This window comes from Papaver somniferum, chromosome 3, assembly GCF_003573695.1.
Source record: "Papaver somniferum cultivar HN1 chromosome 3, ASM357369v1, whole genome shotgun sequence".
NCBI lineage: Eukaryota > Viridiplantae > Streptophyta > Magnoliopsida > Ranunculales > Papaveraceae > Papaver > Papaver somniferum.
Window position 1 is genome coordinate 64,722,574 of NC_039360.1, and position 72,089 is coordinate 64,794,662.

Here is a 72,089-nt window from a genome sequence, read left to right on the forward strand (position 1 = left end):
CTGTATAGCAGATGTCCCTCTCATTTTTATCTCTCTCCTAATCTTATCCAGCTGTAAAGCAGCGGACGCATCTTACAATGTTTATCTAGCTGTATAGCGGATATCTCTTTATCTAGCAGTCGTGTGGATGTGTCTCCCCTTTTCTTCAGTTAGCTTTAGAGATGACACCTTTAATTTCTCTGGCATTCTAGTTACTTGGAGATAGGTTGAGAATATGTATGTCCTCATAGCTCTTTGGATACTTGTGACCAATTAGGAGTAAAGGTTTTGTGGGTATATCTCTGGTAAGCCCTCCCGAGACTTTAACTCGGACACTAGGGCCACCTAGGGGTTTAAAGGCTTATTGCATACGCTAAATGCAATCGACGATGCCTGCGACAGTGAGTTAGGATTTTATTTTCTATTTGGTTTGCTCGAGGACTAGCAAATAATAAGTTTGGGGGTATTTGATAGGCACATTTTTGTGTCTATATAATCTCAATTGTATATATTATTAGTGCTCGATTTTATATTTATTATGGCTTTTTATGTCCCTGTAGGTATTCTTGGAGAAATAAGCTTTTGCGGCGAAATTGGCTAAAAAAATGGTTTTTGCGTCCGTGGGAGAAAACTACTATACGGACAGTCACTTTGGATAAGGGGTAACTTAATTACTAAGGGGTGACCCATTTCCAGGCATCTACTAAAGGGATACCGGAACTGGATAAGGGGAGGTCATCTTCATAATTCAAATACAAGTCTTGGCGGGAAAATGCATGCAGCGAGGAGCAGATTTGGAGATCGAATTTCTACGTGATTTTAGGAGATTCAATGGCTGTATTTGGTACGTATGGACTCTACAAGACTCAGCAGGTCTGTTACAATCGATTGGACCCAACCAATTGGGCTGGAATGGCTGGGAGAAGTGATCAAAGTCCAAACAGGACACGTACGCTTCTGTTGAGTTTGAAGATTATGTGAGGAATATTTGGGAGAGTTTCACGCTAGTGATTGTTGTACTTGGTCCTGTTCAAGTCTTGATAAGAGTTTGGTGGCAAGTTTATAGCTAACAAACGCGTACAGGGAGATCACAAGAGAGATATTCTCTCAACAACGCAGAGAAGAAAAAAAAAAGTCGCGGATTCAGTAGAGATTTTTCGGGATTAGAGGACTATATAAGAGTTGGTTCAAGTCATAAAGAGGGTTAGAAAGTTTTAGAAACCCTTAGGAGAGAGTTGGGAGTTCACGAGAGACGAGAAGAAGAAGTTACAGGAGGTATTGTTGCTGCTGCTGCTCGAGGAGGAAGAAGAAGACGAAGAACAGACTCGCAGAGTCCGTCGTTCTTCGACAGTCTTAAAAGCAGAACAAGTATCGTTCTTATACAGCAGTAAAGGCTTATCGTTTACAGCAGTCTCAAAAACACTTACCCCTTTGTAACAGTGACGTTGTAACACTTCTACAGCGTTGCTAATTCCTGTTTCATCTTATATACATCAATAAAAACACCTATTTTAGCCATGAATACATCTTGTGAGTGTGTTTTTGGGATGAGGAGCTAAACCCAATCCCAGGGGTGATGGAGGAAGCCATTCTTCCAAAAGTTATGTGGTAAAATTCATTTAAATTTATTTATGCAATCCTTTTATGATTAATTGCACCGAATGAAAATTGAATAAATGATTTTTATTAATTAATTGTGTTTTCTCTTGATGAAATATGCTTGGTTTATTGCTTTTGATATTTCATGCTTGCGATTAACAATGCATGTTTTAAAAATCTGATTTAGGCAATGATTAGAATCACAATTGTTTTTGATTTGAATTATAACGTCTAGAATTGCATGATAATAATTATTATTGAATCACATGAATTTTTGTGAATGGTGAAATCCTAACCCCTGGCCTTTCCATAATATTTACATCACCTTTGAATTTAATTTGTTTTATCTTTAATTTTTTATTAAGTCTAAAAATTATTTCTTTCACAAGTCTGAAAAGAACCCAGTTTTTACCACAACTACAACATCATTTGAAAAATCATTAGTGTAGACTCACCGAGTTCCCTTTCTAGATCCGAATTGACTCAGTTGACCGATTCAGACTTTAGACTTTGACTATTTGACCCTAGACTTTGACCCGACCTTAGACGTTGACTGTTAGTTGACCCTTGACCGTAAGTTCGACCGTTAGTGACTGTTAGTTGACTTTGGTGGACTTGGGATTAGGGAATTTTCTTAATTAGATGTTTTGGACCTCTTGTGGCCCGAATTAGACTTTGGTTTCTTCTACAAAGTTGTAGATATTCATAAGACTTAGCTACGGACTATAGAATCAGCCTAATAGGATTATTAAACTCTTAGTTATGCTAAAGATGGATAATAAAAAGGTGTTGAACCATAAATGGGCCTAGAACCATTAGATAGAATTATATGATTCTTGTTTGAGCCATTTTGGCTAGATTCTTAGAGTTCTTGTGCGATTAACAGTTAGATCTATTAAAAACAATCGATTCAAAGGACGAACCAGTGGATCGTGGATCTCGAGGTAAACGTGGCTTGTCATAAAAAGAGGTGGGAATACTTTAACTCTTTTGAAACCATTGTTTCTTTTACAAAATTTTATGTTTCACAAACTCATGCATTGTTAGTTGTGCATTTCATGCATTGTTTAGTTTGTATTATGATTGTTCTGTTGATTCTTTGAATCTTTCCATGAATTGGAAAGGACCTGTAATGTTTTGTTGTCAATATTAATTGTTATGGGAAATGAGAATTTCCACATGTGGTATATAGGATGCGCTCCTTCATTTATATCTACATGAATTCAGATTTTATGCTTATTAGGTGTGGAACAACCCGGCATCAATATAGCTATGTAGGTCTAGAAAAACCCGGCATCACTAATATATATTGTTTGAAGAAGGAGTTTGTCCATATATATTTTTTGTGCATTTCCAGTGACTTGGTCACTTTGATGTTTGGGAAAACATGAATTGTTTTCCAAATCTTGCTCATGATTTCTTTAAAGTTGAATGTTATTCCTGCTGGGCACTCCTTTTAGGGATGATGTGCTCACCCGTTCCCACTTTCAGTTTCACAGACATATCAGAGTTGCGCAACGAAAGCTCGAGGAGTTGACTCCGTTAATTTTTTAACTTCTGTTATATCTACTATGTTTGTTTATTCTATTCGCAAACAAATAACTATTATCTATGTATCATTTGAGAGAAGTTCTTGTATATATATATATTTATTTCTGAGCGGGGTTAGCTTTGGGATAAGTTTTATAGCAGATTTTTTAATTGATTGTTTAATTAAATGATCTAGATTCTTAGTGCCTCTTTGTTTAGTTAACCTCTTGGATTATTCAGCTTCCATCTTTGGGGGCGCTACACCCGTGGTAGGCATAGGAGTAAGTTTTGGAGTTGACTTATCAAGACCTAATCTTGAAACAAGATTTTTTGCATATTTTTCTTGAGATAAGTAAATTCCATCCTTGTGTTGTTGAATTTGTAAACCCAAAAAGAATTTTAATTCACCAACATTGCTCATTTCAAACTCCTTGCCAAGAGAGACTTGAAAATCTTTTGCAAGTTTCTCCGATGTTGATCCATAGATGATATCATCTACATAAACTTGAGAAATTACAACATCTTTCCCACTCCATTTGATAAACAATGTTTTATCAGCTCCACCTCTAAAAAGCCTTTCCTAAGCAGGGAAGTAGTTAGTTTTTCAAACCAGGCACGAGGTGCTTGTTTTAACCCGTACAATGCCTTGTTGATCTTAAGGACATGATCGATAAAGTCAGGGTTTTCAAATCCCTTAGGTTGAGCGACATAAACTTCTTCCTTTAAGTTTCCGTTTAGGAAAGCGGATTTAAATTTCATTTGAAACAGCTTAACCTTAAGAAAATAAGCATGAGCTAATAATAATCGAATGGACTTAAGGCGTGCCACATGAGAAAAAGTTTGGTCAAAGTCGATTCCTTCAATATGTGAATATCCCTGAGCGACAAGTCTAGCTTTGTTTCTGACAATGGTGCCAAATTCATCGGACTTGTTCTTAAATATCCATTTGGTACCAACAATATTGATATTGGGGGGACAAGGTACAAGTTTCCATACATCTTGTCTTTGGAATTGATTTAACTCTTCATGCATTGCATTTACCCAATAGGGATCACTAATAGCTTCATCAATATTCCGTGGCTCTACTTGCGATAGATAACAACCAAAATTGCAAATATTTTGAAGTTGACCTCTCGTCTTAGCAGTAGATTCCCTACCTCCAATGATATTGTTAGTATCATGATTCCTTTGAACCCAAAGGTGTCGTGGAGGAACACTATCTTGTTCAACAGGAATAATCTGACTAGAGATTTTCTCCTCATCACTAGAGACATCAGGATCAGCAACTGTTGGAACAACTTCTTCTAATTCTGAAGTTTTTTTGATTTTCTCAATTGTCTCGGTTGGAGGAAATTCAGCAGGAGAGTTATCATGACGAAAATTACTTAGATCATCAATGATAACATTTTCTGATTCTATCATGACTTGGGTTCTGAGATTAAAGACTCGAAAACCACGACTGATGCATATAGCCAAGAAAAATCCCCTCATCGCTTTTTGAATCAAATTTCCCTTTCTGTTCACGATCCTTTTGAATTCAGCACTTACTGCCGAACACTCTGAGATAGTGTAAGTTGGGTTTCTTACCGTACCACAAATCATAGGGAGTGTTTAAGTTATTTGACCGTAAATAAACGCAATTGATCAAATAGCAAGCTGTAAACACAGCCTCAACCCAAAACCTTAACGGTAAGTTTTTGTTATGGAGCATTACCCTTGCCATTTCCTGAATGTTTCTATTCTTTCTTTCTGCAACTCCATTTGCTTGTGGAGTGATTGGTGGAGAGTATTGTTGAATAATTCCCAGAGAGTCACAGTATTCAAATACTTTGGTGTCTTTGAATTCTGTCCCACAGTCGCTTCTAATTTTCTTTAGTTTACGACCCTGTTCATTCTGGATTCTATTAACAATAATTTTGAACTCACTGAGCGTTTAATTCTTGTGAGCCAAAAACGCCACCCAGGTGAATCGTGTGTAATCATCTATCATAACCAAAGCATACTTCTTCCCAGCCACTGTAGATTGTTGAATTGGGCCAAAAAGATCCATATGAATTAAATCAAGTGGAGCTTTGGTGAGAATGTCTCGAGATGATTTGTGTGGAACTTTCGTTTTTTACCCTTTTGACAGGCACCACATACACCTTCAATCTTAGCATTGATTTTGGGAACGCCTCTAACAAGTTCTTTGTTAATGATCTTAGTTAGAAGACGATAATTGATGTGACCAAAACGCTCATGCCAAAGGTGTGTAGACTCTACCTTAGTCAAATTGCAACAATTACTGAACTAAGTATCTAGAAGATAATAATTATTTTTGCCACGTGATCCTTGAAAAATTACTTTTCCAGATTTGTCGACAATGTGACATCATTTATCATTGAAGACAACTTTATGGTCTTTGTCACACATTTGACTAATAGAAAGAAGATTAGAAGTCATATCTTTAACGTATACAACATCATGAATTTCAGGAACGCCAAGTAATTTGATCGTCCCCTTCTTTCTTATGTAGCAACAGCTTCCATCCCCAAAGGTTACAGGTCCACCATCAAAATCGTTTGAGTTGATAAACCATGAGAGATCTTCAGTCATGTGCCTGCTACATCCACTATCAATGAACTATTGAAAAGGTGATGTTGACTTAATAGCAAAAGCTCACATACTAGCACTACTAACCACATTAGGCTTTCTTGTTAGTATTGAATGTCTTTTAAGAAGCGACAAAAGTTGTACAACTTTCATATGAAGATCGCCAGCAACTTTGAGTCTTTTATTGAAAGACAAACAAACATGCTGAAATTGATTATTAGAACCAAAAAACAAACATGTACCAACATCAGTTCGAAGAGTTCTAAGCACTGTCACGTTTCACAAAGCCTAGACCTCGCTTATTACCTGACTTACGGAAATTCTTCAAGAAGAATTAGAGGCGTTATTTAAAACCTTTGAAAAAGACTTTACAGACTTCAAATCCTTAATTTTTGCAATTTCTGCAGCAAGATCAGAATTGATTTGGATTTTTTCATCTAACTTCTTCTGGAGGTCAATAACCTCTTCAGAACGTTCTCGAAGTTCAGATTTTTTGATATAAACTTCGCAATGAGAATCATCAATTTTCCTTATCAATCGATGTTTTCGAGACACAAAAATTTGATGAGTTTTTTTAAATCAGGATTCTTAACCTTGTCGATGGTTTCTAGAACACTCTCGATGTTGAGTTTATCCATTTCTGGTGAAGTGTTTTCAGAGACAGTATCGTCCATCCTCAGATCGCTATGAACACAGACTTATTAGGTCATTAATGTGTTTGCCTGCTCTGATACCAATTGAAAATGCGAGGGTCTAACAACCAAACCCAACAATTCATTTGGCAATCTGAGAGGACTTACTCCAATACACTTTCTAAAGAATCAACTCGACAGTCAGGCTCAATCTAGAGTAAAGTATATCAAAGAGTTTAATATCTCTGTTTCACACTGTATTTAGCAAATCAAAAAGATAGAAATCTGTGAGCCTGTTTATTATGTGAAACAACTTAAACGGTACCAAAAACCAATGTTCAAGTGTCAATCAATTTAAATCAACAACCAAAAGTTGGATATTCTAATTGATTGATCTAAGCGCACAACCTATGATATTTCAATTATATAACAAAATATAATGCGGAAAAGAAATAACACAGACACCAGAAGTTTTGTTAACGAGGAAACCGCAAATGCAGAAAAACTCCGAGACCTAGTCCAGATTGAACACCACACTGTATTAAGCCGCTACAGACTCTAACCTACTACCAATTAACTTCGGACTGGACTGTAGTTGAACCTTAATCAATCTCACACTGATTCAAGGTACAGTTGCGTTTCTTACATCTCCAATCCCAGCAGGATACTATACACTTGATTCCCTTAGCTGATCTCACCCATAACTAAGAGTTGCTACGACCCAAAGTTGAAGACTTGATAAACAAATTTGTCTCACACAGAAAAGTCTATAGGATTAAATAAATCTGTCTCCCACAGAAATACCCAACTGATAAATCAAGGTGAACAGGAACCAATTGATAAACCAGACTTATATTCCTGAAGAACAACCTAGTATTATCAATCACCTCACAATAATCTTAATCAACTAGCGAAACAAGATATTATGGAATCACAAACGATGAGACGAAGATGTTTATGATTACTTTTATCTTGCCTATCGGAGAAATTAATCTCGAGTCAATTATTTCAATTGTATTCAATATGATAGAATCGGGCAAGATCAGAACACGCAACTAAAAAGAAAATAGTTGAGTCTGGCTTCACAATCCCAATGAAGTCTTTGAAGTCGTTAACCTACAGGGTATCGATAGAAACCTAAGGTTAAAGGAGATTCGACTCTAGTTATGCAAATAGTAACACAAAGGAGGTGTGGGGATTAATTTTCCCAGTTGCTAGAGTTCTCCTTTATATAGTCTTCAAATCAGGGTTTGCAATCCAAGTTACCTTGGTAACAAAGCATTCAATATTCAGCGTTAGATGAAAAACCTAATTCAACCAAGCTAATATATCTCAACCGTTAGATCGAACTTAGATTGTTACACACAAATGAAATGTACCCTCATTTAGGTTTATGTAACCGTACCTAAACGTGTACACCATGTTGACTCACAAATAGTTAACCGAGGTTAGCCATATGATTATTCTCATATCAACCATAATTAGTTCAAGTGACTCAAATGAAACTAGTTAAAGAGTTGTTCAATTGCTATATTCTCATAGAATTATACAAGAACACAGTTGAAGCAAAATCGGTTTGATTCACTCGTATCAATCATGAACATTATAGCCACAGTTTGCAAAGATTGCATTCCTTATTATATAAAATTTTATGTTCATGTACAGAACCGATTTTAGAACTTTAACCTTCAAGTATGCAAACGGGTACACATACTTGAAAAACCTGGACCAAGATTGGGCTTCGTCAGTACGCAAACGGGTACGCGAACTTACAGTCCCAGCAGAAAATCTCGGACATTAACCTGTACGCCAGTACGCAAACGGGTACACATACTTAGGTTCCCGGATTTCTCAAACCAACCGGTACACGCACGGCTATGCATACTATGGTTCCCGGACATGGATTACATATGTGCAAGAGTGCACAACATGACATATCCAAAAACGGTTAAGTGTTCTAAACTCTTATTTCAATCATTGAAACTTTCTTAGAGGATGGCAATAGCCGTTTTCACACACTATTAGCATCAAAACAATTTTCAAGTTATTGAAATAATCATAACGAAACATTCCAAGACAACACCAAATGATTGTATCACACAAACCATGTAAGATATTACCCGGCAATTTTCACATGATATAAGATGAACTTGGTCGAAGCGAAAGCTTGCCAACACATATTTCGAGAAATATGTAAGCGAGATAAACTCAGCTCGAAATTTCAAATGTATATATAGAAAACTATATCGCAATACGACTTATGTCTCAATATAGGAGATAGAGTAGAAATAGACTTTCCAAGTGATAAATGAGTTTAAGTCTCTACATACCTTTTGTCGATGAAGTTCCACAAGCTCCCTTTAGTAGTTCTTCTTCTTCAAATGAGGAACACTGTGAAGTCTAAGCTCAACTACACAATCTATGTCCTAGTCCGAGACATCTATAAATAGGCTAGAAATCAAGACTTATAGTTTTGATCACTAACATTGAAAAACATACTTGAGATAGCAACGTATGCGAGTTCGACCGAGCAGTGCTCTAACAGGATTACTTAGAATAACCTCAACTCCATTGATTTTATATGGTTAAACTTGAGCAGCTTTTGCTTACAATTATTCATTGAGAAGGTTTCAATGAGTGTCTCTTGCGCCTGTGATGATACACGAAATTTTGTCGGAGTAAACCTGTGATAGGATGCTTTAGGGTTATTGACATTGAGTGGGAACGAATGTTGAGTATGGTTCGATTGGTAACATGTTGGAAGATAGAAGATGAAACCTCTAAACAATAGTTTTTACCTTTGACATTCATTTAATTATTATTTTAGTATAATTTAGCTTTAATCACAATCAAAATCCCCATGTTTACATAAGTAATCAAAAGTAATTGACAATTACCTGCCTTTTTGTCGGAACTAACTTGTTCTTGCTACTTTACTCTAATGTATATTTCTGAAGTAAGAACTTGAATTGATTTTATTTGGATGACAGCCGATCAAACTTTGTTGAGCATTAATGGACAAACCTTGAAATATCATATCATTATAATAATTATTTTGCCTAGATTTTATTATATAACGACCTGAGTTATTAAGGCAGACGGTCTTAGCCACTTTGTTTGATACAAAATAAAATGCATCTTGAATCTTGTGAATTACGCATCCCCTTTACAAGTGTCATTTATTTTCATGATAATAACAATGATTAGCAACATAAGGAATATGTGAATACTAATAATATTTTATTGTGGATCCACTTGCATTGGAGATCAATGGGTTTTGTTCTTTCCATCATTGATTAAAGGTATTGTTCCCTTGACATCATGGGAAGCGCTTTCTTTGATGACAACCCTTGAAGAGTTTAATTAAAAATGATCTTTAGGCTTGACAAACATTACCTCTATACCAAAACTATGAGCATTTATTCTTTTAAAGCCCAGACCTCGTGTATCACGATAATATTTAGTTTCTCCTAATTTCGAGGTTAGTTTCCTTGAGCTACCCTTGAACTTATTCAAGTCATTTTATTTTATTTCAAACTTTTTGAAAAAGCGGGGGTCTAACAACCACACCCAATATTTGTTAGTTATGAGATATTTTATTATACCGCAAGAGCAAGGTTGTGTATTGGACAGTATGCAAGTACGGTTCGTTCCACATGGACTAAATTTGTTACCTTCAATTTCTAATTAAATAAAGTGAGAAAGAAAATGATATAAGATAAAAATTAGTTAAAACTAAAAGATAAATAAAGAAAAACCTAGGGTTCCAGCAATCCACCACTATATGTGTAAATCATTCAACCTTTCTCTATAATACTTTTCTCATTAACACAAGACGATTTAGGACACGGGTACGTCTCGGATGATAAAGATTTATAATCAATAAAATTCTCAAAATACTAATAATCTACCCATTTAGGTGCTGGTCTCTAATTAGAAAATGATTACAAAAAAACAAGCACAAGGACATATGAATAAAACTATTATCGTTAACGCACGAGGATATAGGACCAAAGATAAAGTATTATTAAAAATGAGTTGAAATCTCTAACACATAATAGGGTTTCATGAGTGACCCTAGTGGAGAAATTACTCCATTACAAAAGAAAAGAAGAATAAAAAAATGAAAACTCTATTATTTTTCCTCTGCACTACGGACACCGGACCTCCCTATTCCATCTGCTTCAACCAGTATTTATAGTTTTCAAAGGAAATCACTTTCCTTTATCATATCCACTACCACATCATCATCAAATGAAAGTATGCCACATGTCAAATAATATAAAAATCCTCCAATCAGAATGCGCCATGTACCAAATACTGCAATCAATATCTTAATTATTATTTTCAACCATAAAGAATAATATTCTTTCCCAAATCTTCATATATTCCATTACTCCACATCATAAGGAAATATTTTCTTCATTAAACAAAATATCTTCAGATATCCTTTATCATAATTAATATCTTTCACATGGTTTCCACACTTCTACACACTCAGTGGAATTCTTACCACACTCCCATTTCCACATAATTGTACTTAATAAAATGATTCTCCATGTAATTCCTTTGGGCTTTGCCCATTTAATCATAAATCACTTCATTTCCTCCATTTTCCCCGCAAATTTCCGTATTTTAGTCCATCGAGCTTTATTTCCTTCAAAATACTTAAAACAAGTTTATTAACGATAAAATGAGTCATCGCTAATGTAATTATGGGTGAAAAAGCGTCGCATTTACGTGCTTATCAAATTCCCCCACACTTACATTTTGCTATTCCTCGAGCAAAACAAAGAAAATAAATATCCGCTAAACAACTGGATAAAGAACTGTATGCTAAACAGCGATACGAATCCACTAAACAGTGGATAGAGATGTCTGCTAAACAGCTAGACAGATCCGCTAAACGGAAAGACAGAGATATGTCTGCTAAACAGCGAGACGGATCTGCTAAACAGCAAGACCGAGATATGTCTGTCAAACAACTATATCGAGAGATGTCTGCTAAACATCTAGACAGAATGACCCGCTAAACAGCTGGTCATATAAGGATTTATTTTTTTTATTATATATATATTTTTTAGACCCGCTCAACAGCTGATCATATAAATTTCTTTTTTCTTTTTTTTTTTACGTGCAAAAATGCCTTACAATAGACCCGCTCAACAGCTAGTCATAAATCATAATATGCAAGAGAATAAAATAGACCCGCTCAACAGCTGGTCATAATATGCAAGGAAATACCAAAAAGTTGATCGCTCCCCCACACTTAAATCTAACATTGTCCTCAATGTTTCTAATGAAAGCATATTACCAAAACCATGAGGAATCCGTAAAGAGAGATGTGATAAAGATAGTACCTGGATGAAGCGTAGAAATCCTTCCATGGGGAACAATAAATAACAGAATTCCACTAATGTACAACAACGACAGGTTGCCTCCCTAAAGCGCTAAGTTTATTGTCTTCAGCCAGACTTCGGTAGAATTATTAGTCACCACATAAATCATAAAGTAGTAGTCGGAACATATGTGGGTCATCAAAACTAAATAAAGCTACCACAAATAAAAGGAATGCCAAGAAAATGAACAAATAAAGCACACCCTTATCTAGTTTCCTTTTTACGACAACTATATCTAGCTGTGGTTCGGGCTCAGGTTCTATGAAAGGGTCTGAATAAAATATTTTCATGGACCAGGTTTCCTCATTGGTAGGATCCGGAGGATCAGGTTGCAGAGTCTGGAAAAACACAAATAAGAACTTAGAAGCACATAATAATAACCTGAATAATTATGGATCCTAAAAGTCAACAAGATTTGACTTACATAGTTGACCATAATGGTGGTGGTCATTCTTAAGAAGATGTCTCGACAATTTTAATTTCCTAAAATAATTAGGTTTAGTTCTCAAAAATATATAATTACACATTTCAAAATGAGATACTCCTACATTTGGTAAATAAAGTCTTGGTGAGACAACAAAATCAATTATGGTATCATGGACCGGATTAACCACATCAACCAGAGGATGAGTTTCTATCAACTGAGTTTCTTTTCGGACATAACTAGGTTCAGGAAAACGTGCATGAAGATAGTCTCTTAAGATGGTAGAGGCACAAACGTCAAGTCCCAAGTTATGGACCTTTGTAAGAGTCAAAGGTAAACCATGGGGAGAATGATATTCACCCCCAAACTTAGAATTGTCAATATCCTTGGATAAACTAGTCACAATTTCCTTAATTTATAAATTATCAAATTTAGGAAAATGGTCTTTCATTTCTTCTAGGTTGTAATTGTGTGGTTCTACATTTCTATAATCCTCAGAAGGGACTATTGTTTCCGAATCACTAGACTCTAAAACACTAGTCTCAGGATAGACTCTTTCCTCTAAGCCATCTTCGACTTCATAATCACAATAATATACTACACCGTCTAAAACTACGGTGTCTCTAGTCATATCCTCATTCTTTTGAATAGGTGAATAATTATCAACATTATTAGGATTTGAACTAGAAACAACATTATAATCATAAGGATCAATTGGTGCAACAATTTCCTCGTCATTATGACTACACATTTCAAATTCTTCATCGATGTTGTCCTCATTATCATAACAATACGAGGATGGTTGAACCTTATCAAAACATGTAGTGTACTTAGATCTAACCTCTTCCTCTAAATTAGGTGAATAATTATATGTATTATCGGGGGTAAGATTGGAAACACTATTTTGGAATTCAAGTTCATTATGAGAAATATCCTTAGGTGCATATCGTTCCACATGCTTATTAACAGTCTCACACATTCTATCCAGAATTATTTGAGATTGACGCGCAGATTCACGTGTAGTTTCATTGAACTTCATAAGTGATTCCTCTAAAGAAAGACTTGAATATTGTGATATACCAGTCGTTTGTTGAAACTGTTTGAGTGCATCTTCTGAGGAATTAGTTTTATATTCATCAGGAACTGGTGGAAATTGTTTGATTAAATCCTCTAAAGATGGAGAACTCTCATTTTTTCATTATAATATTGCTCATTCTCCCGTTCGTATGATTGGTGGAAGTGCGAATAGTATTTGGGATCACCATGGTATGAACCATAACCTTCAGAAGGTCGGTAGTGGTCCCAAGTACTATCCACACTACGGCATAGTACAGATATTGTCCAATTTGAAATTCAGGTCGATATTCATTATTGGTCTTCATAATACCAGTTCGACATAATTTGTGTTTTTTTTTGTGTGTATGTGTGTGCACGTGCAAATGCAGGGTCGACTAAAATCGGTAGGCTAAGGTTACCTCAGCAAAATATACCTACAGGTACGAGGCTGAGGCTTGTGGAATTTCGGCTGATAACTCCCACAAGGCCCAAGGCACGGGTTCAGCGTACTTTTCCACGGGTTTTCCTAAAATCGGTTGTCTGACGAGGCAATTGGTGTGTGCAACGTGTTTTTTTTATATAAAAAGAAAAAAGAATATTTACAAATAAATAAAATATCTAAAGAATCAAAATATTTCCTAAAATAAATATTTACAAAAATAAATAAAAATTACAAATGAAACTTTTATACTTACCTGTTTGGTGCACAAATTTATTTTCACTTTAGATCTCCAATTATCCTGCACACCAAAAATAAAAATATACCCAAGTAAAATCTAGAAAAAAAAAATAAAAGAAAAAAAACTTGAACGATCCTAATATTTACAAATTTAAAAATAATAACTATTAGTCCCCGGCAGCGGCGCCAAAAACTTGATGAGATATTTTATTATACCGCAAGAGCACGGTTGTCTATTGGACAGTATGCAAGTACGGTTCGTTCCACAGGGACTAAATTTGTTACCTTCAATTTCTAATTAAATAAAGTGGGAAAGAAAATGATATAAGATAAAAATTAGTTAAAACTAAAAGATAAATAAAGAAAAACCTAGGGTTCCAGCAATCCACCACTATTATGCGTATATCATTCAACATTTCTCTATAATACTTTTCTCATTAACACAAGACGATTTAGGACACGGGTACGTCTCGGATGATAAAGCTTTATAATCAATAAAATTCTCAAAATACTAATAATTCTACCCATTTAGGTGCTGGTCTCTAATTAGAAAATGATTACAAAAAAACAAGCACAAGGACATATGAATAAAACTATTATCGTTAGCGCACGAGAATATAGGACCAAAGATAAAGTATTATTAAAAATGAGTTGAAATCTCTAACACATAATAGGGTTTCATGAGTGACCCTAGTGGAGAGATTACTCCATTATAAAAGAAAAGAAAAATAAAAAAATGAAAAATGAAACTCTATTATTTTTGCTCTGGACTACGGAAACCGGACCTCCCTATTCCATCTGCTTCAACCAGTATTTATAGTTTTCAAAGGAAACCACTTTCTTTTATCATATCCACTACTACATCATCATCAAATGAAAGTATGCCACGTGTCAAATAATATAAAGATCCTCCAATCAGAATGCGCCATGTGCCAAATACTGCAATCAATATCTTAATTATTATTTTCAACCATAAAAAATAATATTCTTTCCCAAATCTTCATATATTCTATTACTCCACATCATAAGGAAATATTTTCTTCATTAAACAAAATATCTTCAGATATCCTTTATCATAATTAATATCTTTCACATGGTTTCCACACTTCTACACACTCAGTGGAATTTTTACCACACTCCCATTTCCACATAATTGGACTTAATAAAATGAATTTCCATGTAATTCCTTTGGGCTTAGCCCATTTAATCATAAATCACTTCATTTCCTCCATTTTCCCGCAGATTTCCGTATTTTAGTCCATCAAGCTTTATTTCCTTCAAAATACTTAAAACAAGTTTATTAGCGATAAAATGAGTCCTAGCTAATGTAATTATGGGTGAAAAAGCGTCGCACTTACGTGCTTATCAGTTAGCAATCTGTATGGACTAACTCCAATATACTTTCAAGAGAATCAACTAGACAGTCAGACTCAATCTTAAGAAAAGTATATCAAAGAGTTATATCTCTATTTCTCAATTCAATATGCAATCAAACAAATAGGAATTTGCGAGCCCGATTGAATATAAGAAATAACTTGGACGGTATCTGAAAAAACGAGGGTACCCAGATATACCTCAATCTAAAATTTTCCACCTATAAGTCTTTTCTCCGAAAGTGATTGTCTATGGACTGAGTCGAGACAATACAACAAATCGGTTCACACTTCGTGTGATCATCTATGGATACGAGATCGAGACGATACAACAGCGAAGTATGTTTACTTGATAAAAGGTTCGGACTTAACCAAACACAATAGGATTTCTTATCAAGTAAATAGAAATTAACGTTTGTGTAATTTACTTTAAATTATAATAACAACAATTATAATTACGGAAAATAAAATTAAATGACACAACAAGGTTTTGTTGACGAGGAAACCGCAAATGCATAAAATCCTCGGGACCTTGTCCAGAATTGAATACTCTCAGGATTAAGCCGATATACAAATTCAAACCTAGTATAGTTGAGACCAAGCAACTAAATCTATAGTTCACCTAGTTCCGTCTGTATTCCCACTCCTCCGATCTGTAATAAGTCGCATGCTTGGAACAATTCCTTTGGTTCGTATTCCAAACAGTAAAGAAACAAAAAATTTGTTTGGTATCAACTCTTTTTAACCAAGTGATATGAGTTCGACAAAGGCTCGTCTGTTTATCTCAATAAACTCCTTCGTCAGGTTCTTGTCTATCTTATTATCAACTACCGAAGTAATTGTTAAGATTTTGCAATCAATACTTTTAATCACAAATAATCGTATTGATGTCGATCTACACAACTAATCAATCCAATCTACCACAAGGATAAACCGATTATAGTTGGATCCTCTTTTACCGAAACAAGTATTGTGCATACCAAAGATTATGAATCCCAAATCAGAAATCTTCAAAGTATTTTTTGTCTTCAAATCTTCTTAGATCTTCAATAAACACCTGCACGCAATTAAGTGGAATCTCTTGTGATCAATCACGCACAGAATGAAGTCTGTTAACAATGGATTATCACAGGACGTCTTTAGATCTACAAACAGTCTAAAGATCCCCGTCGAAACTTCGATCTAGTTTGAGTGAATCTTATATCAGAAGAGAAGATTCTCAAGCAGAAACAAACCAGGTGCAATCAAAGTTCAACCACCGTTATTCAATCAAATCAATCAAAAACAAAAGATAAACCGCAATTATCTAGTTTCCCACCAACGGTACTAATAGAGCTTCTCAATCCCATAGAAGACTTTAAACTGAGCGGTCGTAAGAGATTTCTCCTAGTTAGGTTACTCTCCTCTCCGAATAGGCGGCTTCACCAGTAGCAGCACAACTGAGGTAGTTTTGCTGTCACTTAGGATTAGTTTGCTCGAAATGCGAACTTTCATATTTATAGACCAAGGAAGTTTGGACACCAAGGAATTTCCAAAACCGAAAATAATCTCAAGATATGCAATATATTCCAGATTCGGTTTAAATAATTTCTGGAAATGCTTTGTCCAAATTAATGACCGAAAATCTCTTGGAAAATCTCCAATTAGTAAATGCACATTGCTAATTTTCATTTTCCTAAAATAATATTAAAAACCTTAAATAAAAGATTCTCAATTTATTTTATTCAATCTGGGATTTTCTTCCTTTAGCTATTACGGAATAACTTTGAACAATTAAAGATAAGCGTTACTGCACATGTTCAAAGTATGTCGACATCCTTACTTTGTAAGTCCTCTTTCATGCTTACAATCTTGAAACCGATTTGCCACACTTCCAAACAAGTTTATAATTGGTTCATCTGACTTTCAAGAACTATGTGATTGATCAAGAACACTAAATCACAAATCATGGGTTTCACGGTTCTACCAAAACAAGCTTCGGTTCTACCTCCATGTGAGTACTGTGCATAGTCACACTAGCTTTCCAAAATTCGGTTGACTAGGTACTAGGATTGGTTCCCCACATATATATGGTATCTAACTTGTACTTGCTGCACATGTCCATAGGATCGGCTCCCCTTTGCCTAAAATCGTGTTGCACATGTCCATAGGATCGGTTCCCCTTTCTACTAAAAACTTGTTGCACCTCATACAAGGATCGATTCCCCTTTGTGATAGGTTGCACCTCTTACTAGGATCGGTTCCCCTTTACCCAGAGTCGGTCATACCAATAACACAAAATCGATCATACCATGTCAGGTGATTACTTAAGATCGGTTTCACTAATAAAAGTCATACCAATACAAAAGGCAGGCCTTTGTGAATAGTTTTACCAAGAACATAAACAAGTCATGAGCGGTTATACTAATCACATATATTGGTAGTTCAAAAGATATGCCCAATGAATAACAATACCAATAATTCCTGGCGATTTCTCTTTCGATTCACAAAACAAGTTCATAAATTTACTTCCTTAAAACAAATGTAAAACATTGTTTCCTATGATGAAATCTTAACCTTATACCCATACATAATCACAATAGCATTCAAACGATTATGTCGATGTCTTATCTACAAAGTTTAATGGTGAAGCAATAAACCTCGTATTGTATTCCTTAATACTATGTCTAACTAGAGTATAATCATTCATGCTTCACAGTTTTGTTTTCAATATGCATGACTTGAATGATACGTTTAGGGAATGAAACAGTTCAAGTCAAATATCATTAACCTCAAGTGGAAGGATGATGTTGTCGTTGTAGCTCCTTACTTCTTCACTTCTTCAATTTTTCACAATACTTGTAATGTCTCATATCCTAATACTTTCAAGCTAACCTATACGAAGTTGACTCTAGTACATAATCAAGCGACTCTTAAATGAGTTTTGGCTCACTAAAATATGACAACCAAACTTGACATACCAACGCTTGGTGGGTTCAATCGAGCTATGCTCTAACAATCTCCCCCTTTGTCAATTTTAGTGACAAAACTCTTACATCATATGGATAAACAAATTACAAGAATTCATTATACATACGCTTGATTCCCGAATTCAACAGTGCAATAACATGTATACATTCAATCCTTAAATGCCGCTGTTGACATTATAATAACAACGCTAATACTCCCCCTAAAGGTAAGATAGGTAGATTTTATCAATCTGCCCGTCTTTGTTATTTCCTTTGTAGTCCATATAACTACAATTATATGATATGTTACTCCCCCTTAGTCTATGCTTTCACTCTTTCGTTAGATAAACGTTTAAGCACCAATGTCCTTTCCCTTAGTGATACCAATCAATATAAATGAATACCAGTATCACTTGTTTACTCCATATATTTCTCCCCCTTTTTGTCACAAAATGACAAAGAAAAGAAAAAATAAAGGACAAACCGAAAGGATCTTACAAATCTCAAAATAGACTTGCAAACCTATAGAGTTAAGCATGAGGGTTCCACACACCATTTTTGATAACCAATATCAAAACTGAAACTACAAAGTAATTTGTTTTGATATGTTACCAAGGAAACAATTTCCCTAAGCAATTTTCCCTAATAGTTTAGCAAACCAAAAATCAACTAAACACCTTAGTTCCTTTGCTAAACCGATTGTACAAATACAATCGCTTGTTCGATAAGACCAAAATAAAGATAACTCTATTTTTCTCATCATGTTCTAATTATCCATATAACTTAGACCTTTAACTTTTAAACAAGACAAGTACTAGGTTAGTTAACTAGCATTTCCTGTTAAGGCATTCGATTAGACTTGAATAACTGAATCCACTTTGATAAGTATAACTAAGATCATAATTAACTTAGTTTCTCTTATCCGGAATCGAATTGGACTAAACAATTCATCCCGCAAACCTTTTCTTTCGTTAAGCCATAAACAATTCATACAAACCAAATAAATCAACTTGCATAATTATTCACCTCAACCGGAAGCAATTGAAACAACATAGACATTAAAGCGCCGCAATTGCACCAAAATTTTATAAGCCTAAACAATTGATACCACACAATAAAGCAAGATAACAATAGTTTTTCTTAACCGGAACCAATTGAATCACACACACATCCATACACAAATAATGGAATAAAACATCAATTGTACCGAAATTTTGTTAAGCAAAAGCAATAAAATCAGGCTTTTCTTAAACAGGAAAACAATTAACTAACAAGATTATTACCTCAAATTTCGCATCCTCTTCTCCAATATGTTTGCATCTTCTTCCAGGGAGAATTGATATCGAAATATCATTATGTTGTCATCCTTATGCAAAATAAAAGAATAAAAACAACCAATCTTTACCAGAGAAAGGTTGAAAACCAGTTTTTAACTATTGCAAGCAAAAGTTGAAAACCGGAAGCACAAGGTACTAATGTACCTTGACAATCCCTATAGATTTCCTTAGATTTTCGAAAGTTGCTCTATCTAAGGGTTTAGTGAGAATATCATCTAGCCGACGCTCAGATGGAACATATTCTAATTTGATAACACCATTCTCATATAATTCCCTAATAAAGTGATATCTGATATCTATGTGTTTAGTACGAGAATGTTCAACTGGATTTTCAGTCAATCGAATAGCACTTGAGTTATCATACAGTATGCTCATAGTTGAAATGTTTATCCCATAGTCAATGAGCATTTGTTTCATCCACAATAGTTGGGTACAACATATACCAGCAGCAATATATTCTGCTTCACAGGTTGACAAGGACTGTGAATTCTGTTTCTTGCTATGCCAAGCGACAAGATTTTGACCAACATAGAAGCAACCACCAGAAGTGCTTTTACGATCTTCTACACATCCTGCCCAATCAGCATCTGAATAGGTAACAATACTATTGTACGTATCCATAGAGTATGATAGACCATAATATACTGTACCATTAACGTATCTAATGATTCGTTTTACAGCTTTGAGATGTGATTCTCTAGGATCTGCTTGAAATCTAGCACAACAACCCACACTAAAAGCAATGTCTGGTCTTGTTGCAGTTAGATATAGCAAGCTCCCTATAGTTTCTGATCAACTGATTTTTCACCTGGATTTGATTGAAGTTTTCCAGTAGTTGGCATCGGAGTTTCCATAGGTGTTCCACCTTTTAGTTCGAATTTTTCTACTAGATTCCTTGCATATTTTTCTTGAGAAAGTAGAATATTGTCTTTTTGTTATTGTATTTTCAACCCAAGAAAATATGATAATTCTCCAACATTACTCATTTCAAATTCTCCACTCATAAGATTCAGGAATTCATCTGTTAGAGATTTTGAGGTGGATCCATAGATGATGTCACCTATATATATTTGCGCTACAAGAATATTTTTTCCACTCCATTTGGTGAAAAGTGTCTTATCAGCACCACCTCTAGAGAATCCTTTTTGAAGTAAGAAGGATGTCAGTTTATCATACCAAGCTCTTGGAGCTTGTTTTAGACCATACAAGGCCTTCTTAAGTTTAAAGACATAATATGGGAATAATGGATCTTCAAATCCTTTAGGTTGAGAAACAAATACTTCTTCTTTTAAATCCCCATTCAGAAATGCATATTTAATATCCATTTGAAAGAGTTTTATCTTAAGATAACAAGCATAGGCAAGTAACAATCTTATTGATTCTAAACGAGCAATAGGAGCAAAAGTTTCATCAAAATCAATACCTTCAATTTGAGAATATCCTTGAGCAACGAGCCTAGATTTATTTTTGACAATTGTCACGAATTCGTCTGATTTGTTCTTGTAGATCCACTTTGTTCCAACGATGTTTACTCCTGGTAGCTTAGGAACAAGTTCCCACACTTCTTGTCTTTTAAACTGATTGAGTTCCTCGTGCATTGAGTTTACCCAAGCAGGTTCACTAAGTGCTTCCTCAATATTTTTCGGCTCTATTGAAGAAAGAAAACATGAATAGTGACAGACATTCTGAAGTTCTCTTCGGGTCATAACTCTAGCATTGGCATCTCCAATGATGTCTTCAGAAGAGTGTCTTTGATGTACCCATTTAACAGGTTTTTGGACAATATTTTCGGTATCATTGGGTTGTTCAACAATACTTTCATTATTGTCTTTATCATCTGTGTCACTAATTAAAGGAACAACTGATGGTTCGACTTCAGTCTGTTTTTCCTTACTAACAATTTCATAAGGAGGAAGCTCTGCTGTAATGTGATTGTCTTGGAAAAAATCGCTAATGTCATCAATAACCACATTAATTGATTCCATCATGACTTTGGTTCTGAGATTGTGTACCCTGAAGGCACGACTGTTAGAAGCATAGCCAAGAAAAATTCCTTCATCACTTTTGGAATCATATTTTCCTCTATGTTCTCTGTCTTTGAGAATATAGCATTTGCTTCCGAAAACCCTTAAATAGCTTAGATTGGGTTTTCTTCCATACCATAATTCATATGGAGTATTTAGAGTTTTAGATCTTAAATAGACTCTGTTTATAAGATAACAGGATGTAAATACAGCTTCCCCCCAGAAGGTTAATCGTAGGTTTTTATTACGAAGCATTACTCTTGCCATTTCTTGAATATTTTTATTCTTTCTCTTAGCTACACCATTTTCCTGAGGTGTAATAGGAGCAGAGAATTGATGATTAATTCCAAGACTATTACAGTATTCATATACTTTCGTATCCTTGAATTTTGTACCACGATCGCTTTTTATCTTCTTAATCTTGCGACCTTGTTCATTTTGAATTATATTCACAATAATTTTGAACTCCTAAAGAGTGTCATTCTTGTGCTTCAGAAAAGCAACCCATATGAACCGTGTATAATCATCTACCATTACTAAAGCATACTTATTCCCTCCAACAAATGCTTGTTGGATTGGACCAAATAGATCCATATGAATAAGATCGAGAGGAGCATGAATGGTTATGTCTCGAGAAAGTTTGTGTGGAATTTTTCCTTGCTTACCCTTTTGGCATGCACCACAAACACCTTCTACTTTAGTGTTAATTTTTAGAACGCCTTTGACAAGTTCACGGTTAATGAGCTTTCCTGGCATTCGGTAGTTGATATGACCAAAGCGTTCATGCCAAAAATGAGTTGACTCAACCTTAGTCAAGTTACAGTATAAATTGGATTGTATATCAAGGAGATAAAAATTATTCATACTTATACGTCCTTGAAAAATTACTTTTCCGGACTTATCTTCAATATCACAACCTCTCATATTAAAGATAACTTTGTGACCTTTATCACAAATTTGATTGACAGATAGAAGATTAGCTTTCATTCCTTTAACATAAACAACATCATGGATTTCGGGAATACCTGGAAGTTTGATAGTACCCTTTTTGCTAATAAGACAGCTGCTTCCATCTCCGAAGCTCACTGATCCTCCTTTGTAGTCTTCTGTTTTCGTGAACCAAGAAAGATCACATGTCATATGTCTACTACATCCACTATCTAGAAACCATTGGAATGGTGAGGTTGTTTTAAGTGCAAATGCTCCAAGACATTGTTCACTAGATTTAGGATGGTTTGTTAAGTTCTTAAAAAGTTTCTTAACACGATTAATCAGATATTTTTTAAAACAAATCTTCTGAATTAAACAATTTCATCCCTTTTGAAAACAGTTCCTGGTCTGACTCTTATTAGACTGTTTAAGATGTCTGGATGAAATAATTGAGCATCCTTGAGAATCTCTTGATTTAGACTCTTCTGTGAAATTTCACCAGTTTTATATCAATCATGATATTGCTGATCTCATCAGTATATGACTGGTTCTGTTCAATCCTTTTATCTAACATTTTAACAAGAGCAGAGGAATATTCTTCAGAGTCTTCTTTCAGACCATCTAAAATCTTTCAAACGTTAATTGAATCGTTCATCCGATTCAATTTCTTATAGGTTGGATCGCACCAAACACATATTGTTAGATTTTTTCGTGTTTGCCTGCTCTGATACCAATTGAAAAGACGAGAGTACCCAAATATACCTCAGTCTAAAACTTTTCCACCTATAAGTCCTTTATCCGAAAGTGATTTTCTATGGACCGAGTCGAGAAAATACAACAAATCGGTTCACACTTTGTGTGATCGTCTATGGATACGAGATCGAGACAACACAACAACGAAGTCTGTTTACTTGATAAAGGGTTCGAACTTAACCAAACATAATAGGATTGCTTATCAAGTAAATAGGAATTAACGTTTGTGTAATTTACTTTAAATTATAATAACAACAATTATAATTGCGGAAAATAAAAGTAAATGACACATCAAGATTTTGTTAACGAGGAAACCGCAAATGCAGAAAAACCCCGGGACCTTGTCCAGAATTGAATACTCCCAGGATTAATCCGCTATACAAAATCAAACCAACTTTGTATAGTTGAGACCAAGCAACTAAACATATAGTTCACCTAGTTCCGTATGTATTCTCATGCCTCCGACCTGTAATAAGTCACGTACTTGGAATAATTCCTTTGGTTCGTATTCCAAACAGTAAAGGAACAACAAATCTGTTTGGTATTAACTCTTTTCAACCAAGTGATATGAGTTCGACAAAGGCTCTTCTGTTTATCTCAATAAACTCCTTCGTCAGGTTCTTAGATCTATCTTATTATTAACTACCGAAGTAATTGTTAAGATTTTGCAATCAGTACTTTTAATCACAAATAATTGTATTGATGTCAATCTACACAAATAATCAATCTAATCTACCACAAGGATTTGATTATAGTTGGATCCTCTTTTACCGAAACAAGTATTGTGTACACCAACGATTATGAATCTCAAATCAGAAATCTTCAAAGTCTTCTTTGTCTTCAAATCTTCTTAGATCTTCAATAAACACCTGCACACAATCAACTTGAATCTCTTGTGATCAATCACGCACAGAACGGAGTCTGTTAACAATGGATTATCACAATTCGTCTTTAGATCTACAAACAGTCTAAAGATCACCGTCGAAACTTCAATCTAGTTTGAGTGAATCTTGTATCAGAAGAGAAGATTCTCAAGCATAAACAAAGTAGGTGCAATCAAAGTTCAACCACCGTTAGTGAATCAAATAAAACAATTATCTAATTTCCCACCAACGGTACTAATAGAGCTTCTCAATCCCAAAGAAGACTCTAAACTGAGCGACCGTAAGAGATTTCGCCTAATTAGGTTACTCTCCTCTCCGAATAGGCGTCTTCAACAGTAGCAGCACAACTGAGGTAGTTTTGCTGTCACGAAGGATTAGTTAGCTCGAAATGCAAACTTTCATATTTATAGACCAAGGAAGTTTGGACACCAAGGAATTTACAAAACCAAAAATATTCTCAAGATATGCAATATATTCCAGATTCGGTTTCCATAATTCCTGAAAATGCTTTGTCCAAATTAATGACCGAAAATCTCTTGAAAAATCTCCAACTAGTGAATGCACATTACTAATTTTCATTTTCCTAAAATAAGATTAAAAACCTTAAATAAAAGATTCTCAATTTATTTTATTCGATCTGGGATTTTCTTTCTTTAACTATTAAGGAATAAGTTTGAACAATTAAAGATAAGCGTTACTGCACATGTTCAAAGTATGTCGACATTCTTACTTTGTAAGTCCTCTTTCATACTTACAATCTTGAAACTGATTTGCCACACTTCCAGACAAGTTTATAATTGGTTCATCTGACTTTCAAGAACTATGTGATTGATCAAGAACACTCAATCACAAATCATGGGTTTCACGGTTCTACCAAAACAAGTTTCGGTTCTACCTCCATGTGAGGATTGTGCATAGTCTCACTATCTTTCCGAAATTCGGTTGACTAGGTATTAGGATTGGTTCCCCGCATATATATGGTATCTAACTTGTACTTGCTGCACATTTCCATAGGATCGGTTCCCCTTTGCCTAAAATCGTGATTCACATGTCCATAGGATCGATTCCCCTTTCTGCTAAAAACTTGTTGCACCTCATACAAGGATCGATTCCCCTTTGTGATAGGTTGCACCTCTTACTAGGATCAGTTCCCCTTTACCCAGAGTCGGTCATACCAATAACACAAAATCGATCATACCATGTCAGGTGATTACTTAAGATTGGTTTCACTAATAAAAGTCATACCAATACAAAAGTCAGGCCTTTGTGAATAGTTTTACCAAGAACATAAACAAGTCATGAGCGGTTATACTAATCACACATATTGGTAGTTCAAAAGGTATGCAATGAATAACAATACAAATAATGCCTGGCGATTTCTCTTTCGATTCACAAAACAAGTTCATGAATTTACTTCCTTAAAACAAATGCAAAACATTGTTTCCTAGGATGAAATCTTCACCTTATACCCATAAATAATCACAATAGCGTTCAAACGATTATGTCGATGTCTTATCTACAAAGTTTAATGGTTAAGCAATAAACCTCGTATTGTATTCCTTAATACTATATCTAACTAGAGTATAATCATTCATGCTTCGCAGTTTTTTTTTCAATATGCACGACTTGAAAGATACTTTTAGGGAATGAAACAGTTCAAGTCAAATATCACTAACCTCAAGTGGAAGGATGATGTTGTCGTTGTAGTTCCTTACTTCTTCAAGTCTTCGCAATACTTGTAATGTCTCATATCCTAATACTTTCAAGCTAACCTATACGAAGTTGACTCTAGTACATAATCAAGCGACTCTTAAATGAGTTTTGGCTCACTAAAATATGACAACCAAGCTTGACATACCAACGCTTGGTGGGTTCAACCGAGCTATGCTCTAACAGTATCAAAAATAAATATCCAAGTGTCAATCAATTTAATCAACAACCAAAGGTTGGATTCACAATTTATTGAACTTACACACAACCAGTGATATTTCATTTATATAAACAAATATAATGCGGAAAAGAAATAACACAGACACTAGAAATTTTGTTAACGAGAAAATCGCAAATGCGTAAAAACCCCGGGACCTAGTCCAGATTTGAACACCACACTATATTAAGCCGCTACAGACACTAGCCTACTCCAAGTTAACTTCGGACTGGAATGTAGTTGAGCCCTAACCAATCTCACACTGATCAAGGTACAGTCGTGTTCCTTACGCCTCTAGAACCACGCCGAATTTTGCGCACTTGATTCCCTTAGCTGATCTCACCCACAACTAAGAGTTGCTACGACCCAAAGTCGAAGACTTGATAAACCAATATGTCTCACATCGAAAAGTCTATTGAATAGATAAATTTATCTCCTACAGATATACCTATGAGTTTTGTTCCATCTTTTGATAAATCAAGGCGAACATGAACCAATTGATATACCAGACTTATATTCCCTAAGAAAAACCTAGAAATATCAATCACTTCACAATAATCTTAATCGTATGGTAGCGAAACAAGATATTTTGGAATCACAAACGATGAGATTAATATGTTTGTGACTACTTTTTATCTTGCCTATCGGAGATTAAATCTTGAGCAAATCTTAGAGAAAATATTACTCAATCACGATAGAAAACAACAAGATCAGAACACGCAACTACATAGAAAATAGTTGGGTCTGGCTTCACAATCCCAATGAAATCTTCAAGTCATTAACCTACTGAGTTTTATAAAAACTTAAGGTTAAAGGAGAATTGACTCTAGTCGCAACTAGTATCACACATGAAGTGTGGGGATTAGGTTTCCCAGTTTCTAGAGTTCTCTTTTATATAGTCTTCAAATCAGGGTTTGCAATCAATGTTACCTGGGTAACAAATTATTCAATATTCACCGTTAGATGAAAAGCTGATTAGACTCAAGCTAATATTGAAAAACCGGGGGTCTAACAACACCACCCAATATTTCGCTTAGCAATCTGTATGGACTAACTCCGAAATACTTTGCTAGAGAATCAACTAGACAGTCAGACTCAATCTAGATAAAAGTATCTCAAGGAGTTAATATCTCTCTCTTGATTTGATTTTTACTCAAGCTAAAAACAATATCGAGTCTTTATCAAATACAAGGAATACATGGACGGTACCAAAGACCAATGTCCAAGGATCAATCAATATCAATCAACAACCAAAGGTTGGATTTCCAATTGATGATCACGAACGCACGACCTGTATTATTTAAATTATATAAAATATAATGCGGAAAATAAATAACACAGACACCAGAAATTTTGTTAATGAGGAAACCGCAAATGCAGAAAAACCCCGGGACCTTGTCCAGATTGAATGCACACGATATTAAGCCGCTACAGACACTAGCCTACTCCAAGCTAACTTCAGACTGGACTATAGTTGAACCCCAATCAGTGTCCCACCGATCCAAGGTACAGTTGTACTCCTACGCCTCTGATCCGAGCAGGATACTATGCACTTGATTCCCTTAGATGATCTTACCCACAACCAAGAGTTGCTGCAACCCAAAATCACAGATTTGATAATAAACAGATCTGTCTCACACAAAAAGTCTATCAAAGGATAAATTTGTCTCCCACAGATAAACCCTAGGTTTTGTTCCGTCTTAAGATATAAAATCAAGGTGAACAGGAACCAATTGATAATCCGGTCTTATATTCCCGAAGAACAACCTAGATTAATCAATCACCTCTCTACAATCCTTCCTGACTACACATGCGGTTTGTCGAGGAATCACAAACAGTGAGACGAAGATGTTTGTGACTTCTTTATCTTGCCTATCGGAGAACTCTCACGATCTCAATTCGATCAATAGATTGTGCTCGTACGATAGAAGATGCAAGATCAGATCACACAACTACAATAAAAGTAGTATCGGTCTGGCTTCACAATCCCAATGAAGTCTTTAAGTCGTTAACCTGATTTTAGAGAAGAAAATCAAAGGTTAATAGAGATTGACTCTAGCGGGCGCACTAGTAGCACACAGACGTGTGGGGATTAGTTTTGCACAATGCTAGATGTCTCCTTTATATAGCCTTCAAATCAGGGTTTTGCCTTAGTTACAAAGTAATCCATATTCACCGTTAGATGAAAACCTGATTTAGATTCAAGCTAATATTTCTCAACCGTTGGATCGAAAAACCTAGCTTGTCACACACACTTGGGTAGATGTTTACTGGGTTTGTGAAAACCATGCCCAAACGTGTATGTGTATGTTGGTTCAACATAGTAACCCAAAAGGTTAACCATATGAGCATTTCATATTAACCTTGTTCTTCTTCACCATAACTAGTTCAATTGACTCAAATGAACTAGTTAAAGAGTGGTCCAATTGCTAGGAGATCTTATGTTACTACACAAGACACAATTGAAACAAAGATGATTTGATTCGATTGAATTGGCTCATGAACATTATAGCCACGGTTTGCATAAAGCATTCCTTAGTAATTTAATGTTTCATGTTCAGAGCACAACTTTAGATCATAACCTCTTAAGTTCACAAACAAGTTCGCGGACTTAAGTTAATCGGTTGAGTTTTCCAAACTCAGCAGAAATTCTCGGAAAGAGAACTTCCGCCAGTTCGCGGACTGGGTTCGCGGACTTAGCACACAAACGAGTTTTGGAAAATCCAGCAGAAATTCTCGGTCGAGAACTTCCAACAGTTCGCGGACTGAGTCTGCGTACTGGGTTCACGGACTTGGCAAGCCAATTCCACAATCCTCCCGATTTCTCTTGATCAACAAAGTTCGAAAACTTCGGTTTAAGGAATACATGGTTATGTAATATAAACTCTCATTTCAATCATTGAGACATTCTCAGAGGACGCTATGTAGCCATTATTCACAGACCGATTCACGTCAGAGCAATTCTCAAAGTGATTGGAACTTTTCATGACTTTCGTCACTAGGTGAAGATAAACTTGATCAAAGCGAAACCTTTACCAATGCACGATTTCGAGATAAAAGATATACAATGAATGCTCAGCTCGAAATGTCAAATGTGTATGATCTAGTCTATATAGCATACGAATTTTGTCTCATAAGAAGTAGGAGATAGAATAGATAGACTATTGAGTGATAGATAAGTTCAAGTCTCCACATACCTTTTTGTTGATGAAGTTCCACGGTTCCTTGTATAGATCTTCGTCGTTGTATGATGAATCGCCATGAAGTCCTTGAGCTCAACTGCACTTTTCTATCCTAGTCCGAGACTTAGCTATGTAGGCTAGAAATCAAGACTCATAGTTTTGAACACTAACATTGACAAACATGCTTGAGATAGCAACGCATGCGAGGTCGACCGAGCTATTCTCTAACAAATATCTTTCAACCGTTAGATCGAACTTAGCTTGTTATACACAAATGAAAAGTGACTTCATTTGGATATGAGTAACCGTACCTAAACGTGTACACCTTTGTTGGCTCAACAATAATTAACCGAAGTTAGACATATGAACACTTTGATATTATCCATATTCATCTTAACCATAACTAGTTCAAATGACTCAAACGAAACTAGTTCTAGAGTTGTTCAATTGTTTATATTCTCATAGAAGTATGCAAGACACAATTAAAGCAAAATCGATTTTGATTCACTCGAATCAATTCATGAACATTATAACCACGGTTTGCAAAAGATTGCATTCCTTATTATATAAATGTATTAGTTCATGAACAAACCGATTTTAGAACATAACATACTCAAGTATGCAAACGGGTACGCATACCTAAATAGCCGGACTTGGACTGTGTTCGCCCGTATGCAAAGGGTACGCATACTGTCGTACACTTCCAAGTTTCAGTTGAATCCAGCACGCGTACAGGTACGCATACTATAGTACCCCGACTTCAATTGACTTCGGCAGTACGCGTACAGGTACGTATACTCTAGCTCCCGGACTTTACCTGACCTTGCCAGTACGCATACGAGTATGCATACTACATTCCGGTCTTGGATGATCAACACATATGCAAGTACGCATACTGTTCTCATAATCTAATTATGGTCAAGTGTTCTAAACTCCCATTTCAATCATTAAAACATTCATAGAAGACGACAATAGCTGTCTCACACAAACTATTAGCTTCAAAGCAATTCTCAAGTGATCGAATGATCAATATGAAACATTACGAGTCTACATCAAATGACTGTCTCACACAAATCATGTAAGATGTTACAAGGCGATTTTCACATGATCATCTTTTGACTTTCGTCAAGAATATAAGATGAACGTGGTTAAAGCGAAAGCTTACCAACACAAATTTCGAGAAATATGTAAGCGAGTTAAACTCATCTCGAAATATCAAATGTGTATAATCGAAGTCTATATAGCTATACGACTTTTGTCTCAAATAGGCGATAGAGTAGATAAAATTCTGAGTGATAGATGAGTTCAAGTATCCACATACGTTTTGTTGATGAAATTCCACAAGTTCCCCTTAGTAGTTATTCGTCTTCAATCGATGAACGCCGTGAAGTTTAAATCTCAACTACACTTTCTATCCTAATCCGAGATTTAGCTATAAGTAGACTAGAAATCAAGACTTATAGTTTTGGAAACTAAACTTGACAAACAAGCTTGAGATAGCAACGCTTGCGAGTTTGACCGAGCATTGCTCACTTTTAACTTTACAAGATCAGCATCTACCCACAACCTCGTGTAGTTGAGACCGAACAAAACTACCCCCATCTACTCAGTTCCTAGGTGTCCCTGTGCTTACGTACAATTAATCTGGTCAACACATGTGAATCTCTCAACTGAGTCCTCTATCAAGAGTTTCTTCTTTGTTGTCAAGACTTCTGCAACCTAATTCCTTTAGGACGTCTTACATATAATGTAGGATCAGAATCTCGCAACGATAATGTCTCAACGAAATTATCAACTACACAACACAACAGCGTCGCAGAACAATTTCAGAAATGATACGATAAACGACGTCAGCTAGAATCACGAGAAAGATGTGGTAGTTCTGCGAAAATTAGAAGGCTTGCGAAATTAACATTTGTAAGGTTGCGAGAATGTCGCAGACCATACCCAAAAATAAAGGACAGATTAGCTGTCATCCACTATGTATTTCCCTATAAATAGTCGTTCAAGTTGTAAAGAAAGGAGAGAGATCTTTTTGAGTAAGAAACAAGTAAATAGGAGAGAGAAAGTCTAGAGCAGAGGTCATTCTTGATTCCTTTATATTTTCTTGTAAGAACATTCAAAGATTGATCAATAAAATTAAGAGTGTAAACCTAAAAATGAGTTGCGTAATAATGAAATCATATGAGGGGTGTAGTGTAGGATTTCCTGCAACTACATAATGGCGCTAGAAACAGGGAGGTATTGAAGATTATTCTAGAAAAAGCTGAAAATTAATATTGAGATTTGTGAAGATTTAGAATGATTGATTAAGAATTTTCCATAATTTCTTGCAATATTGTTAACATTGAAGAAATGGCTAGAAGAAGAAATACATCCGAACAACCGACTACTGTTAGAAGAAGCAAGAGAATTGCTGGGAGAGAAAGAAGTGAAATGGGAGAATCTACTAGAATGAGAAGTAATAGAGAAAATCAAATTCAACCACCAATTCAACAAACACTAGTACAAGGGAGGAATACAGATTATGATAGGGTGAGTATACACACTTGGCAATCAAATTCGGCAGAAGAAGTAGAAGAAGAGCAACAAAACAGAAACCATAGACAGGTAGAGAGAAATCAAGAAGCAGATGAAGGAATAATTGATGGAGATGAGGAAATTGGATCGTTAGAAACGTTGAGACGAAGAATACATGAAGAAAGAAGAGCTGAGGCAGAAGAACGTGCAAATCTAACAAGGCAAAATCACGAATTAAGGATGGAGAATATAAGACTACAGAATAGAAGATCGAGAAGTATTACAAAATCATATTCAAGATCGACTAGAAGAGAAATGAGGCGAAACTCACCCACAATCAATGCTGGAAACAATATTCAAGAATAAATATCAAATCCTAATGAAGGATATCGCGAAAATAGAGAAAGAGATGATGATCGTTACGTTCCACAAAATGAAACTTTTGATGATGGGAAAAATGGTAGAAATCAAGAGAATGGACAACGTCAGGGAAGAAATGACCAAGATGGCGAAGGAAATCGAGAAGAAGGAAGAAGAATTTTACATGAAAGAGAAACTCAAATAAATCAACAAACGATTGAAGAAGAAATTGAAAGACATTATGCTGAACAAGCACGTTTAATCTGCGAACGTGAAAGATTGAGAGCGGAAATGGAAGAACAAGAGCTTCAGGAGACAATTCTCCAGAACAATCACGACAATCGAGAAAGAAGACGTACACAAAACCGGAATAACGGTAATCTCAATAAAGAGTATGATAGAGTACAGAGGATGGCTGAAAGACAGCGAATGGAATTGATAAAAAATGAACAAAATCATGAAGGGGAAAATGAGAGACATAATCATTTGCGAATTCAAGATAGGGGTGAAGAAGAAACTCGCAGAAGAAGACGAGATGAAGATAATGAAGAAGAAATGCAAAATTTCGCGAGAGAAGAAAGACATGAACGCAGAAGAAGAGAGGCGAAATTAAAAATACCAATGGATCAAAATTCAGGTGTAAATAAACAAATCTTGAAAGAATTAGAAGAAATGAGAGGAATGCTAAATAATAGAGGAGAAGTAGGCAGAAGACAATTGGATGAAGCAATAGAAGAAGCTGCGAAAACTCCATTTACAAGGGAAGTACAATTAGGAGGAATACCACCGAAATGCAATTTTCCCGCATTAACCAGCATTTTTGATGGAACAACTTGTGCAATTCAACACATTAAAGCCTATGTGAGGTGCATGTTACAATGGGAAAATCATGATGCCGTATTGTGCAAATATTTCGCATCCAGCTTAACAGGAGAGGCGTTAAAATGGTTTGAAGGTCTACCGAAGAATACAATAACATCCTTCAATCATTTGCAGACTACATTCCTAGGGGCATATATAAGTAACAATTCTTCGCGACCTGGTATAGAAGATGTGTTTGGATTAAAACAAAGGATTGGCGAAAGTTTGAAACACCTGACTAAAAGATGGAGAATTATGTGTAGCGAAATGGCTGGCCGTGTAGATGAGAGATATCTTATATTATCATTTATCAATGCTATGTTTGCAACAAACCTATTGTATGTCCAAATTTTCAGAGTCAAGAATACGATCACAATGACTGAATTGCGAGAACTTCAAGAAGAATACATTGCTCTAAAGGAAAGGCAAAATGAAATGGAATCATATCCAGTTGCGAACACCAACTCACAAACAGCGAATGCAAGCTTATTACCCAAGATAATAAATACAGTAGCGAATACTTCACAAGTACAACAAGAGAAGGTGACGGGTAACAGTCAACAGAAACTAGTGGCTATGGGAAGCCGAGATCAAGAGGAGTATGAAAGAGAAAGAAACTTTTACAATCGTGGTGGAAATAACAAGATTCAAAGACTCGATCAACCACAAGAAACTTATGGAGGTCAAAGACAAAACTATAATAGAGGACAAGGAGGTCACAAGGTAGTATGGGAAGAAATCAAGATGCCACCTCTAAATGCAAGTGTGGAGAAAATATGGGAAGCTATAATTTTGATGGAGAATATACCAACACCATGGAACATGGGAACGGGACCACCTCTAAACCATAGAAGCCATGAGTTTTGTTCTTATCATCATTTTCATGGGCATACAACAAATGATTGCAGAAATGTAAAAATAATTATTTTGAGAATGATAGAACAAGGAAAACTAAACCACTTTTTGGTAGGGCACCCACAATCTCAACCATTGCCACCACCACCAGAGCATCACAAAGTGAACACGATGAAAAAGAAGGAAACATTCTTCATAGAAGTTGGTGCAAAAGCAAAAAATAAATTCTGTCACTCTATCGTACATTCATATAAGACAATTGAAGATTTTCATGGTAATGTTTTGAGTAGAGTGTTCGCAAGAGATAACGATGGAAGAGAAATTATGAATATTGCGAAAATCTCGCCAATAGAGGAATGGCAGAAACATATTATTTCTTTTACCGCAGAAGAGATTCCCGAAGGTGAAGAGGTGCATGATAATCCGTTGGTAGTAAAATTAGAAATTAATCCAAAGCCGAAAGAATATGAGGATGATGAAGCTGAAGATTCATGGGCAATTAATAGAATTCTAATCGATACTGGAAGCTCTGTGAACATCTTATTTTATCATACTTATAAAAGTTGAAGCTACACCTCATATTCTTTCGGCTTTGGATTAATTGGTCGACCTTGGATACATGGGATTCTAGGTGTAGCTTCAACTTTCCACCAGTGCATCAAATTCCCTCACCCCAGTGGTGTAGGAGTCATAAAGGGAGATTGGGTTGAAGGAAAGAAGTGTTACGAAACTGAGATAGAATCTTGCGAAGGAAGAGCAAACAAGAAGAAAAATTGGCGGCACAAAATCAAAGATACACAGAGAAGTGAGAGGTTGATGGTGGATGCAATCGAAAGAAAAGAAGAAGAGGTGTTGCGAAGCTAATGCTAGCTCAGAATAAAATTATGAACATACCACTACCAAGGAAGCAGTAGTAGAAAGTAATAAAGAAGCAGAGGATGGCAAAGGTAATAAAAACAGGAAATATATGAATGATTAAGTTGTTGCGACACTCTCGCAATAAGTAAAATTCTCAAGAATACATTTTATTGAATGACAAAATTGAGATTGCGAAATGCAAATACAATATGATGATATACGAGACTCTCGCAGAGATAATAAATTTTACAGAAGATAATCAGAGAAAAATGACTAAAGAGAAAGAGGCGAACCTTTATGGCGTGCACCCTAGTTCGCAAATACAATTTCTCAAGAGGAAAATGTAAGACCTAAAGTACGTCATATAAGGGGGTACCTGTTGCATGGCTCAGGGAAAGGATACACCGCCACCGGAACCTGAGTCATGGAGATTTGGGGTCAATAAAGCCCATCCGGGAGAGGCACCTTGGATTCTCAGCTTAAGCATATGACTTAGGTTGGGAGACTAAGGTAATAAGGACTCTCCCAAGGAGTGCAGATCTGATCAAGGCGCCGAGGTACACGGTTGAGTCAAGAGTGCCAGGGACATTTGAAGCGTACTTTTCCATTCTTTACAAGTCTTGGCTTATACTGCACTCGGCCTGAAGAAAACCCCACTTAGGGTGCAGTCTCGTAACCATAAGCCCTATAGGTAAAAGGGGTAAGAGGCTGCGAAAACAACTGGTTGTTGTTAAGACTGGATTGGAGGAGCTAACCTTGTATGGTAGAAGTACGCCTCCTTGAAAGGGCAGCCAGGGGGAGATAAGGGAGGCACCCTCCATTAGGGAGCTGATAAGTTTCTTAAGACGCAAATGTCATGAGGCTTTTTATTCGCAAGAGTATTAAGGCTTGTCATATTTGTGCAACAATCCTGAAGAGGCAATAATACAAAAGAAAAAGATAAGACGAGATCAATGGGTTTTCGCATAACAGTGTGAAGACGTCCTGCGATTTCGTCGCAAGACGACAATGTCATGGGGATTTATTTTCGCAAGAATATTTAGGCCTGTCATATTGTCGCAATATTCCTGAAGAGGCCACAATACAAAAGAAAAAGTTAAGGCAAGATCAATGGGTTTTTGCATGAAAGTGCAAGGACGTCCTGCGATTTTGTCGCAATGACAAGAGGTGGCATAATAAGACCTTTAATTAGGAAGGCAAAATAAGACCACACAGGAATGAAATTTTGAAAATAATCAAAATTCACTTCACATAAGATAGCGAAATTATACATAATTAACTGCGAAATTGAGGCATAAAATAAGAAAAATTTATAAAATCTCTCATTTGGATACAAATAACAGAGGCAAGTATGGGAATGAATGAAATTAGAAAATGTTATTTGTCTCCATATGATAGATTTACTGAAAGATTCAAAAATTAATGATTATATTGATTAACTCTATTGCAAGGAAGAATTTTTTTAATGAATGCAGGTCAAAATGAAAGAAACACAAATATATACAGAAAGAAGGAATAAATGTACAAGTATTACAGAGAATCAAAGAAAGAAATAAAGACTACTTCTTAGTTGATCCTTCATTATCTTCATCAGACTTGTTCCCTTCTTCGTCTGCATCAGAATTTTCATCACCATCAGAACCTTCATCACCATCAGATTCTTCATCATTAGCTTCGCTATCAGAGATAATCAAACTGGGAGTATTCTGTGGGATTTCTTCCAAGAGACAAGGATAATCAGAATGTGGGATATTATGATCGTCACAAACCATTTGGATAGTTTGATTTCGAAAATGCATAGCATCATTCTTAAAATTCGCAACAGTGATCTTGATTTGATTCTTTAATCTTGAATACATGTCGTTGCGAGAAGAAATATTCTTTGCGAGTTCCTCCTTTCAGCTTCGAGTTCCTCAATCTTTTCACGATATCTAATTTCAGAATCTGCGAGCAAAAGACAATCAATTATTAACTCGATGAAAATTCATAAGAAGCAAAAGATTAGTAAAGAAGAGCAGTTAGTAACCTTCTCTGTCAGAAATCATATCTCTAATCAAGGTTGTATGCTCAACTTGGAGACTAACATTTACACCTAAATCTTTTCTGGCATCATCTAAGATTTTCGCAGCCCAAACAAATTCATCCTCATTACTTATAAGAAGACGAGAACGAATTTTATTTTCCCTTTCGCAGAGTTCGATGTTCTTATGGCTAGCTTCATCTCGTTCAAGTTGAACTTCAAGAAGAGTCTCTTGGAATTTCGCCAAAGCCTTAGCACCTTGAACAGAGATGCGATCCTTGTCATCTATGGGACCGCTAATTTTAGTTCTTAACTAATTGGTTTTCTCTTTAGAATCAAGAAAGAGACGCTTAAACCGGTTGGCCAAGCCTAAACTAGATCTATGGTCAATTTCTAAGAGGCTAAATTTAGATCTAAGCTCATTTAGAGAAAGAAATGAAATTCTATCATTTGAGTAACTATTTAAGGAATTGTTAAGACGCTCAAGAAGGGTATCATTATCCAAGGCATTAGGAAATGAACGAAGAAGGGTAGCTTCATCAGAAAGACCATAAATGTATGCAAAAAGGATCATTTAAATAAGATAAAACAACATGATGAATGAATGAAGGGAAAAGAGAAAAGTAACATACCGTAAAGCTGATTATTAGCTTGCTGAAGACTAAAGATTTTGTTCTTATACGAAGAAGAATCAATTTCTAGTTGTCTATTTTTCTCGTGAAGATCTTTAACTTCATCTTCAATTCTTCATTCTTTGTGCGAAATTGAAGATTCTTCTTTTCAAGATTTTCGCGTCTCCTCTCTAAATCCGAGGCAACAGCGAAAGAAGCTTTTCCAGCCTACGAGTAAATATAAAAAATATTAATATAAAAAGAAATTTTGAGTTATGACAATGAAGAAATAAAAGGATAAAAATATACCAGACTATTGAGGGAATGCAAGAAGTCGGGAGTCACTGATCTAGAAACTCCATGAAGAGAACTATCACCATCCAGCAAAGGGACATCGCAAAGTGTAGCGAGAGCCTTGTAGGTGTTGGCGAATTGACTATCTCCCATTCCTTGCATAGAATCAGAAAATAGGCCAGAGAGCTTAGCCATAGAAGATTCAGGGGGAAAATCTTCACTTGTGGCAATATCATCATTGTCCTCATCATCCTTGTCACTTTCGGAATTTTCATGAGGAGGAATATTTGAAGGATAAGAAGAACGTACTTTCCTTTTATTTGAAGGAGGAGCAGTTGATTTTTCTCTGCGAAGAGCACCTTTACCTTTATCACCAGTCTTCGCAACATCAGCAGGATCTTCTATTTCAACAATAATCTTCACACATAGATAGAAATAAGAAATGGAAGCAACAATATACAGTTTAAAATCATAAGAATGTCGCAAGAGTTAGCGAACAAAATAATAAAGACAAATAAAGAAATATAAAGTGAGCTAGACGGGAAGAAACATACCTCTTTCTCCTTCTCGGGCTAAGAGAAAACCCAAGGTTGATAAGCAGCGAGATTTGCAGGAAGAACATTTGACCCAGCAATGTAAGGTACTTTTAGCATTAAAGTAAAAACACACCATTTATCATCTTTGGATTGGCGAGGAGTTGTGCTTTTACCAGAGTGCCAGTCAATATCTTACATGAGAAATTTAGCTTCATCAATGTTATCTTTCCTTTTTGAGCGAATACCCAGCGAGTATTCTCTTTCTTCATGGAGATAAGTTTATAGTTCTCAAAGAAACTCGCTACTGTGTATTTCTCAGCAATTATCTCTAGGTCTGCGAATTCAGGATCCCTAAGTTCTTTGGAGTACAGAGATCCTTTACCAGCACCACGGTTAACGAACTCTAGCATCAAACGGATGCAGTCCCCACTTAGTTGGAAGATAGCTCGCGAAAATCCTGGGTGAGCGAGAATTTCATAGAATAAAGGAAGATCTGGGTCATGAAGAGGAATAGGGAGACCTGCGAGAATCTGACCTAGCGAAATTATGATTGATTGATCACCACAGTACTGATCAGAGAAAAGTTTGACAGAAAGAATTGATTTGGCATTTTCACCAGGAATGGTAGAGAGTGTGAAACCTTTATCAGCAAGATCTTTTTGGACATCTTTTAAATTCTTCTCATGTCTATGACCACTTGGTGCCATATTTGAATATAGAGTATGGGAATGAATAAAAAGTAAGAAGATTGAAGGGGGAAAAATTACAGTAGCAGAACTTGCAGAAGAATAATAGAGTTGCAGAGATGAGAGAATAAAAAGAGAAGAGAAAGTAAAAATAAAGTGGAAAGAAGAGTATATAAAGGATATTTTTTTTACTCGAAGAAATAAACATCATTAAGATGAAAAGACGTGAGCGGTTGAAAAGCAACGGTTACAGAAGACGTGTCAAGAAACAGATGGAAGAAAGAATATGTGTGATAAATGCAGAATATGAAGAGATGAACAGCTGCGGCATTTCTCACATCATTCTCTACTTTGCAGAGAAGATATGATAAGATGAAAGATGTAGGATCAGAATATCGCAACGATAATTTCTCAGCGAAATTATCAACTACACAACACAACAGCGTCGCAGAACAATTTCAGAAATAATACGACAAACGACGTCAGCTAGAATCACGAGAAAGATGTGATAGTTCTGCGAAAATTAGAAAGCTTGCGAAATTAACATTTGTAAGGTTGCGAGAATGTCGCAAACCATACCCGAAAATAAAGGACAGATTAGCTGTCATCCACTATGTATTTCCCTATAAATAGTCGTTCAAGTTGTAAAGAAAGGAGAGAGGTCTTTTTGAGTAAGAAACAAGTAAATAGGAGAGAAAAAGTCTAGAGCAGAGGTCATTCTTGATTCCTTTATCTTTTCTTGTAAGAACATTCAAAGATTGATCAATAAAATTAACAGTGTAAACCTAAAAATGAGTTGAGTAATAATGAAATCATATGAGGGGTGTAGTGTAGGATTTCCTGCAACTACATATAATAAGAATCCAAATTGTTTGCTAACCACTCACTAGAAAGCATAATACCAAAATATTTAATGATTAAGTTCAAAGTTAAGGTTTTCGTTTATATCCAAGATACCATATATACATATATGTCAAATCCGAAAATCCTTGATAAGATCAATCAAGATTTACGATTACAAAAGTAATCCACTTGATTATATCACAAATAACTCGTCAATCTAATAAGTCTTACATTTATTGAAATAAATAACTTGTTTGTCACAAACTATCAAATCAAGCGAATAATCACACCAAGGTCAAAATATCAAAGTCTCCAATCTTCTTAATCTTCGAAAGTAGTAACCTGCACTTGATTCCATTATCTGATTTATCGCATAAAGTTTGTTAATATTGGCAAATCAGTAGTTATATCAACAAATTCTGAATCACTAGAATATGTCTAATCAGATCCTCAAAGTCTTGAGTGTTTATATATCGAAAGAGAACGGCCAAAGAATAAGCAAAAAATTATATAAAAGATAGCTATGCCTTAGTTCAAATAACAAGTAATAAACACTGAAAATTAAATCATAATCTTAGTTACCCACCAGCGGCACTACTAGAGTTTTTTGATCTCAAAGAAGTATTTGAACAAGTTAATTGTGCTTTTGTCAAAATTGAATCATATTACTTGTTACTAATGAATTAAAAACCACACAATGCTGATGTATTTCGGGATGAGTTTGTAAGAATACAAAGCTCCACTACTTATGGTATTCAAGACCAAGTCGTGTTTGGAAACAAGATATTCCAAATTTGCAAATTAAAAGGTATTCAATCAATGGATTTTCTGAATTTAGCTTATATCTTCAAAAAAACGACAATGTATATAGTTTGAAATTCCTCATAAATACAAAGTTTTACGAATTTCGCTTGAGTACTATAAAGTGCTACAACTCATCAAGGAAGGGTATTATAACTGAAGAAATTTGCTTGATAATAATGCACGAATCTCTCCATCTGTCGTGATAGATTTAACCTTGGATGGAGATGATCAACCCTTATTTGAAGTTAACTTTGATGCTTCTTGGATATTTGCAAATAAGTTCGTGGGAATAGGTCTAATCATTTGCAATTTTGTGGGTACAAGCGGAAGCGAAAGCCTTATTGGAGGACGTGGTGTGGGCCGAAAGTAGAGGCCTTTAGAACTTGCATCTAGAAGGGGATTATAAGTATGTGATATATGCTTCGGTTTGAAATTTGAATGTTATAAAGTGTACAACTAGGAATCTAATGTAATTTTTTTTATCAACAAATATAAGGAAACTTTATTGATAAAAAGGAGGGAAAAAACACAAAAAAACGAGGGTATGAGAGGCTTGTACCACCTTAAGCAAAACAAGAAAATAAAACAACTTAAGGATTAATCCTAAGATGAAAAAGAATCAACATACACGATCTTCCAACTTGTCAAAACTTCTGATGATGAAATAAACTCATAATGTACTCCTTATCCACCAAGGACCAGCAAAACAAGCAATAAATTTCTTTGTTTACCCTTGCAACTTCATTGCAAAAACTAGAAATTTAATAGTTGACATTTTGAATTTGCTTTCTAAAGTTGAAAACTGCAAATTTACATATACAAATAGAGTTGTTAATCATGTAGCAGACTCTTTCGCTAAACACATAGTAAATCTCCACCATGATTCCATCATGATTCATGATGAAGAATGGGAGAACAAAAATCTTTTTTGGATCAATGCTTGTATTCAAGAGGACAAAAGAATGTATACTGAATGCAATTCATCTTTCGTATTAAAAAGAAAAACAAACTCCTTACATAATATGATACAAATTCCAAAATTGCTAGCGCATTTTGATATCAGAGGTAAAGGTCATTCTCAAAAGTCAGAAGTAAAAATATCTTGCTCTTATAAGGTTAACATAATTACTTCTAAAACAGGTTTAACAGTTATTCCAGAAACACCCTGTAAGCAAAACTATCTTGCTCTTAAAAGGTTAACATTTTGAGAGCAAAACTATCTTGCTCTCGAAAGGTTATCTTGCTCTCGAAGTAATGTTTGGGTTTTCCAACCGACTCAGCCAACTTTTGATTCAACCTATATAAAAGGACGAGCGATTCTGTCCGTTTCCATTTGTTAAGTTTTGAATTTATTTTTCCAAGTATACCCCTCAAGCAAAGTTAGTTAACCATAGTTAAATTCTTCCTCTTCCGATAGTCTGCAAATTAGGGATTCTCAAATCCGATACCAAAATGAACTAAACAGTAAACTGATTTCATTTTTTGGGTTTAATTAGGGTTTCTTTTATTAGTATTTGTTTTAATTTCGTCTGCAAATTAGTTTAATTAGGGCTTTTTTTATTTCTCTTCCATTATCTTCTCTTCTTTTTTTCTTCCTTGATCTTATCCGCCAGTATTCAGTGATTAGTTCATTTGATTTCATTTTCTCTCCCAAACCTATCCACCTAATGGTGTTGCACTGTTCACTTCGATAATTCGTCACATTATCATCAGGTAAGTGTTTCATATTGATAAATTAAACTGGTTCACTTTTTTAATAAACTATAACGGGACATGCATGATTAATAGATAGTGCAGATTTGTAAAACATGAGATTCTGACTCTGTTAATTAGGTAAATTTTAGGGTTTTTCTAAGTTTTAGGGGTTCTATTTCATTTGGGTTTGCATTCCTAGTATAACATCTGTTTTTATGTTTCATTTTATTGATTTCAAGTCATTTATGAATGAAGAGAAGAATTTTATTGGTTCAGTTCTGTGAAAATTTGAGATAATTTTGCTACAGGGTGTTTTGGAATTTTATTGAAAAGGGGTTTTATGAATTGTTATATTCTGAGTAGGCTTTATACAAACTGAACCGTAACACCGTTTACATTCGATTATGTCAAGTGGTCTCAATTAAATTTGAAATGTCATCAATCCAATTTCGGAAAGACTGTTAGTTTCTTTTAGTAATTTCAGTTTTCTGTGGTCGGCCGGACAGTTAATTTGGTTTAATTAAAATGAATCTCTGCATTTTGCAGCCCACTGTGTTGTTGATTGTAGTTTAGCTTGATTGTGTTTACCTGAATTTTGTTAACCATAAACATTACTCGCAATAAAAATTAATTCATATACTTTGTTTATTTGATCTTTATTCACAGGGATTTTTAATGATACAAGTGTGGAACTTGAAATATCCCAACAGTTACCCCGGACGGATGCTGGCAGCAGTACCATGTCCAGTACGCCCACGAGCAAAAACATATCAAGCATACAAACAGATGACGGGATTGTAATTCCCATTGCAGGTTTTGAGCTGGAAACCAAGTGATGTCAAGTTTCCTAGTTTTGCAAGTGCAGAACAATGTGACCATACAATTAAAAAGGCCAAGGCAAACTTAGATCATCAAGATTGGCTTTGCACAAAAGAGAAACTGTTGAATTTGTTATAACCATATTTTACCAATGATATGTAATATATCTTCTCCCTTATTTAAGTCATTCAATGGCAGAATAAATTTCGCTCCTTGTAGTTGTCGCAAACCAAATACAATTTTCTCTTGATGTGTAACTGAATAATATGATATGGTATTCTTAAGTGTTTCCTGAATATATACGCTCGGTTGCTGGTAAAGCTTGTAGAACTGGACAACCGCCTAGATAATTACGTGATTTTCACTGAAAGATCGCTCAGTTGGTCTTCAGATGGTCGTATAAAATAAATTGGGTAAATAACAAAGAAAGTCGTATAAAATTAATCGGCTACGAAACTAAGAATGCCGTATAAAATAAACTGGGCACGAAGCTAAGAATGTTGTATAAAATAAATTGGGTACAACACTAAGATGGTCGCATTAAATAATTGGTTATGATGTTCTGATGATAATACAAGTTACAATTGATACCTGATTCAGACGGTTGTATAACTTAAAATGGGAAATTCAGATAGTCGTATAAGTTTGTTTGATTTTCAAATGATTCCGACTGTGAGCGTACCTTTTCAAGGAATAACAAATTTCCTTGAGCTTTGCTCTTTTTGCTCTCTTATCAGAAGTACTTTGACAAGGCTAATCTGTAGGATTATAGTCTGACCACAATTACAGTGGCACGGGATAAATCAGAGAGTAGAAAAAAAATAAAATGCATAAACCATTCAAGCCTAGGCTTGATCAATGTTTTTATCGTGCATATTTGTAGTACCGATCCACTGTACTTAACTAATTTAACATTAGTTCCTAGAATACCTACCTAACTAATTTAACATTACCTAGTGCGAAATATACCTAACTAAATAACATTTCATAAGGGGTCTTGTAAATCTAAACGAAGGTACAAAATAGAGAGAGAAAGAGAGAGAATGTCCATTAGATGTATGTATAGATTACAATGTTTAAGCCTCTATTTATATAGATAGGATACTTGGAGTCCAAGATATGTAAACCCTAATCTTAGACACAAAGGGCATCTTAAACTTTAGGTTTATAACACTCCCCCTGATGACCACTGTGGCTAAGTCATTACAAATATACCAGGAAAACTCAAAAGAGAAAAACCTGAAATTGCATATACACGTAAAGACTTGAAACAGTGTTGGACACACAAATGTTGCCTCGTTAAAACCTTGACAAGGAAAAACCCAGTGGAACAAAACCTCGACATAGGAAAAAGAGTACAACATGAAAAGTCTAGTAGAATGCACCTTGTATGATGGTGCTCCCCATGATGTCTACTTAAGTAAATTCTTGGCTTGCAAATCTTTGAGTCGAGACATCCCAATTTCGCTGAACAATTTTATTGAATGCAAAAGATCATTTGTGCTTCCATGAAGATGTCTATTGGTTGTTTAAGTCTTCTTTTATGTTGCACAAGCAGTATTGTCTTCGGTTAATACTTTTGCAGAGTCTACGTTCTTCTTCAACATTGATAATTTGTGTGATGGTTTAATGCTAACTTCTCGTGATGATTTGATGAAGTCGTTGATGGAGTTTCTTCGAAAAAAGAGCCAAGATGTAGATACATTACTGTAAGTGAACAAAACGGTATTTGTGTGCATACCTTATGTGGTTTAGATAAACATCCAAATTTCTAGGAGATTGTTATGTTGATTTGGTCTAACAAAATGACCTATTTAATAGTGGGAATCCACCAAATAATCACAATTGATACAACTCCCTCTTGGATGACCACCATGTTGAATTGATTTGTCTCACTAAAACCTTACCATTAAAACCCAATGGGAAAAAAATATGGACGAAGGAAAAAAAAAAGCACAAATATCAACATTAAGAGAAATTTAAACGTCAGAGATATTGCTTCGTTAAAACCTTGTCAGGAAAACCACATGGGATAAAACCTGAAATAAAGGGAAAATAGTACAACTTTTGACGTAAATATGGATGCTAACCCAACTATATGAGTTTTACAAAAGAAAAGCATCAAAATAATAACTCTAGTCTATTTTAAAGACGAGTTTAAGCTAGCATAATTCTAACTGCAGTTTTGAGAAAGAAAAAAATATAAAATTCATGCTGCTAAAGCGTGGATTTTTTTGTTTTTAAGGACTCCTCAAGAGACTCAAAAAGTTGATAGGATCGACTAATTAATCCGGATTTTTGATTTTATACCAAATTTCTAAAAACACATGAAGGATTGTTAACTTGACATAATCAAGTCCAGTGGCTACCAGAATATAATTTGAATCCTACAAGGATTACAGATTTGAATATGTTCTCCGACCACATACGAGTCCTTCAAGGAATACCACGCTAAATGTGTCTTATAAGAAGAACAATTGTTGAACCAATCCTAGGGTCTGATCAAAAAGAAAACCCTCAAATCGTTTTCACAACGAATGTATTTCTCGTATAACGCATTACGACTACACCAACCTGTAAGTAACAGGCTTGGAAATTTTAAGGTGTTAGTCTTGGATCCAAAATTGCGTTAATCGAGAAATTATAATAATCCAATCTAATATGGATTACATGCCAACCAATCACATATGTCGATATCCCTCTGCAGAGGTCGGGGTTCATAACCACCATCATTTATTATTTCAAAAGCTAATATAAACGAATATTCGACAATTTATAGCTTACTACATCCCACATAATTCCCAAATGTATGCATGCTTTGAAAAAATCGAAAATTTACGGGTACCAATGCTCACTAGCATTATAATCTCCTATTATTCAAATGAGGAGATATGAATTTTGAGAACGTGAATCGTATTATCATAGACTCTGTTGGAGCGTATTTGTAGCTTATATAAAAATGTTACATGCTTGCTAGATGTGATTGGATTTTCCTTTTCAAACAACATAAGCTTATTGGAAAGCTAAATGAGATATTTTCACGCCTATTTAATGGCAGCCTTTTTCAATTTGATCATGATAGGAGAGACATGATATAACCTTTAAGTTAATTAATGCCAACCTCTAATAGCATATAGTCTCCCCCTGATTTTGGCGGAAATTGTCATCTAATATACGAAAACAAGTTTCGTAGAGTATTATCCGATTAAATCGAGATATATACTTGTTATAAAATATGTCTTTCGACATTAAAAAAAATATAGTGTTAATAGACATACATGTTTAATATCAACCATGGATTATGTGTGGAACCCAAAATTAATTGGTACAAAAGCATATAAAATATGCGATTTCTCAAAATAAAAATAACAAAATAGAATAAAATTATGAACACATTTGTGAGCAAAAGAAATTTATAGTAAGGTCAATCAAGTCGCTCAAGGAATAATTATATAGGCGAACAAGACGGGTGCGCACCCTTTGATCTTTTGTGTCGTTACATATTCCAACTACAAGCGGAACTGTTTCAAGTTTTGGAGATTTTCACCATGAGGAAAAATTGCTCAATAGTCAATATCCCTTAAGAATGCAACAATTTTATTCACTAGTATTTGCAATTAGTTTAAATCATAATAACAATATAGAAAAATCCGATTCCAATTGGTTTAAATGGTTCTTTTGATAAAAATAAAGAAACCATTATTGTTATTCTTTGTAGAGAAATTTCTACTTTTTGGTTGATGAAGATTTCATTGAAGGAATATAAATCAATAACAAAAACCGGCTAAAAGTTCTTAAAATGCCAATTTATACATCTCTTAAAGAAAAGAGATGGGAAAAACTAATATCAATTGGTGTGTAGAATTTGCCAAAATTTCATCGACAAAATAATAATAAAAATTGTCGTTTTAGCCATCATATAGGGAAAATCCACTTTGTGGACAGATGGTATCTTGTGAAAAGATAATAGACACCAAATACGAATCACATGATCATTGTCCAGTGGACAAAAATACCAATAATAATTGGCCGGAGGTTTTTCAATCATGCATGTGATTCATTACCGTAAAGGTAATATGATCCACAATAACACCAAATTTTTGCCAATTACAGTTTCATTAAAGGAATATAGAAACTGTAACTCAATGGATTTCATTTTCTTTCTCTATGAAAAAAAAATTATAGAAGAAAGGATATTCAACATATCCCGTGAATATATAACAATGAAAACAAAAACGGCAAATATATAACGAAAATAAAGATCAAAAAGCGAAATAAGTTTGGCGCAGTCCAACTAATATATAAGCCCATTAACATATGACTATTGCATAGCCAATTAGTGCTTGGAGTTCACGGATCACGAATAACACCAACCGAAATGAGGTGTGTATACAGCCGTAAAGTATGGTTATCATCATCACTTCTTTGAGATTGTACTGTACCTTGCAACAAATCGGATGGAAACTTAATCAGAATCCCATTAATAATTATTAAAAAAAGAAAAAAAATCAATTTAAGAGAATTAGATAGGGATGGTAATTAATCTTCTTTGCTCGTATTGGTGGAGCAACGTGCATGATAACGTCTTGTAAATCTAAACGAAGGCACAAAATAGAGAGAGAAAGAGAGAGAATTTTCATTAGATGTATGTATAGATTACAATGTTTAAGCCTCTATTTATATAGATAGGAGACTTGGAGTCCAAGATATGTAAATCCTAATCTTAGAGACAAAGGGCATCTTAAACTTTAGGTTTATAACAACGGGTATAATTTAACAATATTGTGAAAAGGAGTGATAATTAATCTAAAGTGTTTGCGGGATATTCTTAGTTTTTGTTATAACTAAAACTTATGTTTTTCTCTAAGTTATGATAATTAATGGCTATAAGAGTATGAGATTGCAAGCTTGCGACCACACTATGACTTTATGGTAGTGTCAGTGACGCGCAAAGCAAAGTAAAACAATCAACACCACTTAGCAAAGAAAAATGGTCAAAATGTGATAAGCTAGTGTAAGACATCACTCAAGGCACATACACGGGACAACAAAATGCATCAATCTCTACCAAATCTCATACCAAGAGAGTACAACGCTAACATCTTAGTATGTAAAGGTAGCAAACTCTAGTTTGGTCATAAGTATTTGATATTGTTATAGGCACAACCATTATCGGCATATATGCGCGCACACACAGAGAAACAAACTAAAAAAGATGAGAAAAGGGAAATTGATCCACATCTACTTACATGCGAAATATATTAATATACCAAAAATGCCAGGAAATACCGCAACCAGTAGCTGCAACAGTCCAGGCTGATAATCCATCACTCATAAGCCTTAACAGGTTGTGACTACGAAAGAAGAAAATAACAGTTTAGGAACCAGCAATCTACATATCATAATTAGCAGTCAAAATTTAAGACTAACAATTCACATATTGCTATTCACCATAATTAAAAGTCACAAGTGCACTAAATTATTTACTATCTATTTTACAATGCTAATTAATCACTTTCCAGCACCCCATCCTTCTACAAGCTCATATGGGTCAACTCATTGTTGCAAACAAATCGATACCAAACAACAAGTTTGGCTAAGAAGACCTAACCAAGACACTTTCTGGGGGCAACAAAAACTTACAAAGAGCTACAGACTACAAAAGTTAAAAGTAAAATCATTCAATTGCTCGTCAAATTGGGTTGGATTCTAAAATCTTCAGAATTTCAACATGTGTGGATATCAGTTAACCCCAATTTGATTTTCATTTGTTTGATATCATAGAAGAGTAATTAAGAAAAAAGATCAGAAATTCTATAATGAATCAAAAGTAAAAATGATACGAAAGATAACATACAATAGTAATTCAAAGTTTAATGACAATTAGATCAAAATAAACTAAGCAACATCCGTTCACAAAAAAAACAAGCACAAATTGTATAAGAGATTCAGTACTTCTTGTATATAATAACTAAATAGGAGAAAAAATAAACCAGAGGAAAAAAAAACAAGCACAGAAATTCCATCAATTTGCTTTTAATGATTATCTAACCTTTTAATGGTGTTTACTCCTTCGTAATCCGTATATCTTCTTCTCACAACTATCCGTATATTTTGTCTGAAGATGAAAAGATATCATAAAGAAGAAAGAAACATAATACAACTATCGAGGAGAAATCGGGTTCTGATTCGAGGGTATTTAATCACTAAAGGATATTTCAGTCATTTAATCCTAGATCACTTCTAACAAGGTTTGACCGATTTCACCCAGTCCGTCAATATGGGTTGACTGATACCTTCTCCTTTTATAAGGTTTGACTAAAATCTAAGGATTTCTACGAGGATTGCTCTTTTTATTTCTATAAACCAGAACCAGATAGCTATTCCTCAGTCAAAACACCCTATAACCAAAACACCCTATATGCCCCAAGGTCTAATCTGATGATTACCCTCGTGGATGCTTCGTTGACCGATTAGTTAAACAAACAACCGTGCCCGGTTATCAGTCAGTAGAAGAAGATAAGGTAAGTTAGGTAACCTCTTCTTGAGCTTCATTTACTCGACCATAGATGAAACCCTAATCCGTTGCCCAAAAAACAGAAAATAATGGCCATGGCATCTCTCTTGAGCTGCTCAGTTACTCCAAAAACTTGCTTTAACAGAAGTCATTTACCATCTTCATTGTTTTCATCACAACGATCATTCTTCATTTCTCCAGCAAAACCCACACTTCAAATCAGTAAACCTAAAAAGTTCTTAGTTTCAGCTAATAATTCAAACGGGGATGACTCTGCAGATCTTCCAGATCGTTTAATCTCTGCCATTTGTTACTTCTACCCATTCTTTGATGGTGTTCAGTATGGAAAATATGTTATCACTCAATTCACTCCAATTCAAGTGCTTCTACAACCCTTATTTCCAGCTATCAGGGTTTTCAAAAGCTTTCCTTTCAATGGGTTTTTAGTATTTCTTACTCTTTACTTCATTGTTGTTAGAAACCCTAATTTTAGTAGATATGTTAGGTTTAATACAATGCAAGCTATAGTTCTTGATGTATTGTTAATTTTTCCTGATCTTTTAGAGAGAAGTTTTAATCCAACTGAAGGTATTGGATTAGATTTGATTCAGAGTTTAGACAGTACTGTTTTTCTATTTCTATTAGTTTCTTTGATTTATGGTTCAGGTTCTTGCTTATTAGGGCAAGTTCCTAGGTTACCCATTGTTGCTGAAGCAGCTGAAAGGCAAATTCCTTAAAATAAATTTTGGGTGTTTTGATTTTGTTGTCACAATCTGTAATCTTATCTTTCAAGTGTTTGTAACCTTATCTTTGTGGTTTGAATAAACGAAATTTATAGCTATCAATACTGTTTACATCTTTCTTAGTTTTGATTATCCCAAACAAGTGCCTTTCTCATTTGTCTGAGAAGGCGCTTTCAAATTGTTTGATCAAGTTTTTCTTTTCAGTGTCAGTATGGTATGTTCATTGAATTCTCGAAGTATGGTATGTTCATTGAATTCTCGCCTTCCTGCTTGGATTCAGTTTAATGTAATGCGTGAAAGGGTATACTACAAAATGTAGTTAAGTTTGAGACATTGGTTTCTGGGTTTTATCGAAGCTTATAAGTATAAAGAAAAGATGGTAAAGAAGTTTAGCGTGAAACCTAGTGTAATCTGTGTATACTCAGTGATCAAGGGCTTTTGTACAGTTAAAATGCTGTATTCGACTTTCAAGCTCAAGGATAAGATGTTTGATTCGGCAGTTTATAATACTTCGATTTGTACAAATTTCATGAAGAGTGGCAAGAGAGTATCTTTTGCGATGGAAATGAAGGAAATTGGATGTGAATCCGATTCTGTGACTTATAATGGAGAAAGATTTTTCAATCGTTATTTGGAGTTCTGGATGCGATAATCGGAGAAAGGTAAAACTAACTGTTATAATTTAAAAGGTAGTAAATGATTGGTATTGAAAGGAGGGCAAATGGAGTGAAGCAATGGATTTATTCTGCTGAGGCGAGATTGGGCTCCTGATGCTGTGACGTACCAGACACTTTTCAATGGGCCAAGTGATAGAAGGAGTCTGTGGAGCTGGCGAACACATCATTTGTTTTGGGTGGGATGGTTTTCCTGGGGAATGTTCCATGTTTTGCTAGATGGGCTGTTTTGGTGAAGGGAACTTAGTGCTGTTACAGTCAGTTTTGAAAATGTTAGCCAAGGAAGTATATTTAATGTAAATACAGGGAGGAATGGAGGATGCTTATGTCAGTGGTACGTAAGAAAACTGAAATGTTGAGTTCTTTCGAGCTTATAGATGCTTCCTGATTCCAAGAATGATCACTCTACCTAATAACAAACAAGAAAACATCACACTAAACATAAAAATGGAGCTTATTCTTTCTGATCAGGGTGACATTTGCTTTTGTAAGCATTCGTTATGAAGCTTCGGGAGGTATCAAGCGTATTTTTTAATTAATGGTTTCCTACAGCATGTTCCTATATCTTGCAAGTGTCAAGCGCATATGAGATGTAGGTTGTAAGAATAAAGGAGTGTCAGATTTGAACAACATCACACTGCGTAGAAAATAAAGTTGCTGATGACTACCACGTGTAAGCAGGCTAAGATACTGTATTCCATTGAGCTTATAAGATGCTTTGGGAAAGCCTGCTTCAGAGATGTGTTTCTTGATTCCATAGTTTTGTTTGTGTATTGAGATAGAAGGCTTCTGGGCATCATAGTTAAACAGGTGAATCCTAGATCAAAGCTCCTGGATACGCTTTCAGAAAGATTGGGAGCATGATAGGAGGTTAAGCTGTACTAATTTGATCCTGTAAAGTGGACGGTAAAGGTTGGATTGGAAAGCTGAAGCGTCAAAAGGTATGTTTTATTCCTTGCATATGGTTTCTATTACGTCCATTTACTTCGAGATTATTATGCGCACACATGTTGTGTGGGCATTATCATAATCTTATAAATTTATTCTGTATCTAGTCATAAAAAGGATAGAAAGACAATGAGAATGACATTACATAGCGCTTTATATGAGTCTTGAGTCGTCATTCTTTTCTACGAATAATATTGGAAATTGATCTTCCATTATTGTAACACCTTTTACATTTACCAGCTTTGACTGTATCGTTAATTATAAGAATTGACCAAGTACACGGCAGGACTAATTTCTCTTCAACACAAAGGTTCTTCTGCAAGCAACAAAAATAAAATAAAATCTATTTGACAGTACATGATCATGCTTACCTGCATACGATTTGTGCGTTGAATTTGGATATACTGTGAAGTAGAGTAGCTTTAAACCACCGGTTGTACGGGCGAATGGCAGGGCAATTCTCCCTTGGCAGACAGAAAAAGATAATAGTAAGTAGGGCATCACTTATGTATTGTTCTCTCTGCCAAGAGAGGATCATGCTGTCATTCATCAACCCCACATTGCATTTGCATGTTGTCCTTCACTATTAACCATGTCAATGTAACATGGTTACTTCCGCTTATTCCAAGTGATTTGTGCTCAGAATTCAGATTTACTGTGAAGTAGAGTAGTTAATCGCCTTAAACTGACGGTTGTACGGTCGAATGGCAGGGCAATTCTCCCTTGGCAGACAGAAAGAGATAATAGTACATTAGGTAGCACTTACTGATTGTTCTCTCTGCCAAGGGAAGATTGCACTGTCATTCATCAACCCACATTGCATTTGCACGCTGTCCTTCACTATTATTATGCTAATAAACATAGATACACCTGTTTTTACATTAAGCAATTTGACTGTGCATTCGAATGTGCTGTGAATCAGAATAGTTAAACAACTTAACCTAACTGGTTGTATGGGCGAACAGCAGGGCAATTCTCCCTTGGCGGACAGAAAGAGATAATAGTTCGTTATTGGTTGTTCTCTCTGCCAAGGGAGGATTGCACCGTCATTCCTCAACCCCACATTTATTTTTACGCTGTCCTTCACTACTGATCATGCCAATGTAACATGGTTTCTTCTGCTTTTATACTAAGTGATCTGTGGTTTGAATTGGATATACTGTGAAGTAGAGAAGCATATGCCATGAGCAGTTCCTTTTCTTATCTGGAGTTTATTCTGTGTCATATTTGTAGTTGGTCATACATCTGAAATCGAGGTAAAAAAGCGAATAAACCATACGACTAAGCAAAGGCCAAATGACCAAACAAATATGACCCCGAGCTTCAATGTAAAAGGCCACGCTTTCTTAATTATCTATGAATTGACAGGTGAAATAGATCTACTGTTGACAGAAAAAGTGAATGGATATTTGGCATATTATAAAAAAAAATGCTCCTGGACCTTCATGTTTTTCAGTACATTCGTACCATAAATTTTGTTTCCTTAAATATTTGAACTGAATAAAAATAGTACACCTTAACCAAAATTATCTTTTCCTGAACTTGATTTGGTGGCTTCTGAGAAATTAAAGTACGCATTGTGTAGTTGAATTGTCAGCAGTGAATGAGGTGATGGTTTCTCATTTCACTTACTAATAGAAAAAACTGCTGCAGTGGACAAAACTGATGTTAGCTGTGCACTATTTAGAGAGGGGGAGGAGTGGAGTTACCTTGTTTATTAAATAAGGGCTTCATTTGTTGTTCTGTATCAGTCTTTATATTCATCCATAATTTATCTAATATATAGTGATATTTGTTTAAGGATTGAAATCTGGAGTCCAGTGAATTTCTTATTGATATATTGGAAGTGTTCGGTTGTATACTTAACAGTACTTGCAAATCCTATCTCACATTTTACCTTTGATCGATGTCATAGGACAGCCTGTGGAAATGTCATCTTTTTAGATTGGTGTTATTCTTATGTCATAGTTTTTCCTTATTGAACAAGAGTCCCAAATTAAATACACTTTCATTGTCATTGCAGAATGTGCTATACAGAAGATGGTGGGAGGACCAGTTCTTGTATGAACTGTAAACATGGATGGGGTCCAAAGGTTGAGCTTCATTAACATGCTTAAGTTTTCATTTTCTCTTGCACCGAGAGTGCTCAGTATATATATGTGTTTCACTATCTATTGGTGTATTAACCTGCAATGGGGTTTTGAAGGTTGGAATTTCATTTACTCATATCTGGCTAGTTAGAATCTCATGGGGTAATTGGTGAAGTTTTTAACAATATGGTAGTAGGAAGTTGATAAGAACTTAATAGTTCTTACCCACAGCCAGCGGAGTAGATTTGAAAGAATACAGAAAATTCAGAACAAACTTACGAGTCCCATTGATAAGAGAACTAATAATCAAAAACCGGAGATTGCTAAGTTGGAAATCGGACACTAGACCTCCATATAGGCCATTGGGGATTTCTTATCAGAAGTCCTCAGGGTGCAAAACACATTTCTCTTACTTTTATCTTGATTACACTGCCTTATTTAGTCTCGTGCTCAATAGTTAATTTGTTTAATTTGGTAGGTTATCTTTTTAGGACGCCTCAGAGGCTGAATTGTTTTGGCGTTTTACCTTCGCAAGGGAGTGACTTCAGTGTGGTAGACAGGTTTGCCTTTCACTCAACTTATTACAGCCATGGAATCTGAAAAAGTTAGCAGTACTTTTAATATACGTATATGTGCATTATTGTAAATATGAGGATCACTTGTTTTGATATGCATTTGGGAACACAAATAAATTGTTAAATGGTAGAACATGAATTTGGCCAACCTCACAAAGTGAATTAAAACCTGAATTAGAAAGTTACCAGTACTTAATTTGTTTAAGTGATCTCCCATGACTTGGGTTTTGTTGTCATTTATTTAAATAAACTTTCTATCAAACATGGGAGAGATGGCAACACCATGTCAGCAGTTATCTATATGTTGCAATTGGTCGCACAATTGTAACGTGTACTTCAGCTTTGAGAGTTGGTGCTTACTGCTTGAAGCTTGTCCAACTTCCGAGTTGATCAATAGCTCTAGGTAATCCAACTGATTGTGTGACCAAATGGCGGGGCAATTGTCCCTTGGCAGTCGGAACATTTCAAAAGTGTATATTCATGAAACACTGTACTATTGTTCTTTCTGCCAAGGGAGAATCGCACTGTCATTCATCAACCCCACATTGCATGTTATAATATGCATCTGGTCTTACCATTTTAACATGCATACTCCAGCTTTGGTACTAGTCTGATTTCTATTTTTATTTGTATCCATCTGACATCGATAGTCTGACTGATTGTGTGAGCGAATGGCTGGGCAATTCTCCCTTGGCAGCCAGAAAGTAATAATAGTGTTCATTCAAGGCACACTGTACTATTATTCTCTCTGCCAAGAGAGGATTGCACTGTCATTCATCAACCCCACATTGCATGTTGTCCTCTGCAACTGAACATGCCATTGTAGCTTGTATACTTCAGCTTTTATCCTAGGTGATTTCTTCCCTAAGTTTGGATATACTTAGAAGTAGAGTAGCATATGCTGTGAAAATTCCTTTCTTATCTAGCTTATTCTTTTCACTTTTCTGGCTGGTCATATAATCTGTTGATTTTGTTCTATGGTCCTCTACTCTCAGTTATCACTATTATTCACTAGCGAGATATAGTCTGTGGCCAAAATTTCATGAAATTGAGTTATAAAGGTGAAATAGCCGTACAACCATGCAAGGGCCAAATGAACTACCAAATACGACCACGAGTTTCAGCATAAAGGAATTGCTTTCCTAGGCGTCCATGATTTGACAGGTAGAACATAAGGCAGAGATGAACTTATTTTTTTTAATGAGTAGATGGAATACAGAAGATGCTGCTGGATCTTTTGCTGAATAAAATAAGTGCATTTGACCGAAAGTTTGCTCACGATTTAGTTTGATCAGTTCTATGGTTGATATTGCGCCTTGAGCGCATGATAATAGATTTAGTTATACATGTCCTTATGTCTAGAAAACTAAAGTGTCACTAGAAATAAAAAAACAGAATGAAGGTATGCTGTATTGAGTTTAGTGACTACGGACTCTATGGGGAAGGACATATATGGTGTTTCTTTCTTTATTGTAGCATTAGCATCTTTTTACGTTTAAAAAAGGGATTCTTCTTCACTTAGCTTCCTTGTTAATAGAGCTTCTCTATGTTCATACTTCTTTTGCTTGAAACAAAGTTTTAACTTACCGTCTTTATCCTGTTAATTTTGTGCAACACAGCCGCAAAGGGTACTCTTTTTTTTCTTGAAAACATTAACAAGAAAATGTTCTTAAACTTAATCTGACATTTAATTAGCAAATCTGTTTTTTTTTCCTAGGTCATTAGAACTGTAGTCATCTTCAATTTCAGTTGGGAATTTGAGCATTGTATGCTCTATGATTGTGAACAAGTTTATTTGTATACTCATAACTTTTAGAAGCTTGCCTAATTTTTTTGGAAATTGCAGCAGTAAGGGCCTGCATCTGTAAACTTGGGAAGAAACATGTAAATCTTGCGCCTATATATCTGTGTTTATTTTTATTTTGGGCAGTAAACCTTGTCACCTACTTTGTAAGTATGACGCGAAGAAATTAGCAACCTTTTTATGAAGTAGTTAGAATCTTAACTAATTGTGCAATTTAAGCTTATTTTCCATTATAGCTAGTGTTGAAAAGTTTTGTCTAAAAAAATTTCAAGATCCTCTGTTGTAGTGCTATATTGTATTGCAATGGTATTCTTTGTGTCCCCTTGAACTGCCATCCCAACTCTGTAAGCCCTACTACGTTTTGTTCTTACTGGTGGATAAAATTGTTCAAAAGCATACTCCTTGGTGTTCACCAATGGCATTTTTCTTTTAGAATTTGGTATTAGAGGAAGGATGAGAGCAGCCAAGCCTCTAGGGTTCACATGGAGACAATCCTTATGTAAATTGTATATTGAATTCATAACTCAATCAAATTATGGTCGAAAATACATAGTTAATTCTATACTTTTTAGTTATTAGGGATTGTAAACTGTTCCATTTCCGGTGCTGCATTCTTAACGTGTCATCCTGTTCAAGATCTTAATGTGCTTGACAGAGTAAAACGGATACATCTTACTTTTCACCTTGTGCGATACTTAGCATGGGGGAAGACTGGGTGATAATATTACTGTCATGTTTCTCTATCATTTGGTCACCACTTCCTTTGTTTGTTTTGATAGGTATTCAATTTTGTTTTACAACCCCGGAGCTGTTACCATCTCAAACAAATTTTCATCTGGAATGGAGGGACTTCCATGTGGTAGTTCTGTAAACAGGTTTGTGTTTTATACCAATCTAATTATACTGAAAGTAAACATCACTTATGTAATTATTTAGCTTGGAGCTCAGAACCAGCTTTTGTCACTTAATGTCGTCAACTCCCAATACAGTCGGTCCTAGTCTCTCTAAACATTGACAATCCTATCTTGCTTTCCATACAGTACTAGTGAATGCTAATCAGTCTAACAGTTAGGCAGTCCAATTAGAGGTATTATTGACAAGTATGACAAACTTAGAGTCACCCTATTAGATTTTGAATTACATTACTGAGTAGGACGTGAAATAGAGTTAATTCACCACCAACATACTCATGTAAACTGAGGATGTGATTCTAGTTCAATGTGTGATTCCAATACAGTGGTGGTGCCAGAACTTACTAAGTCACAGAAGTCACTTACGAAGTCACAGAAGCTAAACTGGTCTCAAAGGGAAAGGGTAAGTCGACAGTAGACTCACCGCATTTATAAGCACCTGATATGTTCTGAATTAATCTGTTTTGAATAATTTAATTATGAGCTGAAACAAATAGCACTTATCGATATTTTCTTAAGCGCCCTAGAGTATCATTAATGTGATTCATATCATACATAAAACAAATAGAAAAGAAGAGAACAAAATCAAATCCCAATTGACTATATAACAGTTAAACAGTCATCATGGAGGTAAGATAGAAATGAAATGAAAAATCCTGCACACTGCACTAAAAAGTTCGTTTAGGTATAAAAACCTTTCTAATTGTTGTCATTGACTAATGATGAAGAGTAACCTGTATGCCAACTATCGAAATGAGTAGTCTAATGGTTGATGCTTTAGTTAGCTTACCAATTCTTGCATGTATGGGTCAATTGCAGGGCAATTCTCCCTTGGCGGATAGAAAGCTGTAAACTTGTTGTATACCGAAGCATGAAGTCTTTCTCTCTGCCAAAGGAGAATTGCACTGTTATTCACAAACCCCACATTGGTTTCTGCACTTCTTCATCATTGCTTGCGACTCTGTTCTCATGAAACTCACATTAATGCATTTATACTTGTAGGGGTGATTCATGTAATTGAATTTGGATATGCTGTGAATAAGCAAAGGGGTAGCATATGCTTATGCACAATTCTTATTCTCTCTTTGGTGGTGCTATCTTATTCACTTTTTACTTTTGTGATTAGTCACTACTAGAGATATGGTCCCCGACATCTGTCTCTCTATATCTCATATCAACCCCCATCGAATTCCAACCAGCCAAGCATAATACATCAGATCCCTTTGCTTGTTATCATTAGTTAGTACAAGCTCGGGCTTCAACATACAGGAATCTCTTTATTCATGTCTATTTTGTTTTGACAGGTAGGAAACAAAGACCACTCATGGAGAAACTTACTTTCATTTGAAGAAGAGAATATGGAAAAATCTCAAGGAGAGAAGATGCTGCCGGATCTTCCCTCTTTGGTATGGAATGGAAGTCCATCCACTCTATTTTGTAATTAAGACACAAGGTATTTTTTACTTTTATATAATATATGCATCATATATACTAAAAACTTGTCAGAAGATTATGGGTTGGTTCGTTGATTCATTTCAGTGGCCAATATTGCTTGAGAAGTGCTATACGCATGGGATTGTTCTTAGAAGCACTAGGTTGAGAAAAAAGGAGGAACAAAGAAAAGTGGTATTCTGTAAAAACTAAATTGAGAACAGTGATCTATATAATGTTATCTCTGGAATTTTTTTTTACATTTCATTCTTTCGTTCTTTATTCTTGTCTAGGAGTCTCTGTTGAGTTGTGCTGGAATAAGCAATGCTTCCAAAGTTCTGGGGTTGCTTGGTGAAACTTTTCTTTTATCTATAGATACAGTGAGAAAAATAATACAAATAAATTTGAAAATCTTTTTAGTAAGAAGAGGCCTGCTACCTACAAGTCCGGGTAGCTAGGTCTAGTGGGATTGAATCCCAGGTCTCACTGAAAACTTAACACATGATTAGACCTTTGTTCGCAGCCAAATTTTGATTAATCCATGAGATAAATCAAGCAGGGGGTCTTGGAAAGGGATGCAAGTTCTTTTAATAAATCAGAATTCGGCTAAACCTTATTCATATACTCTAGTAAGAACTATTTACCTTCCGACACAAACAGAAAAACCTACTAAAATGTCTATTAAAAGGCACTAACTTCTGGGTTGCAGATGTGGTGTGAGGATTGACAGCAAGAAACGTGCATTAGATTGACAAGTTGCAAACAGATACCAAAACAGACTGGGTATGTGCTTAGAATATGCTGATGTACTAGTAGTATCTGAAGTAGTACTAGTAGTAGGAGCATAGAAGATGTATTACTGGGCAATTCCTTCTTTGGCAGATTTTTGATATTCATTGCCTTAATAATGGCCGAATCATAAAATTACTGCCAAAGGAGACTTGCCCGGCAATGCTTTGTCTATAACCAACCATTCATAGTTAAATCCATCTTGCTTGGTGTCTCGGACTCTCGGGTATAATTGCTAAGTTTTAAGTGATGATGATGATTTTCATTTCCCGTTTCTTACCTCTTATGCTTTGTCTATAACCAACCATTCATAGTTAAATCCATCTTGCTTGGTGTCTCGGACTCTCGGGTATAATTGCTAAGTTTTAAGTGATGATAATGATTTTCATTTCCCGTTTCTTACCTCTTGTTTGTTTTGTTAATAAGACAGAACTCCAACAAGGGTTTAATAGATTGTATACATACATACCTGATCATCTGCTATATATTATGTACTGCTTATGCTCCCTGCTGCTGCAATATCTAATTTTTTGAAGGTGCTTGGTGTTTCTGTTCACAACGTCACCCGGGTTTCTTCAACCACTCTCAAAACACATGACACAATCTAACTTTTATGTGTGAATCATCAAAACAAGAGCTATAAGTAATTAATATAAAACTGTGATTGAATTTCCATGGGATGAATTCTGTTTTACCCTTTTTGTCTTGCTTTCTATTGCAAGATGCACATTCCATCAAACTAGACATACATCTCTCTCCCTATACATATTAACTCCCGTTTGCTCAAGAAACAAAATTGCGAGCCATTTATACGTATCTACTGTATAAGGCATCACATAGTAAGACACATCTTCTAATAACATAGTACTAGAACAGGGTTACTTCCTCGACATCTGAAAACATGTTTTGCATTGTTGTCCAGGTTAAATGTTCATAATCCTCTGTAGCATACTCAGCCCACTCGTCAAAGTTACACTATATTGAAGACCCTTTGCTCTTCCTGCCACTTTTCCGCTTCAACCTCAGACACAGTGGGTCTCTGGTACTCTTCAAATTTCTCCCATCCCCTTAATAAACTATCTTCCCCTTTCTGGTCATGACGAGTTCCAATTTCTTGAGATGACAAAATCTTCCCCTCGTTAGTTGATCGTGTTATACTAGTTGGTGCTGTGGTCAATCTAGCTGATGATGGTCTTGATGAAATTTCAACAACATTATCACCCGGTTCCAGTTTAACAGTCTTTATCATTGAGTTGTGTTGATCTTGATGGACTCCTGGAAGAGTAGTTTTAGTTGATTTTGCCGATGACATTGTTGACATCGGGTTAGATTTTTCCAGTGGTACTGCTCGTGAGACGTTGTTGGTAGTTTGATGCGTTTCTGGTGCTCGTACGCCATTGTTGACGGAAACCATAGATGGTGATGGTGATGGTAGTCCAACTTTGCTATTATTATTATTACAAACAGTCACTAAAGGTGAAGTTACTGCTGCATTGCTTGATGGTAATGAGGAAGAACCTCTTTTCCTTCTGGGCTTAGCGTTTACGTTCTTAACCTGCATAATTGAATCAATGCACATATTAGTCTATGTCTTACGCATAATAACAATAGAAATCAAAGAATGCAAAAAATAAATAAAATCAAATTACAAATATCAAACACTGTAAAAACTCTAATTAAATACTGTAATTTATACTGTACCACCTTCACGTTGCTTCGGTAGAGTTCTTGATTGATCACAAATATACTTGTTGTTGATTAGTTCTTATGGTTGTTGTTATAGGAAAAGAAAACTGGAATCCATATATGGGTTTAAACCCTAATTAAGATAAACGACGACTCAAAAAGAAAGATAAAAAGCAAAAAAAGAATGAAGCATAAGAACAGTCAACATATATGCACACACATTACTTATATGTGCAAGCCATTTATCATGCTACATGCAGACGTTCATATATACCTGCATGTTGTCCTTATCCTCCTGGTTCAAGCAGCTTTGTGCTATCTGTTACAGCAGTTCTTAAATTGGGAAAGAAGTATAGAGAATCGTCTACATCCTTACGGATACTCCGGTATATTTATATGTCCGCATAGTTGCTTTACCGACTCCATCCTTATTCCGGAAGCTCTTAGACTCTTAGTCAATTTTCTCTTTCTTGTTATTAGAGGAAACAAAAACATACCGACTTTGGGGAGGATTTCTAATAAGAGTTTCTTGTTATTAGGGGAAACAGAAAAAGCCGACTTTGGGGAGGATTTCTTTTGGCTATAAGTCGAAGTATTGCTCTAGTGAGGGATGTTATTTACAGACTCAGTTTGACCGTGGGGAGGACTGAAAACAATAATTTTGGTATATTTGTTTGGGAGCTTCATTCGGGGAATGTATTTCAAAAGATCTTTTGCCAAAATTCTACATCCATTATTTTTTAAAATTTTATGTCGAAACCACTAGTCATTTCTCAAAACAATAGGTATTTATACAAGTGGCAGTGTGACACAATTGAATATTCTTTTGAATAAAGATGTTGATAAACAACTTTTATTGGAGGACTAACGATTTCAAAAAAAAATAAAAATATTCCCGTCGTTCGACAAAGGTAAAATTGAGGATGGTTGATCAACCTCAAAACTATTCCAATAACGCTAGCAATAGTGGAGTTTTTTTTCATTAGTTGTTATTTGTCTGTTTGACAAAAGTGGATTTCTAAATTTTGCAGAAAACAAGAAAAGATCAATTTGAAGCTTATCTTAATTTATAACGCAATTATGAATCGATGGAAGTTCAACTTAATTGGTAGACTAGATTTTACGGATTCAAAACTAAAGTTTAAGGTCACAAAAATATTCCAATGAAACAAAGGAAATTCTATGGAAACCGCCTACTAATTCCTATGACCAAAGGTTTCTTCACCATCAAGCTTCCGGACGAAGATGATTAAATAAAAAGGGTCTGGGATGAAGATCTCTAGTTTTTAAATAAACAACCTGTGAGACTTCAAGATTGGGTTCTAAGATTTCATCACGAAAATAAAAGAATTACAATATGCATTAGTGTGAGTGAAGTTATCAGGTTGGCAATTTAAGTTTAGAGATAAAAAGATATCTCTAACAAAAAATAGAGTATATAACCAGTTAAAGTTGATGATAAAACCCTAAATTATGAATATGGGTATCTTGTTAGCATTCTTGTTGTAATTGATTTTTCTATGCCTGAAAAACTCGGTATTATTGCTGGGGCAAAGAGGTTTCATCAAACTTTTGAAATCCAAAAACCTTCTAAATTTTGTTCTCATTATAAAATTGTTGGGCATACGGTATTTGAATGCAAAACAATATGCTTTGCATTGAAAGTAAAGGATGCTAATGAAGAAAAAGACCCAATAAAGATGAAGCCTATTTGATTTCCATTTTGATGTATTTCGATCTAGGTTTGGAAATCTGTTTGCAATAGGCAAAATCCAGCAAACCTCACGAATTCGGCACACTTACACTCAGTTAGTTGAGAAGCCTGGATTACTAACCACTCCTCAAGAACAATCCAAACAAATCAAAGAAGAGTTTAGATATCTATCTTGAGGAATCACAAAGTCTGAGACAAATAGAAGTTTCCGATTTCTATATATCTTATTGCTAATCTAAAGTCTGAGGAACTTCAATAACCAGTAGAACAAGATCCAGATGGTAAAATATAGTCTAACCGGTTTTCACGAATCCATAAGTGAAGTCTTCAAAGTCGTAACCTAAAATACAATTCTATGAAGAACCTTGGCATTTCATGAAGTCATAATTAAGGGGTTTGCAAACTATCCCCATTTCGTAACCTCTAGAATATGTAAAATTCAAATTGACTTAGGTAATTCATACAAGTATGTGTACCTTGCACCAAGCAGTTCTAAATTTCTCATAATTAAATTTGAAATATTTCGAATAGCCATAGACAATATGCACTGTTTCTTAGGAAATTTCCAAATGATCAACTTGAAAAACAAATAGTTAGTGCACAATAAATTGTTCTAACTAAGATTGCTAATGATCTATGTGTTAGAACATTGTTCGGTTGAGCCCACAAGTTTTTCTATCTCAAGCTTGTTGTCAATGTTAGATGATCAAAACTATATCTTGATTTTTAGTCTACTAAGTCAAGTCTCGGACTAGGTTAGAATTTGATAGTTGAGTATCATACATCACCCTTGAAGACTGAAGATAGGCGAAGAAATTTGGAGAAATTTTGTATCAAGTATGTGAAGACTGAACCATTTTATTTGACTCACTATCTTACTATTCTATATTTTTGAGACGATGTCGTATGACTTCTAATAGATCTACAAAGAACAAATTTCGAGTCAAGCCTGCCTTGTTAAAATTCTTGATATATAATTATAAGCAAAGATGTTCAACGATCCTTAACAATATTAGTTCTAAACAATTTATTATGTGAATTAATTTGTGGATCAATTGAAAAATTACCCATGCAGATGATCATCATGCGGGAATGCTTCAAACATCATAAGAGAGAAATGTGAAACTTTCTGATACTTCTACTCAGGGTAGGTTGGCGAACTGGTTCGCAAACCATAGATATATGATTTTCATAAATACAGGAGGGAACGCGAACCCCAGTTGGGGACTGTTCACGAACCATTGTGAACTGAAATTTGAAAACTGGAATCAAAGGTTAGCAGTTGACAAACCTAGTTCACGAACTGTGGTCAACTGAGTTTGGTAGTTGTAGATGGTGAAATTTGTATAAGGGGCAAAATTATCATTTTAAGACCATAGACCAAATTCAACTCTCACGGGAGAGATTAAGACCTTAGTCCTCAAGGCACTCATAGCCACGATTTATAGTATATGTCCCCGCGAGACACTGATGGTCGTCATGCCGTGACTCCTAGCGCACCTCCCCGATGAGATACTGATGGTCACGTAGGTTTTGTAGAGCGTAAAACGTCCCCGGCAGACTTATGAACCAGAACAACCACGATTCCAGCATGTCTTCGTGAGGCACAGCTGATTGTGATTCCATGATTCCTAGTATTCATCCTCGACGGGATACTGCTGATCATGTAGGCTCTGTAGATTCATAAAAACGTCCCCCGCAGACTTATGACTCAGAGCAGAGACATACATGTTTCCTGTAAGAACGATTCATCCTCTTTGAGATCAAGGACTGATTCCTAGTACATCATCGCGAGATACATTGGTCATGTCTGCTCTAGGATCTAACTCGACTTACCGAGGCTTTTGAATAGTTCCTAGTACATCCCGGCGAGATACACTGGTTATTCTGCCTTCGGGCCCTTTCGACAGACTCCTAAAACATCCTTTCGAGATACACTAGTCTTGTCATCCCCATCATATAGACACAGTTGATTCCTAGCACATCTCTGCAAGATACGCTGGTCAAAGACAAGTGAGCAAAAGTCTCAAAAAGACATTAATCAGGCGCGCAAAGCCCTTTCTCTCTCTTTAGGAAGAATCCAGCTGACCACCGAGAGATTCAGATCCGTCAATAAAATCTTCATAGAGATTTGGATCCATCTGCAAAATCTTGAAGAGATTCACATCTCTTCTCAAAATCCCAGAGAGATTGACATCTCTCTGCAAAATCTCAGAGAGATTCACATCTCTTCTCAAAATCCCGGAGAGATTCACATCTCTTCGCAAAATCTCAAAGAGATTCACATCTCTTCTCAAAATCCCAGAGAGATTCACATCTTTCCACAAAATCTCAAAGAGATACACATCTCTTTTCAAAATCCCGGAAATAATCACTTGTGGAGAGATCCAAATTTCTCGGGAAATCTCAGGCAGGGCTGAATATTCCCCATGATGGGAACACGCCTTAGATAGGTCTCAAGCCTATTTCTAAGCCTCTCAAACACATTCATGGCTAATAAATTGAGTATGAACTATACATGTCTACCCAAAATATGGATAAACTCTCTTGAGCTCTGCATGCTCAACAAAGGGACCTACAAGCAATAATACGGTCTCCACATGACATATGTGACCAACCATGGAGAGAGGGAGCTCAACATCATCTACTCTCACACTCTGCACACGACTCCTGAGGCATTCCATGCCTTTTCACGTGACTCATCATAGTCATTCTCACAAATCGAGAATACTTCTCTATCTTGGCCAACTCGGCTAAAGAGAATATTTCTCTCTCAACACATCATCACAAAGGCTGACTCAGCTTCACACAAATGGGGGGATATCAATTAGGATTTTGATCTGGCGGTCTACGACATGTATGAGAAATACTTGGACTATTTCTCACCACAGAAGAGAGTAAGGGCGGCGAAATAATGAGATAAACTCAACCTAGTTTATCTCTATCTATTCCTGAAGAGATGGGAAAAGTGTTCCGCACGCCACGACAATCAATCCCTATCTTCACCGACCTGAGATTAGAGAATTCAGCTATAAAGAGGTCTTCTATTTCTCCAAGTTAACACAAAACTTTCTCAAAAAAAAAAACTCTCAGAGTAATTCTTCTTCAAACCTAGAATTCTCTGATCTCTCTCCTTGTTTGCTTCCCCCCTAAGACCATCCCTAAATCTCTTCCTTGTGACTGAAACAGTCTTTAAACGACCATTGTGCGTGGTTTAGACAAAGATTGTTCGTGCTCAACCTCCCTTAACTCAATTTCAGAAACCCTAGAATCCCACTTCTCACCTCTCTCAAATTTTAGGTAACTACATTTTGGCAACCACAGTGGGAGGTTGTTCACTCAGTTACAAATATCAATCACGGTCTCTTAGGAAGGAAGACGATTCCACCAATCCAAACACAAAAAAAGATATATTGATTCAGTCTCTGTAAATCCATCACAGACTTAGCCGAGAGAGTTATCCCTACCATCACTTTTTGTCTCTTTCGAGTTGGACCTTAGTGAATAGGTTAGTGCGTCCCGGATCATATGGATCTCTTCCTGCATAACAAAACTCCCTAGTAACCTATTTTCATAAAAATCTACTGCTAATCCTTAAAAACATTAGGTAAGTACCAAGGAGAACTCCCGGAGACTCAACAGAATCTTGCAAAATCTCAAATCGATATCTAGACTTATCTGAAAACGCCTTTAGAGTTACCAGTATGGATAGATCCAACAAATTTAGATCGAGTACATGTTTCCTAAAGAAGGAGTACTAAAACTGCTGAGAATAGCACTGACGGGATCCTGCCTGCAATTGACCTCATCGAAGAAGATAAAGTTCATTACGAACGCGACAGTGCAAAGGAGCAACCATCCAACCGATCTTATCACTCTCAAGGACCTCAAGTACCAGATGATTCTCTAAACTTGGGGATTTTGATGAATATTTGCTCCAAAATTTGTTTAGGTCAAGGGCCCTCAACCTGATCACAGGGGACTCGGGAAGTTTACTTCACTTTATTATTTTACTTATAACTCTTTCATTCTGTATCCGATTGACCTAGTTCTTTTTCCGTCGGATTTGTCTTTCTGCCGTCTACATTATAAACTTAGCAAAAACTTGGAAAGGCTCCAAAAAATTCGTGACCTAGTCAAAAGCGTTGCAGAGCCACATATGGTCATAAACCGCCAACAAAGATACATGTTGTCGCCCTTCCTGCTTCAGAGAATCATGACAAGAACGCGAAAAAGTATGAAGCGAAACTAGATCCCAAGACGAGGCTCAAACAAAATTCTTCCTTATCCTAAGACGCAAAAAGAAGAGGAACTCGACCTAGGAGTTACGGTGAAGCCTCGATGAGCCTCTAGTTCAACTTTATCAAAAACTATCACATTTCATTTTCCGATGGAACCTTAGTTCACCCAAGACGGAGAAGGATAATATCTTTTCAGCCGTATCTATTAAGGGAAAAGAAATCCGAAGCGATACTCATGAGGCCAACCATTTAGATAGAACTTCATTACTCGACATACAACCGCAACCAACTACTATCACTGAAGTAAGCAAGGGAAGGATCTGAGACCGTAGCTCCAAGCCATACGTTGCTTTCAGTTCCGTTATTAAAGACCTCCTCTCTCAAAAAGATATGCTCGGTAGGGTATCCCATGAGTCAGAATCATACGTGATGAGTAAATGACAAAATATGACGATTACTTACAACTTCCTCGGGTCAAAACAAGATTCTACCGCGTGAAGAAATGCCTAGAAGATTTCCATTGAACTATCCCATCAATAAAGTCACCACAAATCGATTGTTCAGCCACATCCATAGTTCTTCTAGTCATAGAAGGCATACATTGTTCTTACTTTTGGCTTACAGTCTCCCAGAAGAAAGACAGATCTCGATAGATGATTCGGCTACATAAGTTCGCATGAATCCTTGTTTAGACGCCTAGTAGATTCCGAACAACAACTTCAATATGATTCTCCACAGACGTCTCCAACCCATAGTATACAACGACCTGGTAGATAAGATTTCCCTTTCCTTAAAACAAAAAAAGACGCCCTCCTCTTCCTGAGTATTTCCAACAAATATTCATTTCTCTATCCGACGGATTTCATATGTAAATAATTATTTTATTATATGTTATATGAGACCAAAAAGAACAAATTGCAAGCGAAATTTTTTATTATAGGGGGGAAATAATGATGTGAAAAACAAGACAGGGATTCTCTACAATGACATTGTATACCAATTGAAAGGGATGTAGCGCAGCATGGTAGCGCGTTTGTTTTGGGTAAACCCACGAATTCTAGCACTAAAACTGAGTCTAGAATCTCACGGTGCCACTATCTTAGGTCCAGATTTTTCTTTTTTAAAATAAGAATTTCGGAAGAAAATCCAATAAACATTACTAAATAGATAAATAGTATTAAAAAGATTTAAATGGTTATAATCCAAAATTAAAATAATCATAACTATGAAAGTAAATAACAATGCGATAACCTTGTTGAAATTAAGAGAAAACAAATTCAACATAAAACTACATCAAGGAAGATATTTCACTTATTGTAAAATACTGCAGCGGAAACTCAAGAAAACTCCGCGACTAACCCACTTACTTATTCTGCTACCTGAAAGGGAAAAATCAACACAAGGTCGTAGCCTTGAATCGCAAGTTCACTCTTATTCTATCATATACCCCGATAAGCATATAAGTAACAAAATTGGCAACTAATAATAAACATCTAAACTGTGGTCGTAGGAAGATCAGGAGACTAATTTTTGAAATCAAATAAAATAACTCTGACTTTCAGTATTTCAACAACCATTAAAACCACAAACACATGCCATAAATTAAACAATTGCATATACTTCCCACCGCGACACACTATTTGAACAGTGATGTCCCTGAACTCGGCAAACTCAACGACAACCTCATATCTGGTGTGCACTCACAAGCATGATAGCTATTGTAGCCACACCGGTACTCATAAGCACGATAGCTATTATGGTACCTGATCTCAACATATAAATTTCAACACACACATATCAATATACACGTCTACTACTCACCGGTTTTCACAAGCCTGATAGCTTTGCGGACCTGACCTCTTAGCAAGTACATAAATAAGAATTAGTATCGAAGTATAGCAAACCGCCAAATAAGGATTTATACCTTAACAGTACTCCAACGCATACAAGAACATTTAAATAATCTTAAAATTCAGCACATAGTAATCTTCAAACTTATACACACAACTCAATGCAAACTCCAGCCACATACTAGGAAAATTCGATAATTTACCATGCAAGCACATATGTATAACTATGTTGTACCTATCAAATACACCATGTATACAGAGCTGATCATAACGAAATTTTCACCACACAATTATAGCAATCTCAAGGACATACTATATGAATTTCAAAGAAAACTAACGGTTGAATATCGAATTATGATATATTCTATTCGCTTGATCTATCTGAATTTTATAAGCGTAACTACAAAACGTTTGTTGGTTGGGATACCTCTAGAACTAGGTTTTACTTGAATTTTTTTTATACCAAACTCATGAATTAAATGGGTTACTCATATTAAAATTTTAGATAATTCTAATTAGTATAACTATATAAACTTAGGTTTTCACACCTGTACGGATTCATAAATTCCGCAGAAAAGTTATCTGAACTACAAGTATTTATATGATGAATCCAACTCCGATCGTCCCTAAATTTTTGCAGACACTATATGAAGGTAACAGGGGTAACATATCCAAAATTCACAATGATCTAATGGTTCGATTTTATTTTACGGTACAAACAGTACTCATTCTTTTAGGTGACAAAAAAACTCTAACTCGAAATTTAGGGGTAATTTGCGTTACCTCCCCCGGTGAAGATCATAATTTGAGGTACCTCCCCTACAAATATTAAATTAGCATAACCTCCTCTCGTCAAGAATTCCGTCCAAAGGCAGTTAGCTGAGTCACCAGTTGTATACAGCTGGACAAAACTAAACACGTGGCACTTAGCTTCCCAAAATACCCTCATCTTCGTCATTTTTCTTCTTCCTTGTAAATATCCTGTATCACTCCCTGATGTTGTATCTTGGCTCAAATTAAACAACAAAAACATCTTGTAAAACAAAGAACATCAACTAAGCCTACACATATTCAATCTCATACTCAGGTTCAACCAACTCATCCTACACAGATTTAATCATACGCAGATTCAATCTCCTACACAGATTCAATCATACGCAGATTCAATCTCCTACACAGATCGAACCCATCAATTGTTCTCTATTGAACTCAAATAAACCTTATACCCATGAAAATCAACAACAATAATATCTTCAATTGTTGTTACATATCGGAACCCTAATTTCATTTACTTATTCAATCACCACCATTACGACACAGAAAACTTGATTCAAAGTGAACCCATGTTTTGATTCAATCTCTGCAGCGTCTTTGTCTCAATTTCATCTGCAACATCTCTGTCTTCAATTTTTCTATTATGCACTCTTACTGAAATCTACATCTCAACCTTCTAATCCATTGTATCTCTTCTCATCAGAAGCAGATTCATTATCGAACTTCAACAGAAATATTCAAAAGTGGTATGTCGAATTTAGGGGTTTGGTTTACTCGAGAACCTGAATTTAGGGGTTTGTGTTGTATTGGAGGAGAAGATGATAGGGTTTTGCTGGAATCGAAGAACTGAAATCGAATTGAGGGTTTGAGATGTTGTATTGACTAGGGTTTTTATTTTTGAGACATGGAAGAGGAATTGCTACTGCCGATTGCAAACATGGGTCTTGTTGAGATACTTGAAATCAAATAGGTGTTGGATTGAATTTCAGAAACTAGAAATTGGGTTATTGTTGTAATTCAGAGAGAAGACGGATTATTTTCGAGCTGCAGTTGGTGATGGGAACTAGTGGTGTTGCTTAAGATCTGATGATGGAGGTGGTTATGAATCTGTTGAACATGAGAATAGCAGTGTGAAATTGTGAAGCTGCTGCTGTCAATAGGAAGATTCAATGGTGTTTTTGCAGCAGCAGAATGACTGAACTTCTTAGATGAATGATTATCTTGGTGTTACTGAAACTCGATCGAACTTTAACATCATTCGCTGTTGTTGCAAGTGAAATTAAGAACATATCTCCTGTAGAAGATGAGGGTAATGTTGTCATTTCATTTAACTCATAATGGATCTGCCACGTGTGCACGTCTTAGGTGGCAAATAACAGAATCTTTGGACAAAATTCTTGACGAGAGGAGGTTATGCTAATTTAAGATCTGTAGGGGAGGTAACTCAAATTATGATCTTCACCGGAGGAGGTAACGCAAATTACCCCGAAGCTTACCTTATAATTTCAACTATTAACCTAGGTTTTCAAGAGAATCAACAATTGAAACTTAGTGCTATCAATAAATGATGGTTTTCCCTATTTCCCATCCCCATTTTTCCTATTCCTAATCCGCTTCACAATTGTTAAAATCAATTTACTTTTCGATTCAGATTTTTCCTATGTACCACACATTAAAAGTCAAATTAACCATGACTATGACCATTATGACTTTTGTTTGTCTTCTTCTTCATGAATCCCTCTTTTCCGTTAAACAAAACTAAAAAAGATCAAGTCACAAACCCTAATTTAGATTCCAATTAATTATTATAATTCTACAGACAATTAATAAACCATTATTATGGAATATTCATTAATGAAAAGAAATCTAGAGAAAGTATTTAACCCCTAGTTCAACGGGGCTTTGTTAATTTCATTGGATCCCATTTTATGAGAAAGGTTTAGAGTTGATTAATTAACTTGATTAATCACATAAGCAGGATAATCTTAAGAATATGATCATCTAATGGCAGGAACAGTGCCAATTGCTCTTGAACTAGTCGTATATGTGCCAGAATATGCTAAGCAAATCACACCGTTTAGGGTTTACTTCAAATAATCCTAAAAGATAGTAACAGATGTTTTACTTCAAATAATCCTAAACGATAGTAACAGATGCTACAGTTACTAACACATGCTTCTAAATCAATGTATGATTCAATCGGTCCCATATAAATCACAATATATGATTCAATCGGTCCCATGTAAATCACAATAAATGTTCAAACTATTCTTAAGTAATATGATGCCCTAGTCTCCTAGTCCACCATTTGTAATATATAACCAATATCACA

General features: G+C 35.5%; 2 protein-coding genes and 1 long non-coding RNA gene across 3 annotated transcripts; 2 read left to right on the forward strand and 1 right to left on the reverse strand.

Annotated features, from left to right (window-relative positions):
- Positions 1–47,113: 47,113 nt before the first annotated feature.
- LOC113361319 lies at positions 47,114–49,209 on the reverse strand. The gene is made up of 3 exons (XR_003365068.1): positions 49,063–49,209; positions 48,260–48,364; positions 47,114–47,446 (listed from the first exon to the last, which is right to left on the reverse strand). It is a non-coding gene; the product is annotated as an uncharacterized LOC113361319 (long non-coding RNA).
- Positions 49,210–49,432: 223 nt separating this feature from the next.
- Positions 49,433–50,372, forward strand: LOC113356343 (protein TIC 20-v, chloroplastic-like). Its single transcript, XM_026599451.1, has one exon. It carries the CDS (start codon positions 49,617–49,619, stop codon positions 50,262–50,264), a length of 648 nt encoding a protein of 215 aa, XP_026455236.1. The 5' UTR covers positions 49,433–49,616; the 3' UTR covers positions 50,265–50,372.
- A 133-nt stretch (positions 50,373–50,505) lies between these two features.
- LOC113356344 lies at positions 50,506–58,263 on the forward strand. Its single transcript, XM_026599452.1, has 5 exons — positions 50,506–51,885; positions 53,916–53,985; positions 54,461–54,542; positions 57,141–57,236; positions 58,092–58,263. Exons 2-5 carry the CDS (start codon positions 53,973–53,975, stop codon positions 58,243–58,245), a joined length of 345 nt encoding a protein of 114 aa, XP_026455237.1. The 5' UTR covers positions 50,506–51,885; positions 53,916–53,972; the 3' UTR covers positions 58,246–58,263.
- Positions 58,264–72,089: the final 13,826 nt, after the last annotated feature.

Excerpts from the sequence above, each read along its gene's own strand:
- LOC113356343 (XM_026599451.1), top strand. The coding sequence starts at position 49,617 with ATGGCCATGGCATCTCTCTTGAGCTGCTCAGTTACTCCAAAAACTTGC.
- LOC113356344 (XM_026599452.1), top strand. Across the intron at positions 54,543-57,140 it reads GACTTCAGTGTGGTAGACAG|GTATTCAATTTTGTTTTACA; the intron begins GTTTGCCTTTCA and ends TTGTTTTGATAG. Across the intron at positions 57,237-58,091 it reads TGTGGTAGTTCTGTAAACAG|GGCAATTCTCCCTTGGCGGA; the intron begins GTTTGTGTTTTA and ends GGTCAATTGCAG.